The sequence below is a fragment of the Gallinula chloropus genome (assembly GCF_964237585.1).
Source record: "Gallinula chloropus genome assembly, chromosome: 28".
In the NCBI taxonomy this organism is placed as follows: Eukaryota; Metazoa; Chordata; class Aves; order Gruiformes; family Rallidae; genus Gallinula; species Gallinula chloropus.
In genome coordinates this window covers 6,105,450-6,172,987 of record NC_140113.1, presented here as the reverse complement: position 1 = coordinate 6,172,987, position 67,538 = coordinate 6,105,450, and the positions used below count along the sequence as shown (strand labels likewise).

At 57.5% G+C, this 67,538-nt stretch overlaps 6 protein-coding genes across 8 annotated transcripts in view; 3 read left to right on the top strand and 3 right to left on the bottom strand.

Moving 5' to 3' along the window:
• The window catches only part of NCLN (nicalin), a gene marked incomplete at its 5' end in the record, with an annotated part of 12,563 nt that extends 4,646 nt beyond the window's left edge, over positions 1–7,917 (bottom strand). For both annotated transcript variants that reach the window (XM_084276371.1, XM_084276372.1), the window contains 12 exons: positions 616–779; positions 888–926; positions 1,025–1,112; positions 1,323–1,501; positions 1,963–2,102; positions 2,264–2,352; positions 2,816–2,919; positions 3,129–3,209; positions 3,390–3,484; positions 4,051–4,195; positions 4,966–5,156; positions 7,737–7,917. In XM_084276371.1, the coding sequence (XP_084132497.1) occupies positions 616–779; positions 888–926; positions 1,025–1,112; positions 1,323–1,501; positions 1,963–2,102; positions 2,264–2,352; positions 2,816–2,919; positions 3,129–3,209; positions 3,390–3,484; positions 4,051–4,195; positions 4,966–5,156; positions 7,737–7,917 (1,496 nt within the window). The remainder of the gene's footprint in view (positions 1–615; positions 780–887; positions 927–1,024; positions 1,113–1,322; positions 1,502–1,962; positions 2,103–2,263; positions 2,353–2,815; positions 2,920–3,128; positions 3,210–3,389; positions 3,485–4,050; positions 4,196–4,965; positions 5,157–7,736) is intronic.
• A 3,085-nt stretch (positions 7,918–11,002) lies between these two features.
• On the bottom strand, positions 11,003–12,229 carry S1PR4 (sphingosine-1-phosphate receptor 4; the record flags this gene model as incomplete). Its single annotated transcript, XM_084276528.1, has 1 exon — positions 11,003–12,229. One exon carries the CDS (start codon positions 12,227–12,229, stop codon positions 11,003–11,005), a length of 1,227 nt encoding a protein of 408 aa, XP_084132654.1.
• A 5,718-nt stretch (positions 12,230–17,947) lies between these two features.
• Positions 17,948–19,488, top strand: LOC311201779 (mast cell protease 1A-like; the record flags this gene model as incomplete). Its single annotated transcript, XM_084276224.1, has 5 exons — positions 17,948–18,011; positions 18,109–18,253; positions 18,458–18,593; positions 18,804–19,055; positions 19,354–19,488. The coding sequence occupies 5 exons, from the start codon at positions 17,948–17,950 to the stop codon at positions 19,486–19,488; spliced, it is 732 nt and encodes a 243-aa protein (XP_084132350.1).
• A 2,850-nt stretch (positions 19,489–22,338) lies between these two features.
• Positions 22,339–24,804, top strand: LOC311201966 (chymase-like; the record flags this gene model as incomplete). The annotated part of the gene is made up of 5 exons (XM_084276472.1): positions 22,339–22,525; positions 22,641–22,782; positions 23,512–23,653; positions 23,793–24,026; positions 24,667–24,804. 5 exons carry the CDS (start codon positions 22,339–22,341, stop codon positions 24,802–24,804), a joined length of 843 nt encoding a protein of 280 aa, XP_084132598.1.
• Positions 24,805–32,337: 7,533 nt separating this feature from the next.
• On the bottom strand, positions 32,338–45,200 carry GNA11 (G protein subunit alpha 11; the record flags this gene model as incomplete). Its single annotated transcript, XM_084276212.1, has 7 exons — positions 32,338–33,376; positions 35,031–35,184; positions 35,905–36,034; positions 36,780–36,908; positions 37,996–38,150; positions 39,754–39,938; positions 45,065–45,200. 7 exons carry the CDS (start codon positions 45,198–45,200, stop codon positions 33,186–33,188), a joined length of 1,080 nt encoding a protein of 359 aa, XP_084132338.1. The 3' UTR covers positions 32,338–33,185.
• Positions 45,201–58,108: 12,908 nt separating this feature from the next.
• On the top strand, positions 58,109–66,842 carry TLE5 (TLE family member 5, transcriptional modulator). Of its 2 annotated transcripts, none has more exons than XM_084276446.1 (7): positions 58,109–58,265; positions 58,780–58,877; positions 60,289–60,352; positions 62,864–62,908; positions 64,437–64,499; positions 65,881–65,955; positions 66,619–66,842. In XM_084276446.1, the coding sequence occupies exons 1-7, from the start codon at positions 58,239–58,241 to the stop codon at positions 66,835–66,837; spliced, it is 591 nt and encodes a 196-aa protein (XP_084132572.1). In that variant the 5' UTR covers positions 58,109–58,238; the 3' UTR covers positions 66,838–66,842. The 2 variants fall into 2 exon arrangements, with proteins under 2 accessions (XP_084132572.1, XP_084132571.1); XM_084276445.1 differs by having other exon boundaries at positions 66,616–66,842.
• The last annotated feature ends 696 nt before the right edge of the window (positions 66,843–67,538 follow it).

Here is a 67,538-nt window from a genome sequence, read left to right as displayed (position 1 = left end):
GGAACAGTCCAGTGTCAGGACAGCTCTGAGCTGTACAGACCAAGCTGGGTGAGAAACTGCACTGTGGATCACCAGTTCTGTAGATTTTGCTATGAAACCCTGTTATTATTTCTCTCTCTCTCTCTCTGCTGCCCCAGTTAAACTGTCCTTATCCCAACCAGTGACGTTTGCTTTTGGCTTTTTTTGCCCCAGAGAGCAGTTGTGTGGTGCTCAGCTGCCAGCTGGGGCAAAACCACCACAAACTTCTTCAACCCAAGCAGGTGAGGCAGGACTGAGGCGACCTTTTTGCAACTAAGAAAGCTTTCTAGAGGATCCTTAATTCTTTCCCTGCATTCAGAGAGATGCAGCACTCAAGAGTGGGATGGGTGGAACCAAAACAGTGAGAAAAGCTCTTCAGGCAGAGGGTGCTGCTGGGACTTACTGCTGTGCTGTGAGGAGCGATAAAGAGCTTCCTCTGGGAGACCAGAGAGCATGAAGCACAGCTGACAGGAGAGCAGGAAAGAGCAACCACTTCCAACCACAGACCAAGAAGCCAGAAAAGCTGCAGCTCAGAGACAGAACTCACTGGAGAGGGGAGACAGTTTGCATGTTCTGGCTGGTTCTTTCACTTCTTACCGTTTATCTGCCTTTACGTGATGCTGTTTGACATCCTTCAGGTAGCGACCCATATAATATTCTAAGGTGTTGAGGAAGGTGCTGTCCTTATCAATCAGCTGGGCAGCTCTGGGCTGACTGCTCAGCCAGTCCATCACTGATTCTAGTTGCTCCTGCTGGATCTGCTGCAGAAAACAAATACCACCAAAGAGAGTCAACCAACAGATACACTGAGACAGACCTCTCTCCTAGACTCCTTCTTCCCACAGGTTACAAAGAGGCACTGTGCTCACCATCTGATCCGTGAAGATCTGCAGATCTGCAGGTGCTCCCTGCAAAGGAAAGAAACCAAAGCAACAGGCTGCTGCCAAGAGCAAACTTGGCTGGGCAGAAGAAATCCAGCCAGCACTGCATGATGGGCAGCTCCTACCTTGTCTGTTAGGTTGTAGATGACCCTTGTCAAAGCCTCAGCAATGATCCTGGTATTCCTGGTTAGTGCCTTAGTGTCTATTCGTGCCCTGAAGCAAAACAAGAGGATTGAGGACTCATCAATGGGATCAGCTTCCTCGGGTACCACCCTTCATCCCTGCACTAAGCACGAGCCCCAGTCCAGAGCCCAACCACCGGTGGGTTTTCACCCATCCCCTGGCCACCAGAAGCAGCAGTCAGGAGGCTTATTTGTGTTCACAGGCCAGATGTTGACTGCAGCCCTCCCTGAGGTCTCTAACCTCCTATCCATGATGCTGTTGCGCAGGCTGTCCCGGTGGCTCTCCAGATGGGAGATGGTGAAGGCTGGCAAGCGCCGGATCGCAAAGCGCTCGTGCTCCCAGGCCAGCATGTCCTCAGCCAGGTTTATCTTCTTGTGTACCATGGAAAACTTCACCTCTGGGAACTGGCTGGCAACAACCTGAGGGAAAGGACAAGCCACCCAGGGTGTCATGCTGCTTGCTGTGTAGTCCCATTCTGCACTGCCACCTCCCTAGACCCAATTATTTGTGTTCCAGAAGGAGCCCAAAGAACACACTTCCAGAAGTGTGCACGTTTCCACCTGTAAGGTGCAGCTGCAGGCACTAAAAAGCTGTTGTGATGTCAAAAGAGGCTCTTTAAAATGTCACTATCAGGTGGCTTCTACAAGCAACAAGCTGTACGGAAGTGGGGTGGAAAATGCAGCAGATGCAGCCCGCTCCATGCGGGGCTGGGGCACTGCCTGCACTTCAAATCAAGTCACTGTAAACAATACGCAAAGTGTTTCAGTGGCACACCCTTCCTTCCTTCCTTCCTCCCTCCCTCCCCTTCCCCCCTCTCAGAGAGCTGCAGCTCCCCACAGTAAGTACCCAGCTCCCATCTACCTCCCAGGCTTCTCATTACCATCTCCAGCTCTCTCAGGAAGGCGTGCTGCAAGGTGCCCTCCTTGGGAGGCTTGGAGACGTGGAGGTGAAGGCTGTCGCCCCGGCCCAGGGTGTCCAGGCAGAGAACAAACGCCACGTTGTCCTGCAGCAGGCTGGAATCTGGGACAGAAAAATCCACATCTTTATTGCTGTGTTCCATGCTGAGGTTTGCATTGCAAAAAACAAGGAGATTCTCACAGGAGGGCTGATGTGCAGGACACTTAACGGTACCAACAGAGGCCGTGCCACAGAACATGCTGGAATGTCAGCCCCTTACTCACCCGTGTGGTCCAAGTTGTCTTCCAGCCACCGTTTGGTTCCTTGATAATTAAACTTGCCACCTCCAGATGCAAAGAACAGCAAGTTATACCTGCCCAAAGAGGACAGAAAAGCATCAGTATGTTGCACAAGTCAGCCCTGAGGTGTGGTGAAATCACAAGGGCTAGCACCCGAAATTCAGAGTCCCTTGGCTGGAAAAGACCTTTGAGATCGAGTCCAACCATACCTGTCCTCTACTCAAGGCAGTCTCTCCATTAACAGACACTTCCCACGTGCCACATACTAAGGTAATGCCAGGAATGGGATAAATGGGGAAGCAGGGAGGAGTTCCCAGGGTTTGAGGGTGGAATCTACTTCCCCACTTATCCACAGGCTTGAGCAAGAGCTCTAGAAACCAAAGGAAGGAGCTTGGCCATTAACAGCTGCTGTACTTGGAGGGAAGCAAGACAGAGCAAAGGAAGCAAAGGACTGCTTGTAACACACTACAGGGCTGGAGCCAAAGCCCATCTTATCTGATCCCAGTTACACTCAGCCAGGAGTGGGGAGTGTCTTACCCAGCGTGGGTACGTCTGTAGGTGTAGAGCCGGGAGAACAGCCTGGCCAGTTCCAGCAGCACTGAGATACCACTGCCATTGGAGTCAGCACCGTGGGACAGCCACTGCAGGGTGAAGCAAGACAGAGACCAGGTGACAACCCTACACCTCCTCCCACCTGTCAGAACCACCTTTGAGATGGGACACCAACATGGTCTGCTTAAAACTGTCCCATGTCTTTAGGGCCAAGGGAAAAACCCACAGGGGTAGAAGTGGCACATGGGAAAAGAAACAGGGACACGCAGAGGAACAGAGCTGCAGGGAGAATACTCACTGGAGCCACTCCAAAAGAATCATAGTGGGCAACTATCACCACAGTGGGCAGGTCTTCTCCACCCAGTCCTGTCAGCCTTCCCTGCAGAAGAAAGATCAACACTGATACACAGACAGTGTGTGGTGGCCTCAGCCCCAAGGACTTCAGATCCCTATCTGGCTGAGACCCCCTGACTTCCCCCATCAGTCCAAATGATTGACAAGTCCCAGTAAAAGACAGCATCTCACCAATGCCACCAGTCTGAATCCACACCCAACTCACCTCCACACTGGGTATGAGCCAGTCGTTCACAGCTTTGCTTTGAACCCCGCTGGTCACCATCTGGAAGCCGTTGGCAGTCGCTGTGTGCAGCAGAACTAGAACAAAACAACCCAAGGTAGGTCTGGGAAGCTTCCTCCCTTGATTTCCCTTGCTAGGTGAGCTTTGCAGAGACCAAGCTGGCTGCAAACCATTCAGGCCCTCTCCCTTGTCCCTTGTGTGAGTGATCACACGTCTTCAGCCTGTCCTGAAACCCCAGTACTCTCAGCTGGTTAAAGTAAAAGCTTTTCTCCAGCAGTTCTGAAGTTAATCACGAGCAGCAGGTCAGTAAGACAGCCAAGTTCTTTACAGGGGAATGCATGGAAGCACTGTTCTGATTTGAGGGCAGATAAGAGGCTTCCATCAGCACACTCCAATCACTTTACATTTTCAGTGTTGTTCCTTTTAACCCAAGAACCCAACTCCACACAACTGCATTTCCACACAGTCAGGGAACTCTCTCATACTGTGTTTTTCTTCCATTAACTCTCAAAGCACATTAACAAAGACAGAATAAACATGAAGGCTCGTTGGTACATGGTGCATACAACACAGCAGACTGCTCCCAAGCACGTGAGCAGGCCTGTCTTCCCCTAAAACCTTCCCCCCACTTGCCAGAACTCACCTTCTGCAGCAGAGGCAGAACCCTGTGATGCAGATGCTGCCCGTGTTTGTTCATAAATAGACAGCAGCTCTTCATCTTCCACTGCAAAGTAGACTGGCACAATGGTTTCCATAGCCAGCATTTCGGGCTCTATCTCCATGAATTGCTGGGGATTTAAGTGAGACACAAACTTAGTGTTTGCTAAAGGGGCAGAAAGAGTCAACCAGCAAAGCAGAGAGAGAAAGCTGAGGTTTAAAATGAGAGTATCATAGAATCCCAGCCTGGTCTGGGTTGGGAGGGACCCCAAGGGTCCCAGAGCTCCAACCCCCTGCCACAGGCAGGGACACCAACCTCCAGGCCTGGAGCTACACCAGGTTGCCCAGGGCCCCAGCCAACCTGGCCTTGAACACCCCCAGGGACGGGGCACCCACCCCCTCTCTGAGCAGCCCCTTCCAGCCCTCACCACTCTCTCTGCAAAGAACTTCCCCCTGATATCTCCTCTCACCCTTCCCTCCTCCAGCTTCACTCCACCCCCCTTGTCCTGCCATTATCTCCCCTCTTAACAAGCTGATTCCCCTCCTGTTCCTCTGCTCCCTCCAGGGACTGGGAGGCTGCAGTGAGGTCCCCCCACAGCCTTCTCTTCTCCAGGCTGACCCAGTCCAGCTCCCTCAGCCTCTCTCCATAGGGGAGCTGCTCCAGCCCTCTGAGCATCCCCGTGGCTCCTCTGCCCCCTCTCCACCAGCCCCACATCTTCCTTGTCCTGAGGCCCCAGCTCTGGCCACAGGACTCCAGCTGGGGAGGGCCGAGCAGAGAGGGACAGTCCCCTCCCTGTGTGACGCGCTGTGTGTTCCAACAGGCGCCTTCAGCGCTGCAGCACCCCAACCTCCCTCCCAGGGACACCTCGCAGCGCAGGAGAAGGGGAAGGGGGGGCTTTACCCTCACGACGTCCTGCGGGACGGAGGAGATGGAGCGCGGCAGGATGATCACCACGGCGCCGGCCGACTGCCGCAGCGCCTTCTGGTACTGCTCGTAGGAGAAGTCCACCAGCCGCATCATGACGCAGCGGCGGCTCAGCACGTCCGCCTCCGCCGTGCGCGCCTCGGTGTTCAGCACCGCGCTCCTGGTGCCTGCCGGAGACAACGCCCAGCGCTCGCCACACGGGACAGGCGCAGCGGCAGCCCGAAGGAGTCCAGGACCCCCAGAAAGCCACGTGTGGCCTCTCTCCCTCGTCCAAGGGAACAAGGAGCTGTGCTTGTGCCCTGGATCAGAGCAGCGCCGGTGCAACCACCCCCTCCTAGAGCCTGGACACTCCCCACTCCTCCCACCACCGCAACACAGGCTCCCTGTTCGCTTCCCTGCACACCGTACCCACTGAGAGCCTGGAGGCAGCCTGGCCTCTTGCTCTGCAGCCTGCTGCATGCTCCAGCTGTGGCATCACCTCCACAAGCAGAAGGTGAGCGCTGTGTGGAAGCCCTGGGTGATGGGACGCAGGGGTACCTACCCTGTCCATCCAAAGAGCTGGTCCAGCTCACCCACTGGGATGTTTCTGTGGCTGAGAAAGTTGCAAACAAGCAGGTGGCTCCTAACTACTCACCCTCTCCTACACTGGGTTTCAGCATGTCAAATCCCCCCCCCAGAATGCAATCCTTTGGGCCAACAGCAGTCTGGAGGCTGCCCAGCAGCTCCAGCATTCTCCAAGAGAGGACCAAATGCTGGTCATGGCCATTCTACAGCAGCCCCACCCCCTAATCAGGGACAACTGACCCACAGTGAGGATAATCCCTCCTCCATTCCCAAAACAACAATGTGCAGCCACAGCAAAGAGAGGATCCAGAGCAGCCCTCTGACAGCTCAGCACAGCAGCTCCCCCCCCCACTGAATATTTCCTGACAGCACAGCCAGACAAGTTGATTTTCTGTAGTTTCTCCATGGAGAACTATTTAATACTCATCAATTTATAACCCAAAGAACTCTCCTCTACCAGCATTGGAGGCAGCCTGAGCTTGTTCTTAAATTGCTCTGGGACTGATGCTGACATAAAGCCTCTCTCCCCACGAGGGAAGGCTCAGCAATCCTGGCATGGCAATTTTGGGAAAGAATCTGAGAATCTGGAATGAGAAACAGCTCTTATCCTGAAGAACATCTGGCCTCAGAACACACGTGGAACATCAGCTACCCAAAGGGGCTGGCAAGGAACAAAGGAAACACACGACTGAGCTGAGATGGTCCAGAGAGAGAAGCAGCATGAAAAGTTAATCACAAGTGTCTTAAAAACAACATGTGGCTCTTCAGGAATCCACTAAATATTCCAACACATGTCGAGGGTTACTTGGCTAGAGAAAGCACTCAGGCAACCAGTCACAGGACCACTGAATGTGTGAGGGTGGAAGGGACCTTTAAAGCCCATCTAGTCCCATCCTGCAGTGAGCAGGGACATCTTCACCAGAGCAGGTTCTAAGAGCCCCATCAGGCCTGACCTTGGATGTCTCCAGGGATGGGGCCTCCCCCACACCTCTGGGCACCCTGTCCCAGTGACCCACCACCCTCAGAGTGAAGAATCTTTTCCTACACAACCTAAATCTCTCCTTTTCTAGTTTAAAACCATCACCCCTTGTCCTATCCTTCCACGCCCTTGGGCCCAAAGCCAGCTGCCCCCATTAAGCCTGGCAACAGAGACCTACCACCATGTGAGTAAAGAGAGAGCTTCATTGCCCAGTGTGAGCACCTACCTCAGATCTACTGAGCTTCCCAACAACAGAGGTGTGGCCACGTTTTGAGAGACTGCAGTGGAAGCACCCAGAAATAACTTCCAATATGCAGAAGCCACCAGTAGCACCCATAATGTTTACAAAGTGCTCTGGCACAGCTGGCATTTCACAACCTCTACTGGTGTTTGGTCATATGAAGATCTGAAAGACCCAGAGAGGGTCTCACAGGCAGCATGGAATGAACATGGGGCTGTAATGCCAGGTTGATAACCTAAGCATGGAACTCAGGCCCCAAACCACCAGGAAGAGTCCCTCCTGGACAGAACACACGCCCTGATGGGGACTGTCTATGGAAGACTCTGGAACACCACTTGGCTCTGTGCTAGCGGGTACAGGGGGTGGAGGCTGAGGGTTACAACACTTGGAGGATTCGCAGAACAGGCTGTGTTTCTGACTCAAAGAAAGGTGTTGCACAATCAGCAGCCTGGAAGCAATGGAAGAGGGGAACTGAAGGTCAGTGGTGACAGGAAGGGCAGAGCTGCAAGAGACAGGCCCCTCACAAGAGCCACTGCTAACGGGGCCCGAGGAAGAGCCCAAGGAGAATAACCTGCCAGCAGAGGAATCGATGGCAATAGGGCAAAGCCAGGCGCACACCCCAGGCTCCCCGGAACACACGGGGGCTGCGGCTGGACTGTGTGCAGCACCAGGAGCTCCGACCGCGGCCCGGCGCCGGCCCGAGCCTGTCCGGACACAGACAGGCCCCCGCCCGCCACCGGGTCAGCACGTGGGAGCTCCCGGTGCCCGCCTGCGGCCCCCCCGCACCGTGTCCGGGCGCAGGCCCGGACCCCGCTGCAGCCTCCCCCGGGCCCTCCGAGCTCCCCGGGCCGAGCCGCCCCCCCTGGGCCGCCTGCAGCTTCGCGGCCCACCCCGGGGGCTCCTCCCCGCGCGGGCCGGGCCCTCGCGGAGGCCCGAGCCCGGCCGGGCCGCGCGGTGTCTCACCGTAGGGCTGCCCGCCCAGCTCGTACTGCTGCATGCGGTAGACCGTGAACTCGTGGGCGGCCTCAGCGGCGGGCGGCGGGCCCAGGAGCAGGAGCACCGCGGGGACGAAGAGCAGGAAGCTGAGCGGCAGGCACGAGGCCTTCAGCACCGACTCCAGCACCTCGCCCGCCTCCTCCAGCATCGCCGCGGCCCGGGCCCCGCCGCTGCGGCCTGCTCCGCCGGCACGCACAGCACGCACGACCGCGGCGCGGCACGCACGGCCCGCCGCCTGCCGGGAGCTGTAGTTCGGCGGCGGCCGCAAGGCACGCTGGGAGTTGTAGTCGCGGCAGCCCGCTGCGGCGGTGTCGCCGCCAGCCCGCCTGGCCTGCAGGGGGCGCTCCGCTCCGGGACCGCAGCCCGCCAACGCGCCCGGCGCCGGCACGTGCCGCGCGGGGCTGGGTCTCCCGGGCAACGGGACGGGGATGGCGGGGGGGGGGAGGAGCCCCCTGCCCCGGGAACGGGACCCCGGGCCCCGGCTGCTCTCACGGGGAACGCTCGGGCGTGGCGGGGGCAGCCGGGTCCGGGTGAGCCGGGTCGCTGCTGAGGGGCGTCTTGAGCGGGCAGCCGGACCCCGCCGCCCCCACCCCACCACAGCCCGGTGCGGCCGGGGCGCGGGGTCCCGGTGCCCCAGGGTCCCGGTGCCCCAGGGTCCCAGTGCCCCCAGGGTCCCGGTGCCCCAGGGTCCCGGTGCCCCCGGGTCCCAGTGCCCCCAGGGTCCCGGTGCCCCAGGGTCTCTGTGCCCCAGGGTCTCTGTGCCCCAGCGTCCCGGTGCCCCAGGGTCCTGATGCCCCAGAGTCCCCGTGCTCGTGGGGTCCCTGTGCCCCAGGGTCCCGGTGCCCCAGAGTCCCTGTGCCCCAGGGTCCCTGTGCCCCAGGGTCCCGGTGCCCCAGGGTCTCTGTGCCCCCAGGGTCCCGGTGCCCCAGGGTCTCTGTGCCCCAGGGTCCTGGTGCCCGCAGGGTCCCTGTGCCCCAGGGTCCCGGTGCCCCAGAGTCCCTGTGCCCCAGGGTCCCTGTGCCCCAGGGTCCCGGTGCCCGCGGGGTCCCGGTGCCTGTGGGAGGTGGCACTGAGCAAGATGGAGCCACACGGGGCCTCTCTTATCAGCTGGATTTATTGCAGAACAAAGGGGCTGGAAGCTCCGAGGGGCCCTCGGGATGTTCCCCTGCCCAGGGTGGCTTTGGCTGCCTGGCTGGTGCGGGGCCGCAGCCGAGAGGGGGGATGTGAGGTGCCAGCTGGCAGCGCCTGCGGGGTCCCAGACCGACCCCAGCAGCAACAGGGCCATGTTGGAGCCAGGCCCCTTCCAGAGCACAGAACGGCCCTCGCAGCCCCAGGGAGCTGCTGCAGGGTGCAGGCCTGGCTCATGGGTGTCGGGGTGTGCCCCCCGCTGCCCCTTCCCTGTGCCAGCGCATCCTGCATCTTCCCTTGGGAAGCGCTGCTGGTGCTGCCTGGCCCCTGGCACAGCGAAGGTCTCTGGGCACCGCAGAAGCCTTCGGTGGCCCCAGGGGCAGCCCCCCACCCACCCCCAGAAAGGTCCATTTCTGCTGCCAGCGGGGCTGTGGCCGTGCAAACACGACAAGCTCTGAAGCTCCCTGCCCATCGAGTGCAGCAACCTGGGATCTCTCCTTGGGATCCGCTTCACAGGCACCAGATCTCTCCTTGGGCCTCTCTCCTTGCGAGATCCTGCGATCTGACAGGGCCAGAAGCTGCCGCCAGGCACTCGCTGCCCTGTGAGCTCAGGGGAGAGCAGCCAGGGCCTTGAGAGGGGCCCAGCCTGCAGCGTGCAGTCCCAGGGCACCGTCAGTCTGTGACTGCTGTGAGCCTGGGCTCCCTGCAGCCGATGCTGCCCAGCTCACGGGGACATGGAACCCTCCAGAACACTGCCCTGGCAGAGCGTGGGTGACCCCTTTCTCCCAGTGTGGCAGCACTTCGAGCGACCGTGGTGGGATCAGAGCGCTCCCTTCCCTTTCCCAGCCCTGCTGAACTGCAGGGGGGCTGGGGCAAGCCCCACCCTGCTCTGCCCTCCAGACATAACTCCATTCCAGGCTGCCAAGGTGATTCTTGCAAGTCTGTCCAGTTGCAAACACCATTTTTTGAAGGTTTCTGGAAGGATGCAGCCTGATTTTTGGTCCAAAAGGGAAGAGGAGACAATTTCTGCTGCTTCTGGTCAGATGTGAGCCAAACCCCACCAGAGACAACGTAATGCAAAGGCATCTAGAAGCTTCTGCTCAGCCTTGCAGCGCCCACTGCCCCGGGCACCTCCCCTGTGCAGGGACCTTAGAACTTGGCAGGTTTGGCACAACCCAGCTCTCCAGGAGGCCACAGCGCTGCCACCCCTCCGGCTGTAGGTGGCCTGAGAGGTTCGGCCAGATGGGAGCGGGTGGCTCTTGCCATGCAGGATGGCACCAGGCTCCCCAGTCACCCAGGGTCCCTTCTGCAGGTGCAGCCCCAGCCCCAGAGCTGTGGCACGGCTGTTCCTTCCCCATGCCAGGCTTTGCAAGCCTCCTCACGGCATCTGCCCAGGCTCCGTGCCCGGGCTCCGCACCCTGGGGAGGGACTGGGCTGCTGCTGCGGCCCCTTTGCCACCCTGCAGCTGGTTTGTGACAGGTGGGAGCTTGGTTCCTGGCCAGGGCGCCCTGAGCTGCCCCACAGCTGCACACACTCGTGAACCCCGTTGTTGTTGACTCCCTGGCAAGACATCAAACCCCCATCCTGCCCCAGCAGCTGTTCCCATCACAGCAGTTGCAGGAGGCTGCAAACCGCAGGAGAAGGAGCCAGTATCACCCCCAGCCCTGCATGGCAGGCAGAGGCAGCACTGCCAGCCCAGCCGGACCCCACAGTGTTGGGGGGCAGCCTGGTTGGGGATACCCACCCTATTTGTCACTGTGCCTTGGGGCAAAACACCCTGGTCAGGGCAGGCAGAGCATCTATGTAGATCTATGCACACACAGAGCAGGGGCCACTTCTAACCTAGGCACAGCGGTTAGCTCAGAAAAGCATCAGTCCCAAGACGTGCTCCCATCTTCCATTCCCATCCCAGGAGCAATGTCCATCCTCATGCTGCACCCACACCGAAGACACGTCCCAGTTGGAAGGGACTGGAAAGCCTGGGCACAGTTAACTGCGCCTGGTCAGGCTGCACTGCATGTATGCTACAGTTCTGCCAGGCCAGGACCAGCAGCGTGAGGTCCTGGCGGGATGTCTGGAATCTCCTTCTCTCCCCACAGCCCCTCTCAGAGGCTGGGGAGATTGCTCATCATGCTGGAGTTGCTGGAGAGAGGTGCCCTGGGCCGGGTGTTGGGCGCTACAGGGCTGCGGAAGCTCTCCCGGTAGCGCAGGGAGCTCTCTGTGGATGAGCCAGAGTTGATGTCTGTGACGACCAGGCAGCTCCAGGCTTTGCAAAGCCCAACCCTGACACAGCAGCAGCACAGCAGGTTTGCCACAGCACGCCGCACCTCCACGCTGCGGAGGGAGTAGATGATGGGGTTAACCCCCGAGTTCAGCATGGCCAGAGCCAAGGTCCAGTCCAGGTTGTGGAGGTGTGTGCAGGTCTGGGTGTCACAGAAGACATCAAAGAGCAAGAGGACGAAGAGGGGGCTCCAGCAGATGATGAAGGCCCCCAGGATAATCAGCACAGTCTTGAGCAGGCGCAGGGAGCGTTTGCGGCTGTGCCGAGAACAGGTCTGCATAGAACTGGCCTGGACCAGCTGGAAGATGGAGATGTAGAGGCCGATGATCCCCAGGAGGATGATGCTGAACATGACCACAGAGAAAAGGATGTAGTTCTTGGAGTAAAGAGGCAGGACGACAGAGCAGGCGTTGAAGTCACACAGACAGTTCCAGCCCAGCAGCGGCAGCAGCCCGATGACGAAGGCCAGCAGCCAGCAGGAGACGATCAGCCCACGCAAGCGCAGGGTCTTGCTGGCTTCGTTCTCAGCGATCGGCCGCACCATGGCACTGTACCGCTCGATGGCCGTCACGAGCAAGCTGAAGGTGGAGGCAGCCAGCGCGATGAAGAGGATGCCTTCCCGCAGGAACCAGAGCTGAGGGGAAAGCTGGAAGGTCTTCTTGCCCGAGAGGCAGAGGTTGGAGAGGTAGGCGACCCCTGCAAGCAGGTCGCTCACCGTGATGCTGGCGATGCAGGAGTAGACCCAGCGGCGGGCTCGCAGGCACCGCAGGATGGCCAGCAGCACGAGGAGGTTCTCCAGGATGATGATGCAGCTGATGATGGCAGAGACCGTGTGGATGAGCCCCATGCCCTCATCCCCAGACTGGCGGTTGGTCAGCTTGCCCGTGAAGTTGTAATGCTGCAGGATGATGTTCACGTTCCTCATGGCAGCCAGCTGCAGGCAGGAGCCTTTCCCGTGGGGCACCTCAGGTTTGAGCTCGGGATACTGAGCAGAGTGCGGAGCAGGGGGAAGGGTGGCAAACACCAACCAGCTCAGCTCTGGACCATCCATCTTCTCAGCCTAGGTCGGCAGCCGAGGGATGCACGATGGAGCAAGGGTCGAGGGGAGGCTTGGAGCAGAGCAGACCCTCCGTTCGAGGGCTGGAGACAGCTGCAGACAGTCTCTGCCACACAGGACCAGTGTGGAGATGGGAGTTAGAGCCCCGTCTGCCAGCTCCACGGCACTGAAAGACCAAGGGGAGAGGACAGTGAGATGTTTTGTAAGTCCATGCATGAGTATGGGCTTCCTGTTGTTTAATAGTTTCCTGTGTGAGCTGAAGTATTGACATTGTTTCTACCAGCTGTCATCATTTCACAGGAAGGGTTTGGCTCTTCTCTGCTTTGCTGTGGTTGTGAGGGTGGGACATGAATGAGATCATGTGTCAGACCCCTCTTTGAGGGCTCAAATGGGGCAACACCTCCTACCTTGATGGGTAGGGTCCATCCAGCTGATCAAAGCCAAGTGCTAGTCAGAGCACCCAGCCTGAGACACAAAGAGCTTTGCCTTCTGTGCCATTAAATTCACCCCCGAGCCTGGCAGAGAGCAAACGCCCCTTCAGCAGCTGCCCTGTGCACCACCCCTGCCCAGATTCATCCTTCTCCAGGAGGAAGATCCATCCTCTCACCCCTCTGGCCTCTCCTGTGGGCCAAGCTCCTGTCCATCTCTCAGGACACATCCACCCAAGTCCTGCATGGTCGCTGCAGCAAGCCCAGGCACCTGTGTGTCTGAAGCTGGGGCTTCAGTTCGAAGGAAGCGAGCTGGTCAAGCCCCACATCTGCCCTGACACCTCATCCTCCAGCTCTCCAAGCACCTGAGATGGGTCAGGATCTTCCCATTCTCTAGGTCACAGACAGGGAAACTGAGGCACGGAGCTGCTGCCTCTTGCTGGGTGTTGCTGAAGGTGCAAGGGGCTGCACTGAGACAGGACCCCAAGAAGTCCTGACACGATCAAGGTTACTACCCACCCTTGACCTATTGCATCTTCAAAGCTTGACTGGAGACAAAGCCTTGCAGCGTGCTGCATGGAGACCAGACCCCAGGAGTCCTGTTCACACCTACAAGCCTTGCACCCTGCTGCTCCCAACCACCTTGTGACTCACCTGTCGTGACGACTGGCCCAAGGCTCCTGCTGCCAGAGGGAGGTCCAGCAGCTACCGGTGCTCCCCAGCTGCTTCTCTGAAGCCCAGCAGGGAGTAGGTAGCAGGGAGGGCTCCTTGTGCAAAATAATTTATACCTACCAGAGTGGCAGAAGGGAAGTTACAACACCAACCACACAGCTCCACAGGATGGACCCACCCAAAACAGCTGCAGACAAACAGAGCACCTTGAGCTTGTCGGTCAGGGCGGGAGCTGTGCCCAGCTTTCTGCTGTCACCTGGCTTCTTTCTCCAGACAAAGCTATGGAGAAGTCCCCAGGTTGGAAGGAAGGAGCAGTGAATTCTTCCATCAGTGTGCCCGATAGGGAGCTGTCCATCCACACAGTCTGGAGCACAGAGCAGTGGGAAATGCAGTGAGAGCTCCTGCTGCACGAAGCCACACGCGAGCAAGAGCAGCTCACCCAGAGCTGAGGGCTCCATCCTCCCCACTCACCATTTCAGCTGCTGTTTGGGGCTCCTCTGTCAGTGGTGTGGCAAGAAACTCACCCTGATAAGGTCAGCGCATGACCCCAAGATTGAAGGATCTGGAGTCAGTGGGGAGGCTGGGCCGTGAGCCTGGCTTGCTCCAGAGGTTGAGTTTCAAGAGCACACTCCCACATGGGCTGGGCAGGTGCTCCCAGCACCACACCGGAATCACAAGGCTGGAAAAGACCTTCGAGACCATCAAGTCCAACCACTCCTGTCCTGTGCTGAACCAGATCCCTGAGAAGTCAGTAAGAATCCCTAAGAACCCAAAGAGTCACCGTGATTCTCACACACGTCACCCCTGCTTAGTTCTTGCTTCAGGCTGAGCCTGCAGCTCATGCGTCTGCTCAGGACAGAACTGGTGGCGTGTCCCTAAAGGATCAGAGGCTGGAGAGAAGCTTCTCCTGTCAGGGGCCTGAAGCAGCTTGTCAGCCAGCTGGCAGCATGGGAGCAGTCTCCAAAAAGAGATCCCAAGAGGAACGAGCCCTTTGTCAGGGAGCTCGGCAGAGGGGACGTGGCAGGTGGGAGGGAAATGCTCGTGATGGCAGGAAGGCTTGAGGCAGATGAGCAGCTGGGACAGCTCAGCACGGTCACCCGTGGGGTGCCAGGTGCTCTGGAGCCGTAGGCTGCTCCTAACACCCCTCCCACAAGCACAGCGGTCACTGCTGACAGGGCAGGGCCGTGGTTCTGTCAGGAGCTGTTCTACTGTGACAGAACCTGCTTCTTGCTCTGTCCTACACCCCCTTGTTTGGCTTCCCAGAGCAGAGGGGCCTGGCTGCCTGTGGGGCCCCCCCACAGTTCCACAGCGCGACGTGAGGGGCACCAGCCTGGGTGATGTCCCACCCTCTCCCCGCTGCTCCCCAGCAGCCTGCTGAGCTCCCCACCTCAGGCAGAGTCACCCACAGCCCCAACACCGCTGCTCCCACCTGGCTGGCACAGCCCCGTCCCCCGGGGACACTCGGGGCTCCTCCACCCCCCACAGCCCAGCAGCACAAACCCAGCCCCGTGTCCCCCTGAGCTGCCAGCACCAGAGCAGAGGCCCCGTGCCCATGGCTGTGGGCAGCCTGGCACCCACACGGGCAGAGTTCCTGTTGTTCTGCAGCAGCTCCCCGTTGCTATCTGCACAGACACAGGCCGAGCTTTATCTTGGTACTTCTCCTTTGCTGCCGGTTCAGTTCAGATGTTCTTTCTTTGAAACGAAGGGGGGGTGGAGGAAGAGCACCCATCCTGCAACATTTCACATCTCTCTCCATCACATCGAGACCACAATCTATTTCTAACTGCCTGATAGGTGCTGAGTCTCGGGCTTGGAAGGACCAGGGGAGGTATGGGGGCCAGCTGCAGCCCCCTGAACACAGCCAGCGCCCACCACAGCTGCTGAGGGCCCAGAAGGACCCCAAAACACCTTCACACCCTGCCCTTAGCACGGCCAACGGGAAGGCAGGAGCGCCTCAGCCCCTGAGGGAAGAGTTTGTCTGCAAGCAGGGAAGGCTGGAGAGGACCAGGGCAGGAGCAAGCAGCTCCCTGGGTCTCTGGCCATCGTCGTGCCCGGTGACTCCTGCCCGGAGACCTGCTGCTCCTGGGAGGGTGTCTGGCTCCAGCGTGGGGGTGGAGCACGAGCAGCTGCAGGGGAAAGACAGCAAAATGCAAGATCAATGATTTCTGCTGAGGTTTTCCTGCTGTGCTGCTGCACGGGCCTGGTTAAAACTTGTCTTTTCAGACATTCTGATTAAAACTCCCTGGGTGAAGCTCTGGGGACAGCTCTGCCTGGTAGTTCCAGCCAGGCCAGCAGCACCCCCATCTCCGTCACGAGTCACTCACCCACCCACCCTGTCCCCGCTGTGTGGCCCCTTCACAGCCCAACATCAGCCAAAGCATCCGTTTGCCCACAGGTGTTTTTCTGCTCCAGGAAGGGTGGAGCTGTGTCAGTCTGAAACCACCGATGGCTCCCAGCATTTGTTTGGTTGCACTTTCTGGCTTCGGTGTCTTCCCCACCGTGCAGCACCAGGTGGTCACCTTCCCAGTGGCACATCCCAGTCCACGCTGGGGCAGGATGCTTCTGGTCTCCGAGGAGCTGGGAAGAGCCAGCAAGCCCCTCTGACTCTGGGCTGACACCAGCCCTGGAGACTCAGCCCCTGACAGCGCTCGGAGAGCTGGCCCAGGCATGGTGGTGGTGCCTTGGTGCTTGGTCACCGAAACTGGGCGGTGGTGGCAGTGGGTCTGCAGGAAATGAGTGTCTGTGCTGCCTCTCTGTGTGAAGGAAAACAAACACATGAGAGGTTTAGATGATCACAACAGGCCACAGTAATGACAAGGTTTTGTTGCCTTTTTTTCTTTTTCTCTAGGAACTTGAATTTCCTCAATGCAAAACCAATTAACTGAAAACAAGCAGGTTTATTAAGTGCTTTTCCCCCCCAAATTATTTAAATTTTAAAAAAGGAGAAGAAAGAAAAATGACTTGAAAGTCATCCCAAGAAAACTACTTCTCAGTGGGTTGGGCCAGCCCCTGTTTCCCCTGGTGTCAGACCTTCCCCCCTTTGAGATCCTGACCTCAGGGCTGACCTGTGGTGGAAGGTGATGAGTGTTCCAGTGCCTGTAGGATGGGAGCTCTGAGGGTGCTCATCCATCCCTCAGCATCCCTCCAGGCTCAGCCCTCCAAACTCCCAGGTCTTCTTTAGAGCAGCTTTTCATGCAACTCCTGACAGCCACCCCCCCCCAGCCCTTCCTGGCACTGGATTTTGGGCTGGGCAGCTCAGAGGGGCTGGGGGAGCTGGACCAGCTCAGTGCCTGGTCTCCAGCATCAGAAAGCTCAGCTTCCCCCCAGCACCTTCTGGTCTGTGCCCGTGGCTCGTGCCAGCAGGGAGGGGGCTGCAGGGTGCTGCCATCAGCCCTGCTCAGCGTGGCACAGCCTGGCAACCTCAGCACGCTGCGGCCACGGCCCCGGGGCCGCCCCAGGGACCCAGCTGCAGCCACCGGCCTTGGGTCCCCTGTGCAGGACCCATCAGACCCCTCGAGCCAGCTCAGCATCGCTTCTTTGCGCCCTCTGGGACAGGCTGTAGCTGAGTGCCAGGCTCATCCCCCACAGGCTCATCCCCCACAGGCTCATCCCCCACAGGCTCACCCCTTCCCAGGTTCGCGTGTGGGGCCGGCAGGGCGGAGCCGGCCCTCGCCCAGGAAGCGGGTCAGGGAGGGCTCGGCGCAGACCGCAGGGTGATGCCAGCGCAAGGGCAGCAGGCAGGGGTGTGCTGCCAGCCAGAGGAAACGGGGCTGGTTCCAAACATAACCTGGGCCCTGTGGAGGAAGGACAAGCCCCGAGCCCTGCACCTCCCTGCCTTAGTGCTGCCTGCCTGGGGCGGGGGCCAAGTGTTTACTGGCAGCGGGACGGGTGCTGTTGCAGCGTTTCTGGGCAGCACAAACTTACTCCAAGCTCTGCTGCTTACCATCCTGAGCATCACTCCCTCCTCCTGAGGGGTTCAGGGCAGAGAACTGCTCTATGGTTCCTGCTGCCTGCAGCCTCAACCGTCCCTCTGACTGCTGTTAACAGAGTGATGCACAAACCCAAGCGGTGCTGGGACTGGGGAGAAAGCAAAACCTTCACACAGGGTTCCTCTGGATCAGGGCACAGGGTGAGCCCTGTCTTTGGGAGTAAACATGATCTACCACCAGTGGTACAGTCTGAGACAGCCTGATTGCCACAGTGTGAAGACACCATGCTTTAAAGCAGGCTGGTGTGATTGATCTTGCAGCCACACTGTGGGAGAAGTGCCAAGTCAGACCTCAGAAATACCCTAGGACACCTCTCCCAGTCCCAATCCCTAGTGCTTTGGGACTGTGACATGACATGCTCTCTCTGCCCTTGGTTTTTCTGTCCTGCTTTATCACCCATCAATCACAGCCTACGGGCACGTGGGGGATGTGAGCAGCCCGGGGCAGCAGAGATGGAGATAGAGCTGCAGGGATGCTGCAGGGCTCTGATTAGCACAATCAGGGTATCACACATGGTTTCCTGGCTGCTGGGTGCAGCTGGTCCCAGTGTATAAAACCAGCTTTTGGGCTCTGGGAGCCTCAGACTCCCACATCTGGGAGGCAGCATCCAGCTAAGGGAAGAGATGTGCCAGCCCCAGCCCCAGCTGGCCCTGCTGCTCCTCCTCTCCTGCCCGTGGGCTGATGCCAGTAAGCTGGGGTGCTGCAGGCTGTGGTGAGCGAGGCCAGTGGTCGGGGCACCGACCTCAGCAGCCACTGGCTCATCCTGCGGTGGGGTGTCTTGCAGATGCTCTACGGGGTCAGATTGTGGGGGGCCACGAGGCTCAGCCCCACTCCCACCCTTACATGGCATACCTGAAGTTGGGGACGTCGGCCTGCGGAGGCTTCCTGGTGGCCCGTGAGTGGGTGATGACAGCTGCACACTGCAAGGGGTGAGTACTGCACACAGGGGCTCTGTCCCCTTCTTCCTCCCCTCACCTCTGAGGTCCATCACTGGAGCCATTTTGGAGCAGGTTCCTCTTCCACCTGTGCTGAGCAGCTCTCCCCACCTGCCTGGAGAACAGGAGGGATGTGGGGCCAGATCCAACCTTGTTCCCCCCCCCACTACCCCCCCTCCCCTCTGTTGCCACGGCCAGGAATGCCACCGTCATCCTGGGGGCTCACAACATCAACAAGGCAGAAGCGAGCCAGCAGATCCGGGGAGTGCTCAGATACCACCCGCACCCCGAGTATGACCCCGACACCCACTCTAATGACATCCTGCTGCTCAAGGCAAGGCAGTCCTGCAGCGGCTCAGGGGGTAGAGCGGGGCTGGGAGTCCAGCAGGCTCCGGGCAGAGCTCTGAGCTCCTTCTGCAAGCCAGCAGCTGCTCCTGCCCGTGAGCGCTGGAGGCAGGCAGGGGCGGGAGGGGACTGGCAGGGCAGAGAGTCCTTTGGGGCTGCTCTGCTCACAGCCTTCTCCAAACCCCTGGCTTTCTCCCAGCTGACATCAAAGGCCAATCTCAACGACTACATCAAGACCATCCCACTACCCAAGACCAGCAGTGACCTCCTCACCGGCACCAAATGCATCATCACTGGGTGGGGCCTGATTGACGAGGACCAGGTGACCAACAAGCTCTTTGAAACCCACGTCTCCATCTACAGCCGCAGGAGATGCATCCAGTTCTACCCCCATCTCAGCACCGGCATGGTCTGTGCTGGCAGCTTCCACGAGCTCAAAGATTCCAGCCAGGTAGGGGCTGCTGAGGGGTGGGGGGCTCTCTGGTAGTGGGGGGCTGCTGCTGGCACAGGCTGAGCCGGTTCCCAGGAGAGATGATGGGGTTTTGATTCGTAGCTCCTGTGGGGAACAGCTCTCCAGCTGCCCTGACACCACAGCCCAGGCTCTGCCCCAGCTCACCTGCAGCTCCTCCAGCCCAGGGAGGGGGGAGCAGAGCTGTGGATACAGAGCAGGGACACAGCCCTCGGCACCGAGGCGAAACCTGTTCCCGTGGGGAAGGGGCATCTCAAGCTGGGCTCTGCTCTGTCCTCAGGGGGATTCTGGTGGGCCCCTGGTATGTGGTAAGGTGGCACAGGGCATCGTGTCCTTTGGGTATTCCACCCCACCTGGGGTCTACACCCGCATCTCCAACTACCTGCCCTGGATCAAAAAGACCCTGAAGAAGTAGCGGTGGCAGCAGCACTCGCTCCAGCGCTGGTGTGGCCCTGGAGCCCACGCTGGTTCCCTCCCTGGCACTGCTGAACGCTTGGCTCCCTCCGCTCTCCTCGGGATCCCCAGTGACCTGATCACACGGGCCCCCTTCCTTCTGCTGCAAGGCTGCTGGCTGGCCCCTTCCCTCCCATCCCAGGCAGCCAGTTCAGGCCACAGTAAATCACCCTGGCAGAAGCAGGGATGGTCCCAGCTGGCACCCGGCTCTGCTGCGACGGAGCCTGGTTCCTTCAGAGAGATCCCCATCGCTGCTTGAACTTTGCTGCCCCCTAAACACCCACAGTAAACTCAGAGCTGCCTTTCCCAGCGTGTCTTCTTTCCCGTGCCGTGCCCCAGAGGGAAGGGGGGTGGTTCTAGCTGGTGGAGGTGAGGGGTCAGCATCCTGGGACAGGGGCTGCACAGCTCTGCGTGCACCCAACTGCCAGCAGGTCTGCAGGGCCAGAGCTGCAGCCGTACCACAGGAAGAACCTGGGTAGGAACGGGCTGGGACAGACCATCAGCAGTGTCACCTCCTGCCCAGGAGCAGCTGGCAGCCAGGATGGGGTGTGCCAGAGGGTGGCCAGGACCAAAGGCTGTCTCCTCCACGGGGACCTGGTGCTGGGTGTGATGGTGCACACGCCTGTGTCAGACACAGGGTAGTCAGGGCTGCAGGATGTGCCATGGGGCAACCAGGCTAATCTCTGCCCGCTGTCTTAGCCATAAGAGGCTCCAGCCAGTGAAGGGAGCTGCACTTTTTATGGCTCATGCTGTTTCTGCCCTCTCCACCGCCTCAGGCACAGGGTAGGTGACAGCTGAGATTCCAGGGACAGAGCTTACAGCCCAGAGAGGAGCCATCCCCAAAGTCCCGTTGCCACCATCCAGCAGCCACAGCTCTCCATCTCCTGAAGAGCACCACGGTGATGTCCTTGGCAGAGCTGCTGACGCTGCAAGGATTGTGCCGAAGGGCTTGACAAAGGAACCGGGTTCAACAAAAGTGCCTGACCTGACCCCGTGCCACTTCCTCCTTCCCTCCCATGCTCAGCGCAGCGGGAGAGCACGAGTCTTTCCCAGGGGAAGGCAAGGGCAAGTCCGAGCTGGGAGCTGTCTCCCTTGGAGCTTGTTGGCATGGTTCTGTCCTCAGAAAGCAGACAAAGCCGTATGGCTTTCCCCATGGCCAGGCGATGCTCAGAGGGGAGCTTCTCCTCCCCGCAAAGGATGCTCTAGCACCATTTTCACACCTCCCCTGAACTCCAAGCTGAGTAACTTGCAGCAGCCCCTCCTTCCAAGGCCTGCACTGGGTGTGAAGCAACCTGCCTAAACTCTGACCCCCCAGGCTCCTTTATCCTGACGAGTTTCTCCCCGTCCTCACTCATACCTGGATAGGAGAGCGTGAGACACGCTGCTGGAGGAGGTGCCCAGGGGTGGAGGCGGCTCGTGGGTAAATAACTGAGCTGCAGGGAGGTCCTGGTGTGGGGTGACAGACGTTTGTGCAAGCTCAAGAGTACCTGGGACTGGTTTGCAGTGGGGAAACCCAGTGGGGAATTCTACACACGCAGGAACCGTGTGCAATTCAAGGGAACGGGGTGCTTGCCCAGCTCTCGTAGTCATTCCGAGGCCTCCTGGTACTCAGGAAGAGAGGCCCTGCGGTCTTATCCCTGGTGTCTGCTCTCATGGCCTCCCTGTCCTTACCTGGGGCCAAGGGGAAACTGCGTCAGCCTTGCCTTCAGAACCAGTGCCAGCCTGGGGAAACCGAGAAGGGTCCATGGCCTGGGCTTCTGCTAAGAGCTCCTATCAGCTAGTAAATCTGCAACTGCTTATCTGTGCAGCGCAAACAGCTGTCACGTCATGGTTTTCCTTGAAGCTCCAGCTGTCTCAGTCTTTGCACGAGAATGGCAGCTTCTAGTGCAAAAATGGGGTTTGCCCTGTGACACTGGGGCAAGATAGGAAAGCACATTTACTGGCAGGCAGCGAGGGCAGTAAGGCTGCAGCGGGCCCGTTTCATCACCGCCGACGGAAGGAGCCACTTCCTGGGGCAAGCGCGGAGACAGCCCGGCCTTCCGCATTTTGCCAGCGAGGGGGATGAGGGGATGTGTAAGGAGACAGCCCCAGGGGCACGGGGAGGGTGGTCAGTGATGTGCCACCAGCCCTTCCTCCCTCACGCTGCCTCTCACCGATAAGGACGAGGAGGTGCGGCTGCCGTTGGGCCTCGTCCGGGCAGGGCCGAAGAGCCCCACAGAAAGCAGCACTTGTTTGGCATTGAAAAATCGCTGCTAAATAAAAACCACCCCCCAAACCCCAAACCCCAATCACTGCTCTGGTGTGGGGCACAGACGTCATGGCAAGAGCTGCAGTCGCAGGGCCGCGGGCCGCGCCGGCGATGCTGCCGTGACTTCTGGGCTGCCGCGGCCACCCCCAGCGCGGTGTCACTGACGTGCTCGTGGCAGCCCTGCTGCCAGCCAGGAACTGCTCTGCTGAGAGGGACGGGGGGTCCTCAGCTGCTGCTGCGTGGCCTTTGGAACTGGAACGTCGAGTGAACGAAATGGTGCTCTTGCAGGGGCTGTGATAAAAATCTGGGGAGTCTGCAAGTGCACGGCAGCCAACGCGAGCTGCAGCGGAACAGCACGGCAGCCGGCAAAGCCAGCAGGGTGGGCACGCTCCTCGCAGCATCCAGCCCGAAGGCCACGGGTTAAACCGGGCTGCGGGTTCGGTGGGACGTCAGACAGCCCCAGACCAGGCCCAAAATGAAGGTGGGTTGGTGCCCAAGGCTCAGGCTGACTGAATTCCCCCCCTCAGATCGCTGAGGCGTGCAATTTGCAGATAGATTAATCAGATGAGTCTGACTTCTGTGGTTTCCTGGAGTCTGGTCTCAGGCTATAAAACCTTGCTGGGAGCAGGAAGAGACCCCAGCTGCAGCCTCACCTCCCAGGGATCCGCCGGAGCCGGAGCCACCATGTCGAAGCACCTGCAGCGACTCCTGCTCTCCTTCCTCCTAGCGACTTGTCCCCTGGCCAAAGCCAGTAAGTAGAGCGGCCGGGAGGCGAAGAGAGGGCTGGGGAAGGAAGAGGCCTCCAGACAGCACATCCTGTGCCCTGTGTCCTCTGATCCCCTCATCCTTGGTCCCATCCATTACAGATTATCCCTGGAATCGGATGGAGGGAGGAGCCAAGACCCACTCCACGCCCTACGTGGCCTATCTGCAAGGGAAGGACAACCACTTCTGCGGGGGCTTCCTGGTGGCCCCGAACTGGGTGATGACAGCAGCTCAGTGCTTCGTGTAAGTTTCTGCTGTGCTCCTACAGCACCTGGCACAACGGGACTGTCACGCTGCCTGGTGACATCTCCCAGCTGGAACTCCAGCAGCTCAAGCCGCTTCTTTCATGGCGGTGGCCAAACTCTCCCTCGCAGAGAGAGCTCCAGCTGAGCTGCTGGGACCAGGCAAGGCTGTGGGGTCAGCCCCGAAACAGAGGGAGGTCTGTCCACAGCCCCAGCTTGGGGCTGGTCCTGCATCTGGGCAGCAGGAAGGAGCATCAGCAGAGCCCAGGAGCCTGCCTGCCAAAGCCCCACCTGCTAGTCTGGGAGGAACTCCTACACATACTCGGGGTGTCGTCCCCCCCAGTTTTGCTAAGGCAGCCCCAAGGCCAGTAAAGATACACTGGCCCAGAGCAGGGTCCCGATTTAGAAATCCCTCCTCAGTGCCATGGACTTCATGGGCTACGAAGCCTGGAGCAACAGTCCACAGATCTTAGTACTCAGCAGCAGCGTTGGACCAAACCTGCTCAGCTCGAGATCCAGAGGTGAAGTGACCCTTGCAGAGCTCCAGGCCATCAGCCAGGAGCTCACTCTGCCCCTTGGCTGGGCAGATTCCCTGCCAGAGCTCCTTGCTCCCATCACTCTTCTTTACAGCCCAGCCAGTCTCTCCTGGCCGTGCCCCTGGAAGATGCGCTCGGTGTTGCCAGGGACAACAGGAGGATCCTAATGCCATAACACTGATTGATTTTACCAGACACAAACCCCTGACTGTCATCCTCGGAGCCCACTCGATTCAGAGGAGAGAGGAAAGCTGGCAAACCTTCGAAGTCCAAGAGTACCACTGCCACCCCAGCTACACAAACCCTAAGAAGGGGAATGACATCCTCCTGCTGAAGGTAACCACCCGCCTGGAGCACAGTCCCATCTGCCTGCCGCGCAGGGCTGAGCGGTAACCCTGGAGCGGCAGGAGAGCCTTCATCACAGAGCATTTCCAGAGCAGGCTCTTATCTCTGTGTTTTCTGTCCCCTTGCCCAGCTGAAAGGCAATGCCACCAGCAACAGCCACGTTCAGACCATCTCCTTCGAGAAATCCAAAGTGCCCGGCGGGACCGCGTGCAGCATAGCCGGCTGGGGCTACAAAACACCCGCCTCCACCTTGCGCGAAACCACCATCACCATCATCAAGCAGAGGGACTGCCTCAGCCACTACCCTGGACTTGCTGATAACTTGATTTGCGGCCGCAGCGGATCTGCTGGGGTGCCAGAAAAGGTCAGTCCCTGCCCTAGGGAGGGGAAGGCTGTGGGGGAGGTTTCAGCAGGGTGCTGGGTGACCCAGGCTAAAAAGCTTTATTGAAAAGGAGCTGTCTAAATTGCTTCCTGCTCGTTCCCCCTCCTGCACTTCAGTCCTCACCAGCATCATTCTCCCTCTTGCCATCCTGGCCCAAGAGGTGCCCTGGGTGTTGGTCCTTGAGGCTCAGACCCTCAGAGGATCAGCACCATTCCTGCTGGCGTCACACTTGTGCTCAGCCCTGTGCCAAGCAGAAGGGACAAGGGGATCCTTGTCTTCCCAGAGCAGAGGCCATAGGAGTCTCCAACAGCACAGTGGGACAGTAGCTGGGCCAAAGAGGGGTTTGCCCTCAACCTCAGAGCTGCTCTGGGTGCGTTTTGGCAGCCAGCAGAAATGAAGCCATGATGCTTTAAGCTTCAGTGTTTGCCCAGCTGTAGCTGTGCTGGGTCCCACATCCAGCAGTGCCTCTTGGACCCAGAGCCATCCACACCCACCACAACTCCAGGCTTCTCCTGGGGATGCTCAGTCCTGGTCTTTGCAGCCTCCCTGTTCTTCACAAACGCCCCTTCTCCTGGAAACCCCACGGAAATCAGCCCTGATCTGTCTCTCCTCCACCTTACAGGGCGATGCTGGAGACCCACTCATCTGCAACAACAAAGCCTACGGCATCTTCTCCTACAGGCACAGCAACTGGCCTGGTTTCTACACACACATCGCTCCTTACCTCCCCTGGGTCACCAGCGTGATGAAGTCAGCATGACCCTACTCCCCCCCCACCTCCCCTCAGCTGCTGCCCCAAACACCCCCCTCCCCCCTGCTTCAGGGCCCCGCACTCACCTGCTTCTCCTTCCTTTCCCCTGGGGAAACGTCTTCCACTCATCTTCAGGGCCACGGCAAGGACTTCTCCCTGGCAAAGCCAGACCAGGCAGCAGGGATCTGGCCCAGAGGTTGCACCCCAGCCGTGCCCCTTCCCTGGGTGAGCAGGGCAGCACCCACTGGCACGGTGCAGGCTCCCACCCATGGCTGCTCAGGTTTGCCCCTTGGCCAAGCTGTGTGTGGCTGCAGCTCTGGGAAGGGAGTGGCAGGACAGTCCCCAGCGAGGTGACAGTAGCTGCTGGGGTGTCTTGCTGCCCTTTGGGGAGGGTGGTACAAGATCAGGGGTGTCCGGAGGGCAGCCCCCTCCCTCGCATCTGGGACACCAGACGCCTGGGTCTCCTCTGCCTGCACCATGTCACGAGGGGGTTGCTCCAGCTCCAAGGAGGACACTCAGCTCCTGCTTCGCTGCTGCTGTCCCCTGACACCTGCTGCCTCCTTTCCCAGCTCCTGCTGTAGCTCCAGAGTTGTAGGAATGCCTGAAACTAATAAATTGCCTCTGCACTCCAGAGCTTTTGTCCCTCTGTTGTTTGGATTTCTCTTCACCGCTGGCTGCAGTCCTGAGCTGCCCAGAAGAAAGTCAGGCAGCTGGATCCCAGGCTGGAAATTTCCACCCTAACCTGGTGGCCTCTGTTTTCTGTCCCACCAAGACCTCTGGAATAGGTGCCCAGCCTGGGGCTCAGGGCAAGGGAAGGCCCTGGGCCTCCTCCCCACTGCGTGGAGGGCTCAGGCAGAACTGGGAGCCAGTGAATCAGTCATCTCCTGGCAGGAGATTGTCTGAACCTTGTCTGCTGCAGCGTGAAGGAAGAACTACACGGGGGAGGGACCCTGAGCTCAGGGGTCCCCAGGGCCCTGGGCTGTGGGAGCAGCATTACCCCGGCTCCTCGCGTCCCAGCACAGCAGAGTTGGGATCGCAGGGGAGGCTCCAGCCCCTGCCGTGCCCGAGCTCTGTGAGAGACACTCTGTGTGACAGGGGCCACGTCAAACCTTCTGCTGCCTCTCAGACACCCGGGGAGCAGCAGCAGCAGCAGCTCACCCCCCGTGACAGGAGGTTTGCTCCTGCGAGGCACAGGAACCCTGGTGGGTGTCGTGCTGCAGCCACAGCACCGGCGGCGGGTAAAAACCTCAGCCTGAAGCCACAGAGCAAACACCTCACTCGCTGCAACAACACCTTCACCTCAGCCTGAACACTGCTGAGCACTGCAGGGCTCACAGCTGGGGAAGGAATCCCAGAATCCCAGCCTGGGCTGGGTTGGAAGGAACCCCAAGGGTCACAGAGCTCCAACCCCCTGCCACAGGCAGGGACACCAACCTCCAGCCCTGGAGCTACACAAGGTTGCCCAGGGCCCCAGCCAACCTGGCCTGGAACACCCCCAGGGATGGGGCACCCACCCCCTCTCTGGGCAGCCCCTTCCAGCCCCTCACCACTCTCTCTGCAAAGAACTTCCCCCCAGTATCTCCTCTCACCCTTCCCTCCTCCAGCTTCACTCCATCCCCCTTGTCCTGCCATTATCTCCCCTCTTAACAAGCTGATTCCCCTCCAAAGTTTACAAAAGTTTCCTGAGGGTAGAACACCATTTGCACGTTAAAAGAAGCCCCAGTGGGTGTGATTCCTCCAGATGTATTTCTAGGGAGCCTTCACCTTTCCTTACCTGTGTGCCCTGTCCCAGGGACCCTGCCTTGGCAGGGGGTTGGGCTCGATGAGCTCTGGAGGTCCCTTCCAATCCCCTCAATTCAGTGAGTCTGTGAATCGTACGCTCATGTGAGACCCTTTAGAGCTCGTGGGAGATGTGCAGCACCACTGGACAGAGGATCTGAAGATTCCAGATCCTTCCCAGACTTCGCCATTCAAAACTGCAAGTGCCCCCGGTTACTCGCTGTGAGCAAGAGGAGCCCCAGCTGCAGTCACCAGCGAGGATGTGCTGCAGATGACAGGCTGCACCTTTGCCCGGTTTGACGTGCAGACAGTGCCCTCTCCGGGTCAGCCCCGCACGCTGCCTGCGGGGTTCTGCCTCTCCACATCCAGGAAACTCACCTCCTGCCCCGTCTCCAGGAGCACAGCCCGAGATGGCAGCTTGGAATAGATCCGTGGCTGAGGTGAGAAGGGCACCTCTTGCCGTAGGGTTCTTCGCAGCTCTGAATCGAGCAGCACAAAGCTGACACTGAGGTTTCCTTTCCAGCTCAGGCTGCCAAATCCTCTCCTGAAGAACTCCAGGTACCTTCCCATCCTGTATCACTGCTACTCTGCAAAGAGCTTTGCTGATTCCAGCTTCATACGACACCTCCTCACGCTGGGCAGATGCTTCTCCAGCTTCCCCCAAGAGAGCAGACAGAGTGCCTGAAGAAAAGAGCTTCCTTGGCGACGAGGATGAGGATGAGGATGGCTGTCCAAGGAGAAGGTGAATCCCAAATTCTCTCTTCTTCTGCAGGGGATATTTTTTTTAATACAAAAAGAGATGCACATTTATTTCCTTCAGGTGGGGCTCTGCCTTTGTGTGCAGCCCCAGGGCCCTGCTGACAGTGGGGTCTATCAGCCAGGCTGGAAGTGACCTGCAGCACTAGCAAAGCCCCAGTCCCTGTGCCACTGCACCTTCCCATGCTGCTCCTGGGGGCCCACAGCCTGGTTCTGGCTGCCCCTTTTCCCAACGCTCCCACGGGAACAGGCTCAGGCAAAAGGAATTGTCCAGGCAAACAGCAGGCTGCTCCATGTCACCGTGTCTGGAGACGTCCCTGCAGCACAGGGCAACGGAGCTGAGGGTCCCCAGGCGCTGGGGTGACAGCTCTGAGCTCACCCCCTCTTGCTGGCAGCAGTTTCCCAGGTCAGTGTTTGGGAAAGGCAGCAACTGGGAGCAAGCTGTGCTGATCCTTCAGCCGGTGGCTGCTCCCAGCTGCCTCTTTCCCTGGGCAGCTCTGAGACAGGCAGAGCCCCAACCTCCTCCTGCGCATCCGCTGCACGAGCTGCAGTGTGACACAGACACACTGCAGACCTGCGAGGGCTGGAGGCTGGGAAACGCCCCAGCACAAGCTGGGAACCCTGGGCTTCAGCCTCCTGACTTTACCTTCCTCCTCCAAGGGTCGGAGTCCAGCACTGGGGTTTATTTAATCAGCGTTGTTAGTCTCTGTGCCATGAATGGTGCAACACAGGAGCCAGACGGAGCTGGAGGCACCAACCGACAAACCAAACAGGTTTCCTTCAGCCACTCTTCAAGCTTTCCAGCTGGTGAGAAGATGGAGCTACTGAGAAAAGCAATGGGTGAGCAAAGAGCACAGAAGCCTGCCAGTGTCAGGGCCAGACGGGAGCTTCCTGGCTCGACACAAAACACAGCACCTCAGGCACCTAAAACTTCACCCCTGTGGTAACTCAGAGAGAAAGGAGCTACCTGAAAACCCAGGGCCCTTGCACAGAGGAATGGAGACATTTCAACCTGCTCCCAGCTTGATTGAATCTGAAATTCCTGGGGAGCAACCCTAGGGAAGGAGAAATACTCTAGGAACTCCATCCCAGGCAAGGGCTGTGTGAAATCTTTCACCACCAGCCATCTCCAGCCTCCTAAGGAGGTGAATCCAAGCAGATTCCTATTTCAGCCCACAGACACCACTGGAAACCAGCCTCATCCCACTGGTGTTCCTGCCATTGGTGGGGATTCCCAGCATGAAGGATGCCTGGAACGGGCTGAGGCTGCAGTGAGAGGCAGCAGTGAACAGCCACAGCTTCACCCAGCAATTCTACTCCAAACTCCTGTGAAATTCCAAATCCAGGTGCCACTGTTGCACCTCTTTGTCCTACAACCCCAGCTTCAGCATGGCTAGGGCAGTATGACAGACACAGCCCCTGTGTGTCATACCTGGTGTTTCCCCACACACACCTTGTTTCCACGCCCTGGGACAGGAGAGGAGGGACAGGAGAGAAGGAAGGCATGCAGCACCACCACGGCTTTTAGGAACAAAATTTATTCCAATTTCAAACAGAGAATTTATTTCAGGAGAAAGATATGAAAATCAATTTCCATCAGATATTTCTGTAATAAGGGATGTTGCCCAGCAGTCAGAGTGGGATCATTCCAAGAAACAATCACACTCCTGGACTGGAATGAGACAGTTTGGAGCCTGAATAGATCCTGACACTGGGCATCTTATTCAGAAACTCCTTTACCCGACCCTCTTCCCTCCCCCCACCCTAACACACACAACAATACATGCATTGCAAATGACAAGGTTTAAAAACAGCATTTTATATAGTATCTTTTTTTTTATCTTTTTTTTTCTTTTTTTTAAATAGGATAATGTTTAAATTGTCTTAAATCAGGATCCTATAATATACAAGTATAACCAAATAATTTCCACCACATTGGCACTTGTAAAGAGTCTCTGGCACTACTAAAGGGGCATTGGCACAAACCATACTCTTAGAAAAACTGGGTGCTGCATAACACACTTTATCTCTGCTGGACTCTAACAACCTGGGCTCTGTACAGTACGATACAATGGTCAGCACACTCTGGAAGTTATATATTTTTTTTGGTGGTTTTTTTTAAGCTTTTTTGTGGTTTTTTGTTGGTTTTTTTTTGTTTTAAACCAATAAAACACATGAAGAAAAACTATAGTTGAACGCAAGGCCAACATTGCTAGGAAGCAACAACAAGAGCTCAAAGAGTCTGACTCTGGGAGGAGGGGGAGACAGGCAGGGAGGGGGAGAGCTATCTGACACGCTGAAGCAGGAAGGGGGTTGTTGCTCACCAGGTAGCCAAATCCACACAGAACGGTGCAAAAGAAATGGGATGGTCCTCTCCTCACTGACTTCAAGTTTCAAACTGGTTCAAAGGACGTTGGTTTCTTCAGCAGAATTAAGAGATTTAAAAAAAAGTGCACAAGGAGCAAGAGGTTAGCCAAGAGACCACTTCCTCAGACTGGAGATTTGGTTTTTGACCAGAACCCAACTGCACCTCCTTTCTGAAGGTCAATCCGGTGTCTCAACCTGCAGAAAGTTCTGACTGGCCTCACACTTTTAGGAAAAACAACAACAACAAAGAAAAAAGCTGTATATAGGCAAATTTGGTGTAAGGTTTGGCACTTCTGCTAGGGTGGGCATTCACCACAGGGCCAGCCACAGAGACATGGGACCAGTTCCGCGCGAGATGCTTCACCGGCCAAGCTGGAGGCACACGGGCTCCTGCTGACTAAGGAAAGCACATGTGCTAACACTGGGATCTCCTCACACAGCAACACTCCACAGAGACAACTCCAGATCACGTGCACAAGTCTGACCCCTTTCCTCCCCCCCTCCCCAGTTCAGAATGAGGTTTGTTGGGACACAGGAGACAGGCAGGTGTGTAATGGCAATGCCATCGCTACCCCAGCAGTCATCAGCACACCCAGACAGGCATCGGGCCCACAGCTCCACCCAGCAGGCGCTTGGTGAGGTACAGCACGTGCCCAAACCCTTGTGCCTGGAGCCTCCCGTGGTTCCCCACCACAGTGCAGATTCCCTCTGCAAGACACAGAAGCCTCTAGTTCCCTCCTCCTGTGCCAGGGCAGCAGCTCTTCAAAGGGAGGATACAAAACAAAACCAGAAGAAGTTTCTGACTCAAGTGGAAGTCCCACCATCATTCACCTTGGAAACGAAGCTTCTGGGAAGTTCTTTCCAAGAACCTGTACATTTCAGTGCCAGGTCTGTTGCTGGCAATAGTTGTAGTGTGAACCATTTACAAGAGGATCACAGAAGCAGAAGAGGCTGGAGCTGCCACCTGCTTCGGGTGAACAGCGTTTAGAATACATGGAGATTACAAACTCCTCTTTACAGGACAGTTTCTACAAAAATGGATCATTTTGGCATAAAGACACACACACACAAAAAAAAAAACCCAAGCAGTAAAATTGATGCAAAGCTGTCTGACACATGGGAATCCCTCTCATTCCTCCCAAGTGTTAAAGGCAGTCCAGAGCACGGCCAGGCTACAGAGATGCTGGGTTTCCCTCAGCATCCCCACTCGGCCAGACTGGCTCTTTAACTGTTGGTCCCATGGCTACTGTTCCAACTTGAGCTCTCTAAGCACTCTTAGCAGAGCTTGCTTTCTTCTGTAGTGCTCTGAGACATACAGAGGCTTCCCTCAGCTAGTCTGGAAAACAAGAGGGACCTCTAAAGAGAATGACTCAAAGTTACATCCCTCCATGTTTTAGTGTTCTAGATCAAAGCATCTTAAGTATCTCAGTTAAGATTTACTCTTACATGTTGTGCAAAACACTGATGTAGTGCTCTGTCTACAAAAGAGACAAAAATATCAACAGCCCCCTTCAACAGTGCAGCTCATTTAGTCTCTTCTCTACTGGCAGCCTGCTAGCCTTCAAGGGGGCAGTCTGGGTGATCCAGAGAATTTGGACCCAATGCTACTTGTTGGAATTGAAACAGAAGCATTAGTGATGGCTAAACACAGGTCCAGAGGTGGCTCTGATTTCCACTTCCTACTCACTCCTTGCCTTGCCACCACGGTTTATCTTCCAGGCTGGCAACAGGTCTTCAGGGTGTTTGTTCACTTGCCTCAGCTCCTGGAAAAAAAAGCTCTCTAAGGTGCAAAGGCTTCACATCCTTCCACTCAAGTGGTTTCATTTGGCATCTGGGATCCAGAACTACTTCCACTCTAGGTTCTACCTGCACCAACAAGCCCTGCTGCCTCTGCCTCTCCCCACCTGCTGAACCAAAGTGTGAGCACAGCAGGGCTGCTCCAGCCACGACTCCTGGGAACGTGGGTTATCACCCTGGAGCTAGTGTGTGTGTGCAAGTCTTTTCCAAGAGAAACACAGCAGCATGTGCCTCGGGGGGGGAATGCATTAACGGGGAGAAAGAATCAGCCGCTCCCTCCAGGAGCCACATCCTCAATCTGTTCAAGTAAGAACCCTACCTGCATCCCAAAGTTTGGCACCAACCAACTCTGGTCCTTTCTAAGCTGGCCAGGACAGAGGAATTCTTACCAAGTCATTCAACACACTGGCACAAAACTCATTAATCAAGGCTTGTTTGCCACTAGCAGCAAGAAAAGAACTAGAGGGTGGCACAAGACTTCATATATAAAGACTTGTTTCCAATCCAAAGTCGGGTGTTTAAATGCCACAATTCCTCAGTGTGCTTTTGAGATCTGCTGCATAGAGAAGTCACTCAGGTGATGGCATCTCCTACACTCAGAATGTAGTTATTTCTCTCTGCAAATGGAGCCTTGAGCGTCGGGCGTGCGCTCGTGGTGCGGGGAGGACGTGTGGATGTGCACAGAAAGAAATGAAACCAAAGATAAAATAATAATAATAAAATAAAATTAAAAAAAAAAAAGAATAATTACAGTCAGGCACTTCCCCAGGCTCAGCAGCTATTAGCTCCAAGAGCTTCCATCATTCGTAGTCCATGAATAAAATACAGCAACACGTAGCAAACTATGTATAGAACTTCAATAATTTAAAAAAGAAGAAACAAAAATCACAGTCTCCATACCTTTTATAATTGATAAGGAAAAAAAATAACTCAGAACTAAAATATATAAAGAATGGAAAAGTGATGGCTTTTTGTTGGTGGTGTTTTGCCTTTCTCTCTCTCTCTCTTTTTTGCACAAGAGTTGGGGAGCAATCGCTGCTCCCCAACGTTTCATCACAGTGAACCATGGAGCGTGTCCTGGGGAAGGGAAAGAAGGGCTGGGGTGGGCTGGGGGAAGCAAGCAGGATTAGCAAATGACACCAGAGGCACCCTGTAGCACGAGGCCAAGGGACCAGTAGCATTCTGCACTCCCACAGTCCAGTGAATTCACAATCTCGGCTGGAAAGTCGTGGGGGTTTGGGGTGGTTTTTCTCTCTATACCATGGGAATGAAGAGGAGGGGTGAGGGGAGAGGTGGCTAAGCAACAAAGGAAAGCTCAGGATGAGAGAGCCTTAGCTGTTTGGCAAAAAAAAGAAGTAATTCAGAAGTAAGCAAGGTGCTGAAGAAATGAGGCATATCCCCGTTAACTGTGAAATCAAAGCCATTGGTTAACACCAGGAAATCAGCTACTCTGTGGACAGAGACATGAGACTCCAGGGTAACACTGAGCACTTGCCACTCCACAGATCAGACAATTTGCAATCATTACATCATGAAAAATTAAAACTTGGGAGGGGGGGTGTTTTGTTTTGTTTTTCCTGTCATGTTTAAAATTTCTCTCTCTCTCTCTTTTTTTTTTTTTGTTGTTTTTGTTTGTTTTTTGTCTTTTCTTCCCAACGGAGCCTCTCAAGGGGCCAAAGAGCAGAGCAGGGTCAAACCAGGTTGTACTCCTTCAGGTTGAGCTGTAGGATGGTGTCCTTGACGGCGGCGAAGACGAACCGGATGTTCTCTGTGTCTGTGGCACATGTGAAGTGGGAATAGATGATTTTATCGCTGTCTGGGTTCAAATCCACAAACATCTTGAGAATGAACTCGCGGGCTGCCTGAGCATCCCTCTGTGGGCCTGCAGCAAACAAAGAAACCAGTCAATGGCTTTATGCTGAGCCTGACCTGCTGGCTTCAGCCATCAGAACAGCTGCTGAGACACTGTTTCTTGGGGGGGTTACAGAGCTATAAAGAAGCAGGATCGTTTCTTGCCTGGAAGTCCCAGGAGCTGAAGTAAGAAACCAAGTGAGGTTCAATAAAAGCAAGTGTGGAGTCTGGCACCTGGGAAGCAATAACTGCTGGAATCAGGACAGGCTGGGGATGAGCTGCTGGAGAGGAGCTCTGTGGAGAAGGACCTGGGGGTGCTGGTGGGTGACAGGGTGGCCATGAGCCAGCAGTGTGGCCTGGGGGCTGAGAGAGACAATGGGATCCTGGGGGGCATCAGCAGGAGTGTGGGCAGCAGGTCACAGGAGGGGATCCTCCCCCTCTGCTCTGCCCTGCTCAGGCCCCACCTGGAGTGTTGTGTCCAGGTCTGGGCTCCCTGGGACAAAAGGGACAGGGATCTCCTGGAGAGAGTCCAGAGGAGGCTACAGAGATGATAATTGGACTAGATGACCTTTCAAGGTCCCTTCCAACTCCTAATGTTCTGGGATTCTGTGAAAACCTGGATTTTTTTCCAGTATTTAATCCATATGACTGAAAACTCCTCAGAAAAATGCCACCTACTGACACTCAACAGTGTACTGGTGGTATCACGTTCTCCACAGCAAGGATCACCTTCTGAGAGGTGGTACCTTCCACTCCCAAGTGACACAGCATCCAAGAAGGAGCTACCACAAACATCTACATGAAAAAAAGAGGGAGTATATGACACTTCCTGATGTGGTGATCTTATCTCCAGCTGTTCAGGTGGAGAAGATCCGCTCACCAGCCACTCCCAGTGATGTTTCCCACCACTGAGGACATCAGAGTGCTCATGCTTTCTGACAGCAGGGGGCATGAAACTCCACGAGCAGGAGGACAGTTAATAGGCAGCAACTTCATCAGTCAGTTCAAAGAAACAATGGCAAAATGGCAATTCTGCCCTCACCTTGCATTTCTAAAGCCAATAACCAAGTTAATACAGGTGAGCCCAGCAAGGAGTGTGTTACCCGACCTCACTCTCCACTATCTTCATTTCTTTGCAGCCCTGTCTTACCAGCCAACTTTAAATTCACTCAACTGAAGAGCTGGAAATACTATTTTGGGGAAGAAATGTTGTTTCAGATGGGCATTTCTCTGCTTCACAAAGGTATTCATTTCCCACAGCTAGTGAGAATTTCATGCTAGGGGAGATTTTTCAGCACCTGAACTTGGGTGTTTGACAGTGAGTTGCTCAAAACAAGGACTCAAGTCACCTCTCAGCCAGAGGGTTGAAATGCCCAGTACACCAGTGAATTGTCATGGGTTGTATACACAAACAGGGTTGGAAAGTTACAACTTCCACTACCTAGTACTTTGAAGAGCATATTTGGAGGGGGTGGTGGTTCATCTAGGAGAGGTTCATTATTTGATCGTTCAATCAGATTCTAATTATCTACAAACTAAGACATTTTGGTGACATTTTCTCATTCTTTCTTAAATTAAGATGTTTTTCCCCATCTCTAGATAGGAGTTTTCTTTAAAAACAAACAACCCCAAAGCCTCTACCCCTTCTTGTAGATATAGAGCATTCCTCCTTCAAAACCACTCACCATCAAACTCTGGGAAATAGTCAACAAGGTGGGAATATAGGATCTTGTCTTCCAACAGGTCTTTCTTGTTGAGAAAGAGGATAACAGAAGAGTTTTGGAACCATGGATAAGTGATAATGGTTCGAAAGAGAGCTTTACTCTCCTCCATACGGTTCTGGAATGAGAAGAAGCAAGCTGTGTTTTAACAAACAAGCACTGAGATGCCTTCCTGCTACATGTACTCAATGCAGGATCAATCTGATACTAGACACAGAATATTCTGGCCCCAGATAGGTGTTCTGGCTCAAGTTGTACCAGCAAATGGAAAGGAAATGCAAATCTGATGGACTCAAGCTTCATTTAATTGACAAGCCATTCCATTTTATGCTTTCACACCCATGTGAGAGAAGTGGCCACGATACTCTGTGAACACGCTTTTTGTCTGGGAGAAAAGGAGTAATTACAGTTACCTAATGGCATTTATTATTATTTTAATCTATTAGCAAGTGCAAAAATTGAGCACTGCACCTTCCAAGAGCCCAGTCACTATCTATCCAGGCAGCAGTCACAGCACCAAGTAGTTCTGTGCGGGGAGATGCTGGCACACTGCACAGTACCTGCCAGGCACACAGAACTCAGCAATTGCAGAGTATTTCTGTATCACTTGAAGTACAGGTGAGCTGAATGCACTGTGTGTTTTCCATGCTCAGGGACATCATGACCCACTGAGGCTCATGTTCCCTTTGCAACAGGAAGAACTGAAGGCCAAAACCAGCAACACTTGTTAATCCAACTTGGCACCGAGCACTTTGGTACCAACCTCCAAAGGAGCTGGAAAGACATTCCTCCTTTCCTCCCACCCTCCTCCTGCAGAGTTCCCATTCCTTTGGCTTACCTCGTTATCAGATTCCACCAGAACTTGGTCATATTCACTAAGTGCTACTAAAAACATGATGGAAGTCACATTTTCAAAGCAATGGATCCACTTCCTTCGTTCTGATCTTTGGCCTCCTACATCCACCATTCTAAGGGAAAGAAACACACAGAGTATCACCAGAGCTGCTGCATTTCTCCACCCAAACACAAAGGACCAGCACAGGATGAGAACAAATGCAGCCATTCAAATTAATCTGTGCTTGCTAACAGAACCATCAAGTTTACAAAACACCCTGCTCTGGAAATATATCAAACTGAAGAGCCAGCCATGGGCCAGGGATACCAAATTCAAGTCCCAAACAGCAGCGTTACTGTCTCGTGTCACACAGGAGGTGTCTTTCTGCATGAAATGTGGTCTCTTTAAGGAGAAATAAATGGTCAAAGTTGCTTGAGCTAAATAGTCTAAAAAGAAATACATTTCAAGCCAAACAGTGCCCAGAGCAACCTCCCTTCTCCTCCCCTTGGTGGCTTCAGCTACAACAGTTCACCCAGCTGCCTCACAAGCCACCGCTCCAGCCTCGGATGGCAGCAATGCCGTCTCCCACCAGGAGGACATCAGTTCCTGGGAGATGGTTAGTTGGGCTTTGAGCATCACTGATTTAAGTGACAGGCAACACTTCAGAGTGGGGTTTTCCCTACTCAGAGTAAAATGTTACACCATCCCCGTGCCAGGAGCACCTGTCAGCAGATACTTCCCAACCTCACAGCACAAACATCCCCTCAACCCTCTCAAACTAAGGACCTGGACACTCTAAAGCAATCCAGAGCTCATCCTTCCTGAAGCCACATCACCCCTCCCTCAGCTCAGCTGCAACACGAATACACCTGCAGTACCTGAAGATAATATTCTCTAGGTCAAAGGGGTACTCTATGATGCCGGTTGTAGGAACTCTAACCCGTAGCACATCTTGCTGAGTTGGTAGATATCCTGGCGTAGCGATACGATCCACGTCGCTGAGATAGCTGCAGGAAGCACAGGGGAAACAAAGCAGCATAAAACTACCTGAGGCTGCAGCACATAAACACACAGATTTAAACACTGCTATGTTTAGTCCTTCCCTAAGGTAACAGGAGGGTCAGAAGTCACTTGAGCCACTGAAATTGTGAGGTGAAAAAAATAACACAACACATCTTTGGGGAACAGTAACTCACCAGCCAGCCCCTCTGGAGGATGGCTGGATAGGTGGCTGGATAGAGGATAACTTTATCAACTCTGTAAGGAGTGTGGAAGACAGTCTTTACTACAAAGAACCTTTAAGCACAGTGGATGCTTTATGTTTCAGAATCAAGTCTCATCTGAGGTTTTCTGGTTATAAATGAACCTGTCACCAGGCTCAGGGTTTGGGTTTTTTCATAATGAATCCATTAAGCTACACAACCACATCCACCAAAGGCCAAAGGACAGATCTGAAGGGAAAGAGCAACGCTTCTGCTGCCTAAGAGCCAGGACCAACACAGAAGCATAGAATCCTTCTGGTTGGAAAAGATCTTTAAGACCATCAAGACCAACTGTTAAAACAGGCAGCATAAGGCAGAGGCTCCAGCCTCGTGCGTACCCAGATGCAGGTGTGTGAAGAGCTGTCCTTCTCCCCCACCAGAACGTCCTTACCATTGCTAAGTCTACCCCCAAATAAACAGGGAGGTGGTTGAGTCACCATCCCTGGATGTGGTTGAAAAAAGGGTAGATAGCACAGGACAGGAATGGTTGGACTCGATCTTAAAGGTCTTTTCCAACCTTGTGCTTCTGTTTCCCCATCTCCAGCAAAGCTCTTTGCCTTTCCAGAGCCAGATTCACACAAGTTGCCAGTTACTCTCCTACAAGCACCACTCATGTACCTGTGACTTTTATCCCAACACACACAGCCAGCAGACCGTGCAGTGTGCCTGAAACCCCAGCAAGCCTCATCAGCCTCCATGAAAAACACAAAAGCTGCTTCACTCAAACTACGTGGTGAAGTCCCCAGCAGCATCCCTGCCCTCTGAACTCAGCTCCACACCTCAATGGAGAGGTATCATCTGTTAGCCCATCTCCCACTGATCCTATACTTACTATTTAGCTGAATCAGAAAGCTGATATTCTCTTCTCCTGTCATAGCACTCTTGTATTCCAGGGTCGTTCCACAACGTTTTAATTGCACTTACATATGGCTGCTCAAATGTCATGACCTTTTCTACATCCACTTCCCGGATCAGCACTGCATTGGCCTGGAGAGGGACAAGGGGAGAAGAAAGAAGAGGGGGAAAGGGGTGGGTGGTGTGAGGAGCAGGAGGTGCCAGTCACAGGCAGGCAAAACTGTTCTTACAGGAACTAAATCTTTACGTTATGTCTTCAAGGATCCACGTGCTGGTTGTGGATCAGGTTGCTAAGACCAAAGGGACAATGGGTAAACTCTGTATCTAAGACATAGCAGACATTCTCCCAAAGCATCACAAGTTCCTTCACAGAATAAGGGGTAAAACAGCAAGTTCCACCTATCCTTGGATCACCAGGTCTTTTGAAACACAGCAGTTCCCAAGGCAGAGCATTCACTCTGAAGAACCACAGACTGCTCAACTTCTGAGGAGCTTAAATTGCAGCTGGATAACAGAAAAAACAAACACACACAAACCACCACCCAACTGAGCTACGTTCTGAACAGCAATAAAGACACTGCTTCCATGCACTTCGATCACACGCTCTTCGGAGAGAGAAAATAAATATGTCCACCCTACAATCCATAAGCAGAGGCAGGACTAGAGTCATTACAACAGCCTGTGGCATCTGGGAGGTTATTACCCACACCAAAGGGCTTTCTGAAGTCTTTGGTGCACTTGCCACAGGAAGGGGCTTTTGCCTATACCACCCATACCAGGAAAAACAAACCCCAAAGCCAAGGTCTCCATATAATTCTGATTATCTCTATCAAAACACCTCCACAATGCACAGGGCAACACCCAGGCAAGGCAAGCTTCCTCACACCCTGCCTGTTCTCATCACTTACACCACAGAACCTCTCAAAAGACAAAAAAGGCATTCAGATTCAAGAACTCCTGGTGCCCCAGCCAGCCCCTAGAAACGGTTACTTAAACTCAGGTCCGAGTTACTGTGTGACAGAACTGATAAAATACAATTTCACTTCAAAACATTGAGGTATTAAGCATTAAAGATCAAAAACATACTGAAAAAAATAATTTAATTCCCTGGAACACTCTTCCCATCCTCCTTCCCCAAAAGGTAAAATAATTTAGGCTGAAAAACGTAATTTTTAGGCTGAAAAACTTATTCCTGGACTCAAAATCAGTAAGCCAGACTTCAGCCTGAGCCATGTTCCTGTGGAAAACCCTCAAAGAAAGGTTTGGACCTTGGGTCAGTCCCTATCAGAAAACCTGCCAGGTAGCAGGAATAGCGATAGCGACCAGTAGAGGTGTCTTTTGGATCCAGTATGTATTTTGTCAGCTTCCAGTTCAGATGTGAATGGCAATTCATGCAAAGAAAAGCCCCACGTGTTTAACAAAGCTGAATCCTTGAGATGAGTAAGAAGAACACCTCTCCTACACGCTGCATCGTACCCCAATTCCCTGCTCCCACCACTCAGCCTGCAGAGCAGAGCACAAAGCACCCTGAGAAGGTTACTCTACCCCTTACCACAACCAAGTACACAGAGGCAGAAATCAGCAAGACATCATAAAAAGCAGATCTTAAAGCACACGACGTGTATGGGAAAGGGTTCAGGAAGGCAGGAGGACGCAAACAAAGAGGAACTTATGAGTCAAACCCCAGAGTCCCCATTGCCTAAAACCCCCTGGTAAAAAACTGTGAGCAGCTTACCTTGTTCTGTTCATATTTGTACAGAATCTTCAGGGTTTCCATGGCCCTGATCATAGACTGCATGGCAGTGAAGATGTTTTGGTACACCAGCTTGGTGAAGCCTTTTTTGTCCTCTTCAGAGTAGCCTGAGCCATGAATTATACGCATCTGCTTAATGAACGTGCTTTTCCCACTCTCCCCAGTGCCTACAGAACGCAAGAGAGAGAGTCAGGACCCATCCCAAGCCAGGTGTGCTGCAGAAGAAAGCAAGCTAACGCCAATCGCATCACCCCCCAACCTTCCTAGGACTGCACCCAGGTCCACATCACTCCCCATCAGTTTTTTAGCCGCTTTCCAGGATATCAGAAGGCAGCCTGGACGGTGCAGCTCATCCCCACGATGACCCTCACGGCACAGAAGGGAGACATCTTGTCCTTTGCCACAGCCTTCCAAAGCAGCTCGGGTACTTATTCCAAATCTCACGTTACAGCCACTCCCACCGGGCTCTGCGTCAAGAGGCCCCTTGCCCGTCACACCTGACCTGTTCCCAGATACTCCAGTGAGATGCTCCCTACAGCACCAGCCAGAGCGGGCCCGGGCGTGCTCGCCATGTGCTACGTACTGCCAGCTGAGAGGCCAGCCAGCAGTGGGCCAGGGGAAGCTTCTCTGCACGGTAAAGAGCAGATTGGCTTTCGTAGAATCCCAGCCTGGTCTGGGTTGGGAGGGACCCCAAGGGTCACAGAGCTCCAACCCCCTGCCACAGGCAGGGACACCAACCTCCAGCCCTGGAGCTACACAAGGTTGCCCAGGGCCCCAGCCAACCTGGCCTTGGACACCCCCAGGGACGGGGCACCCACCCCCTCTCTGGGCAGCCTGTTCCAGCCCCTCACCACTCTCTCTGCAAAGAGCTTCCCCCCAATATCTCCTCTAACCCTTCCCTCCTCCAGCTTCACTCCATCCCCCTTGTCCTGCCATTATCTCCCCTCTTAACAAGCTGATTCCCCTCCTGTTCCTCTGCTCCCTCCAGGGACTGGGAGGCTGCAGTGAGGTCCCCCCACAGCCTTCTCCTCTCCAGGCTGACACAGCCCAGCTCCCTCAGCCTCTCTCCACAGGGGAGCTGCTCCAGCCCTCTGACTTCCTTTTGCTGAGATCTGGCACAAAACACTCTTTACCTGGCAGAGCACGTGTCTTTTCATGGAAAAGACCCCAAACAGGAGAAAAACCAGCCCTAAAGAAGAACGAGGATCAAGACACTACTTGCTCGTCCATCTGATGTGAACAATCCAGTCGGCGCCTCTGTGCAGTATCACAAACGACCGGGCAAACACCAGGTTTGCTCCTAAGGATGAGGAGAGAACCGTCCCCATGGACAGAGGCCTGTCCAAGGCCGCCGGCAGCCGCTGGACACAGCAGAGTTAAAAATGGCGCCCGGCGGGGAAGGGAGCAGCCCGGTGCCGGCCGCCGTCTGCGCCCTGACGTGATCCCTCACAGGCCGCGGGCTGCTCAGCGACGCTGCCGGATCCTCTCTACGCCGGGTCGCTGCCCTGAGCGGCTGCGCCTCGCAGAAGGTAGGAAGGAGCGAGCACGACGCGCGCCTCTGCCAGGAGAGTCCGGCCCTTCCCACGCCTGCTTCCTGCAGCCCGTCGGGCTGGGCTGGGCCTCCCCCTCCTACGTTTATGGCCCCAGGGAAGTGTCATTTAACACGTGAAGGCCAACGGGTGACACAAAAAGATCACAGAATCCCAGACTGGGCTGGGCTGGGTGGGACCCCAAGGGTCCCAGAGCTCCAACCCCCTGCCTCAGGCAGGGACACCAACCTCCAGGCCTGGAGCTACACAAGGCTGCCCAGGGCCCCATCCAACCTGGTCTTGGACACCCCCAGGGACGGGGCACCCACCCCCTCTCTGGGCAGCCCCTTCCAGCCCCTCACCACTCTCTCTGCAAAGAGCTTCCCCCCAATATCTCCTCTCACCCTTCCCTCCTCCAGCTTCACTCCATCCCCCTTGTCCTGCCATTATCTCCCCTCTGAACAAGCTGATGCCCCTGACTGGTGGGAACGCTCTAACACAGTAAGTGGAAAAGATCATCCTCAGTTAAAGCCCCACACTGTCACACGGCCTCGGGACATTCACCATTCAACTGGTATTACAGAAAGAACCCAGCAACTTCCACTCTGTACCAGGACATTCTGTGGAGGGGACAATACAGGTCCTATATGTGATTAGCAAGCCTCACCCCACAAGCACCAGCCTAAGTGGTGACCCTTCCACCAAGTACTCTCATTCAGTCTCAAATTCACTGGTACACAGAATAAATATCTACATTTTTAATCCAGTTGCCCAGCTGGCTTGACCACCGAGAACAAAACCTAAGTGACAATCCACAGTTAACAAAGGAGGATGCTTGCTTTCTCCTGGCACTAGGGATGGCTGGATCAGGAGAGGATCTCATTCATTCATCACCAGCACTACTCACATTCAGATTTCTCAGTTACTCATGTTTATAGCGCCAGGCTAAAAGGCAAACAAATAAATATGCTGAAATAAAAGCAGCAGGCACATAACTAGGAGCAGTGTGTTTAAAATAAACAAGCTCTCCCCATCTCCAACAACTGACAGAAATTATGTCAGTGTAGTTAGATATTAACATCATAAACATGCAGAAAACTCTCCCCATCTCAAACAGAAAGCTACACCGTAAATGGGGTGGGGTGGGGGGATTGGAAACTGAAATCTTTTGTGGTTTCTCTCACTGTGGTGAGAAATACTTCCTCGTCCTTTACCACAGCAACCAACACTGAGAGAAGAAAAAAAGTAAAAGTGGTGCTTCAAAGCATTCCAACACCAAAAACAGGAGAGAAACCTCAGCCCCAGCATTCACTGACTGCAGACATTCGGAGGCCAAACGCAGCCACTTCACCATCACTCCTCGCTCGGTTGGCTGCTTGTTTTGTTTTGGGGGGTGGTGAAGGGAGAGGGGTGTTTTGGGGTGATCTGCAGGTTGGGTTTTGTTGTTGCTGGGTTTTGGGGTGGTTTTGGTTTGGATTTTTTTTTTTTAAAGGTCTCTCTTGCTTGTACCTATCCACCAGAACAGCACTACAGGAGAACATTAGGAGCTCTCCCACATTAACAGCACAAATCCCTTTTTAAACATGACAATGGGGAGACAAGGAGATAACCTGAATTCACCATTTCTTCCTGCCAACACCTGAAAGCAGCAGAGTTTACAATAAGTTGCTAATTGTAAACGCCTGGCTCTCTCACAGTATCGCAGGCTCAATCACAAGTGATTTTTGTATCAGATATCCTCCCCCCTCCCCACCCAGTAAAAAGACAAACGGCTGCCTTATGCCAGAGGGCAACGTCCAATACCTTGAAAAGAAATTTCTTGATTGGCACTGTTATTCTTCACCCCGATTTTCTCTTCTAGGCTTCAGCAAACTAATATATCGTTACGGGATGTAGGGACAAGAAGCCTCAGCAGAGTTTCTACAAGAGAGAAACTCCCTCCACACACATCCTCTTCTCAAAACTGTGGGGATTTGGGAAAGCCCTCTCCCTCACACAACCAGTAATATTTGTGAAGGGAAGGACTGCTCGTAACAGGAGCAAAACAGAACAAATCCCTGCAAGCAGCAGTTACGTCAAGGAGAGAGAACAGACGTTACCTGGCACAGCTTAAGGTGGGCAGCGTGCGACGCTGTAGCCAGTGAAGAGCATCTAACAACCCCCCCCCAAAGCCAGGAGTGCTGCTTACCCAATATTAACCTGTTCATATAGATTTGTTTTGATCTGATGCTGAATCTTCCTTAGCTGCATCTTTCAGGAAAGCAGAAAGGGTTCTCGAGCAATCTGAATTATTTCAAAAGTGGAATCTTTAGATCCAGTGGGATCTTCTTAACCCAGATCTACCCTATAGTGCCAACCTATTTTGAAGCAGTCGCTTCCGTGGGACTGCTTTAAGGAAGCGTGAGGATGAGACACGAGCTTCCTAGCCTACAAAACCCCTCGCAGGGCATCTTCAAAGAGCACCCATGGCAAGCCGGTGATTTTCCCTTTCACCTGAACAACAGCAACATGCTCATCGTGGCGGATTCGTGGTGAGAAGGAAAGCCCTGCCCTTCACTTCACAATTCCCACCGTGCAACAGCGTCAGAGACCTACAAAGGACCGGGCAGGCTCGGCCTCACCTCACTCGCATGAAGTTTCACGTTTGTTTTCATGAGGAGCAGCCTCACCTGTGCCCCACAGCTCACCACCGCCCCACAGACCCCAGCGAGCCAGCTCAACCCACCACACCTGCCTCGCATTTCGGCCCCAGCAGCGCCGGGAGGCCCCAGGCAGGACGGACGGACGGACACACACACCGGCAAGGCCGAGCCACAGCCCCCAGGAAAACCCCAGCAAGTTTGAACCCGCGGCCTACCCAGCCACAAACACCCAGCCCCGAGCTGAAGGAGGATGCAAATGCCCGAAATCTTCGCCGCCTGCTCTCTGCGAGCGATTACCCGCGTCCCTACGAGCCCGAGATAAGCGGAGAATAGCGACCCATCTGCATAACCACAGCAAACGCTGCCACCGCTTCCATCCCAACACCTCCAGCCTTATCGCGGCCCGGGCGGTCTCTGCCTCTGAAGGCAGCGACACACACTGAAGCCATTTCCGCATCGGGCACACGGCTCCTTCGCGCCGCTTCGCCTCCCGCCGCACTCGCCTCACCGAGCCCCTCAGGGCGGCCCGGGGCCGCGCAAAGCGGGCGAGGAGCTGGAGAACGGCTTCTCCCCCCACCCCCCCCTCCCTCCACCCCCTTCCAAGGCCCCAAGTTCACCGACAAACCCCGAAAAGCCGCGGAGCGCCCGGGCGGGCTCCCAGACGCCGAGCCCAGGCCCCGCACGCCCCGCCAGGCGTTTCCTGCGGGACGGGTCGCAGGCGGGCGGCTGCGTTCGGAGCCGGGAGCCGCAGCCCCGCCGCTCCCGCCTGTGTCAAAGCCCGTTCTGACAGAGAACGCATCGCAAGGGGAAAGGAGAGGAGAGGAAGAAAAAAAACCCCCAAAGCAAACAAAGGGCGGCCAATGAGGCGGCCAGCCCCGGCACCGACAGGAAGGCCGCCCCGAGCGCAGGGCTCCGAGGCGGGGAGCGCTCGTGGCTCCCGCCGCTTCCCCCGCACCACACCCGCGCTCCCTGCCACAGCCCGGGCGCGGCGGGGCCGCGCAGCCAACCCGGACCTGTCAAGCCCCGCGGCAGTCTCGAACCCGCGGCCCCCGGAGGGGCGGGCAAGGCCCTGCGGCGGCAGCGGCGGCCCCGCGGGCCGGGCCGGGCCCCGGCGCTGCTCACCCAGCAGCAGCAGCTTCAGCTCTCGGCGGGCGTCGCGCTTGTCCCTCCGCAGCTGCTTCTCGATCTCGGCGTTGATGCGCTTCGACTCCTTCACCTCGTCGCTCAGGCAACAGGCCATCATGGACTCCAGAGTCATGGTCGCGCCGCGGCCGGGACGCCCCCGCCCACCCCCCACCCCCCCCCGGCACCGACCACCGTCCTCCGCACGGCCGGGAGCCCGGCCCGGCCCCGCGCCCCCTCCTTCCCTTCCCTTCCCTCCCCACCCCACCCTCCCTCCCTCCGCGGCGCCGGCCCGGCCCCGGCCTCGGCCCCGACTCCTGCGGCCGGGCCTAGCGCCGCCGCCGCCCCCCTCAGCGCGCTGCCCTCGCCCGACTGCGCCGCCCGCCGCTCCCTCCTCACACAGCCCCGAGCAGCCAGCGACGAGCCGGCGCAACCCAACCCGCTGCCGCCGAAAACAAGCGCTGACTGACAGGCGCCGGCGCCAGTGGGCGAGCGCTGCGCGCGGCGGGGCGGGGCGGGGCCGGTGGGGCGGGGCGCCGCGGCCAACCGGAGCGCAGGTTTGGTTGGCCGGTCGGGGCGAAGCGGAGGGAGGGGGGGGGAAGAGGAGGAAGGAGGGTGCTCGGACGCGCGTACCCAGAGCGGGGCGGGGCCGCCGGGCATTGTGGGACGGTGGCGGACCCGGGGCTGGCGCGGGGGCGGGGCCGGGGCGGCGGGGCCTCGTGGCGCGGCGCTGCCCCCCCCAGCCCCCCACCCCCTCACCCCATCCCGCCCCCCCGCCCCGGGCCTGGCGCTGCCGGGGCCGCGCTGGCCGGTTCGGGCATTGCGGCGCTTCCCGGGGCCCTCCCGCCCGCCGTCCGGGCCTGGCCCTGCTCGGGGGCGGGCCCGCCTCAGCCCCGGGCCCCGCGGCCCCAGCCGGCCCGGCCTCCCTCCGCCGCCCACGGCTGCGGCAAGTCCTGGATGCGGCGGAGGCGAGACGGCAGGGCCGGCCCAGCGCTGCCCCCCGGCACCGGCTGCCGCCGCCCGGCCGCGCCCCCGCGGCTGGAGTCGGGGCGCCGCCGCCGAGGCGCCCCCGGCCCTGCAGCGCTGCGGGCGGGGCTCCCCTCAGCCCCCCTGCAGCAGGTACCCAGCCCCCGGCCCGATGTGCCGCAGCCCCAGGTTCGTGGTCGCGCCGCCCGGGGAGCCTTGTCGTGCTGTGCGGCCCCGCAGCACCCTGGGCCCCGCACACCTGCCCCTCGCCCGTCCCGTGGCCGCACACCCGTGGCTCTGCCCGGCAGGGCTGCCGGGGGCCTCTGGCTCCACCTGTGGAGGCGGTTTCCCCATCACAGGCCATCCCTGAACCCTCTAGAAGAGGGGCAGGGGCACAGACCAGGTCCCAGTCACCCCTGGGCTGCTCTCTTCGGGCATTAACACTGGCAGGGACTGGGAACAGGTGCCAGGCAGCCCCAGGCAGCCCCAGCAGGAGCAAAGAGAGAACTCTGGAAATTAAGAAGATTCTCTTACTCCACGGCCACGCAGCACAGGATGCTGTCAAAATGGACATGCTGCAGCTCCCACCTTCCTGTCAGCTGGATGCAGGGACTCCAGCAGTTACCCCACCTACTCTGACTTAGCAGGCTGCCCTCCATCCCGGCCCTATAGACCTGTAAGTGTGTTAACACTGCCTCTTGTCTCAAATCTCATCTCCCAGAAGGAGGGGAGCAGGCAAAGCAAGACCTCTGCATATTCCACATGGTGAGGTAAACACACACTTTCCAAAGAAGTCTCTCCCTCCCCTCCTCTCCCCCAAGCTTGTAGTGGTTTCTCTTGCTCCATCTGGTGTTTCTTTGTCTCATTTCCCTAACCCCTCAAATTTACTCTTGTTCTTTTTGCAGGTGCTTCTTCTGCTGGTGGTTTTGGAGTCCTCCTGGGCACCCTGCTCCAACGCTGCCTGCCCTTTCTGCCTGCCTGCAGCGTGTTCCTACACCTCCTCAGCTGGGGTCACCTTTCCTAGTCTGGCCTGCCTGGAGGAGTGTGTGTATCCAGCCTTTTTCAAGGTCCAAAAAAGCATGACAGAGGGTTACACCCCTGTCTTCTTTGTTACCTGCCTGGCTTGTGCTGTGGCTTGCCAGTCCCCACCTCATGGCAGTCTGGCTGAGACAGAAACATGAGAGATTCACAAACAACAGGTTCTGTCTTCTGCTTAAATTCCACCTGCTGCTCTCATAGCTGTGCTATTCCCATCAGCTCCTGGCCTCAAAAGACAATTCCAACTCTTTCTTTTTTAGGGCTCCCTCCATAGTTTGGCCTTTCACAGCATTGATTCTCCTTCCCATTCTTGTGTTTTATCTTCTCCTCTTACTCCTGTACTCACAGTGAAGGAGATGTGCTGAAAATTGTTCCACAAACAGAGCTGCCTGGGCATCCAGAGTCCAAGTCTGGGCTGCTCAGCCCTTTGGAACTCTTATCTACAGAAGGTGCTTATGGAGGCCGGAAGACTAAAGTTCCTACAGTGCCTGCAGCGCTGCTCTGGCTTCAGGCAAGTCACCTCTTTGCATGTCCTCAGGCTGTGGGTGCAAGACAGACACCATCTGGGACCGGGCTAAAGAGCTCCTAGCTGGGATGGCTCGGTTGCTGTGGACCAAGAGGTGCCACATGCTGGAGGCTGAGGCTGTCCTTTGGTTACCTTTCCCTGGGCAGGATCCAAACCTAAAGGATCCCAATGAAACATTCACAGCTTTCCAAAAGAGGAGGAGTAACAAAATGTGCACCCATCCTCTGGACTGCTTGTTTGGCTCTGGCTGACAGGCCAGATGATGAATACTGACCCAGCGACGGATGTAAGGATGACCGAAGTGCTGGTCTCCAGCAGCAATAGTCTGTCTGCTCCTTCCCCTTCCACCCTAACAGAAAACTCGTGGTGCTTGGAGAACTCATCTAGAGAGCAGGAGACCTGGGATTTCCCTCAGCTCCCTCACCATCGTGCTGTGCAATTCCCCAAGCCCACCCCTCCCATTTCCCAGCCCTCCCCATGCTTCTGGGGCTGTGGTCTCATGTTCATCTCCCCTCACACTTCCCTCGCAGCCTCTCACCGCTGCTGCTGCCAGGAGATGTCCCTGACTTCCAGGCACCCTCCCCAGTGCCCTGCTGCTGCAACCCTCACCAGTACTACCTGCTCCCATCAGTTCCTGCCATCCTCTCCTCTTTTCCAGCAGGTTGGCAAGGGGTGGGGGAGCGTGGGGTACGTGTGATCCTTGTGGGTTTTGGGGCTTCCCACGTTGTGCATAAAGGACTTAATTAAGCAGCATGTCCCACAGAGCTGATCCTGGACGTGTCAGGCTGCTTCAGAGTGACCAACGCTCCCGTCCCACATTCGGGGAGGGGTAATACCCAGCACAACACCAGCCTCTGTTCATTTATAGAGGGAGATCCCAGCCCTTGTGAAGGGCGTTGAGGCCCATCAGGACCCAAACACACCTTGCTGGGTAACACAGCAAACACTTCAAAGTCCCTTTCTCTGTTCCAGCCTCGTTCCTTGGGTGGTTTTGAGCTCCAGGTGCTGGAGAGCAGAGGGGAGCAGGGACACAGCCCAGCTGCCTTTTGCTGCAGCTGCTTCATCAACAACTTAATTGAGGAAATTTTTCATCGCCTTAAAAATAAAACAAACCCAACCCCACCCCAAGCCCCTTAACAAGCAGCTGATGGGAGAGAAGCTGCTGTGGTCCCCACACGAGCATCGCTCCATCAGCACCCGGCCCTTCTCCCGGGCATCCCCCAGCACAGGTGCCGGTGACCGGGCCCGTTGGCTGCCGCGAAGCCCCACGGGGACCGGCGAGGAGCGGGGTGGTCCCGGGGACTCTCCTCCCCCGCTGCCGGGCCGCGGGTCCCGGCCCCGCCCGCTGCCCGGGGCCGCGCTCGGCAGAGGGCAGCAGCGGAGCGGAGCGGGAGCCGGAGCCGGTGGAAAGGCCGGAGCTGGGCGGCCCCGCACCGCCCCCAGCTCCGCCCGCCCTTCGCCCGGCTGCCTCCGAAGCGTGGAAGGGCTGGAGGCGGGAGGGCGGCGGGAGCATCCGCACCGACCGCATCCCGGGCGCCCGGTGCCCCGGCCAGACGCCGCCCGCTGCTCTGCGGGAACGGGCCCCCTGTGCGGGACCCCCTGAGCCAGCCGTGTGCTCACACCCGGCTCAGCCCTGCGGAGCCCCCTCCCAGCCAGCGAGCTGGGCGAGCTGCCCCTCGCCGCAGAGCCGGGGGAGGCCAAACACCCTCTGAACGGCGCGGCGGGGCTCTGCCACCTGCGAGCCCTGCTCTAGGATGGCAGGTTCTCCTTCAGGGTGGGAAGAACGGGACACAGGTCTTCCCTCTGATCTGGGCCTCGTGCTGCTCACCGCTTTCCACCTAAAAAACCCACTCAGGAGTGTTTCTGCAGCCCCCACCTGCTTCCCCCCCTTTCCGTGCCTTGCCAGGCCTCCCACCCGTGTGTGCTGCAGCAGCGTTTCCCTCGCTCTGTCCTGAGAAGGGGCAGCATCATGAGCCACCACTCCGAGCTCTCATCACTGCTGCTGAGCACCCAGGACCGCTGGAATCACTGCAGAAGTCTCTGGAAGAAAAGAAGGAGACGGGAGCCCCGGGAGCATCCCCTGTGCCCCCAGCCACGCCTGCCCCACAGAGCCAGGCAGACCCACCACCAGGCTGCTGGGGAGGACCGTGCGGGGATGGGCCAATTCCTGGTGCCCACAGGGGAAACAACAGCTACCCAGGTGCTTGGGAGGACACTTGAGCTTTAAAGTGGGCTTGCAACGAGGGGCCAGAGCACACTTGCCATCCAGCCTGGAGACCCACTGACTGTGATCTGTGGGCTTTGGGGTAATGGGGTCACCACGACCTTTTCAGTTGCTGTGTGGGTTGTTTTATTTTTGAAACAAAGCTCATTCTCTCCCCAGCTGTAAACACTGGGTCTGCAACTCCCACCCCCAGTTCTCCCAGCGGTTCACCACCGCTCCTTGCCCTTCCCCTTCGCCTGCTTTTGCCATCTGAGACCTCTTTGGCACGTGTGTCCTTCAGTCTCGCCCCTTGCCAGAACCCTGGGAGCAGCCTGAGTCCTTGAAGGTGCAGGAGCAAGTCCCCACTGTCAAGGGACCAGAGTCACTCCAGCATTCATCCCTTCGCTTCGGGAGGCTGGAGCAGCGTGATGTGTAACCTTGGTGTGTCAAACACCCTCCTGTTCAACCTGGAACTGCATTCAAAGCACACAAAAAGGCAAAAGCATCCCTTCAAAAGCATCCCTTCCTCCCCAAACTCTCTGCTGTCACTGCCCCAAATGCAGCACGGGTTCCTTTGGGAGGGAGCTGCATGGCATTAGAAAATACCAGGGGCTTTGCATGGTGTCTGTGATGCTGAGGAGCTGTTCAGGCATCAGTGATGCACTCTGGGCTCGCACCAGCAGAACTGTCACTCCTGAGAGCACACCCAGGCCCCGAGAGGGCTTTCTGATCAAAGGAGGACGGAGGCAGAGCCGCTGCAAAGAGGCAGGAGAAGCCGGGCCGGCAGAAAGCAGGGGACGTCCTCCAGCAGGAGACACGGGGTCAGCAGGACCTGCAGCACCTGCCAGGAGGCCCAAGAGCATCAGTCCAGCCCGTGCCAGGCAGCAGCACGTGCGGGCAGGTCGCAGCCAGGCTTGTCTCACAGCACCCCATCCTGAGCACCCCCGTCACCCAAGGCACCCTGTGACCACCTTGCTCCAGTCTCCCCAGCACCACCCCCAGTGCGCACCCAGCGCAGGGTGCTGGGGCACCCAGGGGCGCAGAGCACCCACCACCAGCCTCACCTCCCACGGGAGGGCACTAGCAAGCCACGGGCTGAGATGCTGCCAGCCAGCTCCATTCCCCTGATACCTCCTCCCTCCTCCAACCCAGAGGTGTTTCAGGTCAGGATCAGGCCCTGCCACTCTTTAACCCCTTCCCAGCCAGTGTGAGCCCAGCATTTCCCAGCACAGCTCTTGCACAAGGGGAAAGGAAAGCAATGCCACCTCTTGATACAGACAAACACCTTTATAGCAGCCAATCCTGCCAGTAGCCCTAACCTTGCATATCCTGGGACCTCCCCACCACCACCTCCTCCTCCTCTTCCTTCCCCGTGCTGCAGATCCCAGTCTGTAAATGCTGCCCAGGAGCCCCCAGGGGGTAATTAATAAGTACCTGCAAGGTGCATAAGGTCTTCTCCTAAAGCCCCAGCGTGCCAGGTGTTGTTACTGCAGAGCGGGTGTCAAATCTTTCAGCCTCCCCCCAAATTATTTTCAATTGCCTGTCAACAGGAAGGTGCCACGAGGAGCCTGGAGCTCTCTGAGAAGAGGGGGTGGGTGGGGACAGCACCCAGATCAGACACGCTGCTGACAAACGCAGCCTGTGACAGTGACTGCTGGATTAGGGGGGTTTTAAACCTCAGCGTTTCACGTCTGGTTTGCCGTGGCTGTTGGAGGTGGGCTCAGCACATGGTAAATCAGGATAACAACCCCCCATTTAGCGTGATCCTTTCATCCCTTAGGATCCCAAAGCACATCATTTAATTGCACTCAACCTGCTCCTGGATTTCATAAATAAAGGAATGATGAATTAGCGCAGCTGCTGCAGCGCTCACCGGAGTTACTAAGACACAATCTCCTTGTGCAATCAATCCAGCCTCATGCTTGGGTGTTTTGTCATAAATTGAGGTCAGGAAGAAACGTTCTCCCTACCTGGAATGCAGTGCTGCTCAACTAGCTGAGTACAGGAAGACACTTAGGGGTGCAGTCATCTGTCTTTCCCCTTGCAAGTCTCAGACATCCTTGCAGACACTCATCTGATGGAGCTCCTGTGCAGTAGGTGAGCACTGACCCTGCCTGGGATGGAGGAGTGGGATGTAGGGTCACCAGGAGAGATTACCTGCCTCATATTAGACAGGAGGAAAGCCTGGATGATCCCTCTGACCTTAACATTGGTACCTCATTGCTCCCTTTGTCCAGCGATGGGGGGATGGAGAAGGAGAGGTGGGAGTGACACACGGGCCTTGGGGTAGCAGCCCCTCCTCTGCCCCTTCGAGCCCCTGCTGCTCACCCTGCCACGAGGCTCAGTCTCTGTTCAGAGGGACTCAAATGCTGCTTCTGCAGACTCCTCAGCCCAGATCCCCGCTCATGGTCAAAGGGTCAGCGGATTCCTGGGGCCTCCTGACCACGTTACAGCTTCAGGTGTCTTGTTTACATCCCTAGGAGACACCTCTCAGAGCTAAGCCCTTCTCTGGAGCTCGGTGCTGTCCCAGCCCTGGCCCAGGCACAGGCAATCTCAGGCATCTTTGCCATGTGCTCCCTCATCACGCCTCAGCTGCAAAATCCCCCTCCTGATCCCTGCAAGGAGCTGAACTGTTCCTTGCACTTTGGCTGGTAAAAAGGATGATAATTACCCCTAATCAGTCTGCAGCAAAAACACAGGCCACGGCAGAAGGGGGGCAGCCACCGTGAGGAATGGAACCCAATTATTCCAAGTCACTGATAAAATGGGATCAAAGAGAGTGGAAACGTTTTACCAGCTGTAAAAAGCCTGCTGGGACCAAGGTTTTTCCTTGGAGAAAGGCCCTTTCTGCCCACAGGTCATCCCTGGCTGGGACCTGTGTGCATCCACAGGGCTTTTCTCATTTTTCTTTTGGGTATGTGCAGGGAATTTGGGATGAGGTTCGGTTTTGCCTCTGAAGTCAAGCAGGAAGACGGTGTCCCTGGGAAAAGAGCGTGGCAACGTGTGCATGTGGTGAGAACAGGTGCTGTGCCCGCTGTCCCATGGGGGAGCTGAGCTGCTGAGACTCTGCCGTGTCCTCTCAGGAGCACCTGGATGTGCTGGGGGACTGAGCAGCCGGGTTTGGGTGGTGATAGGGGTGAGGGACGGCGTTGCAGGATGGCATCGGGTGGGCACACTGCTGAGGTCATATTCATGGGCAGTGCCATGCTGCTGGCTGCTGGAGGTCTTCCTCACCCCCCTGCAAGCCCACACTACCCGGGACCCAGCCCGTGCTCACTCCGTTGACACGGGGAAGAGAGCACGTGGGGGATGCGTGGCAGACAAGCACCTTCAGGAGCAGGTGAGGGGACACTGGCTGTCCTGATGCCACACATGGGGCAGCCTCTGCAGCAGCCTGGGGACTGCCAGCACCCTGAGAGGGAAGCACCCACGTTCTGCCAGCTCCTGGGGTTTTCAGCTGCTCCCTGGAGCTCATGGCAAAGCTGCCACCTCACAAAGCTGCCACAGCCAGCACAGCTGTGGCTTCTGAGCTCCGGCTCTGACCCCTCAGCCAGGTGCAGGGCTCCAGCTTTGGCAGGGGAGTTTCAGTGATGAGTGGTGAAATCTGCCAAGGGACACAGCAGCCAGAGCACCCGTTGCACTGGGACCCTGCACTCGGTCCAGGTTGACTGCAGGATCCTGCTGGTTTCCTCTTCTGAACCCGTGAGTGCTGCAGCAGGTACAGCAGGACCGATGCAGGAACCAGCCCAGCTTTGGGGTTCACAGAGAGCTTCAAATCATGGCTTGAGTAAAGTGCCAGTGACCACCCACGTGCCTCACCCTCGTGCCAGTTCCCAGGACAGCGCTGCAGTCAGCAGCTGTGATGGAGGGGTGATAGGTGAGGTTTTGCTCTCTGGCCTGGCCCCATGTCTGGGGGAGCAGAGGGTGCTGGGAGTGACTGCAGAGGGCAGAATCGTGGCTCGGTATCTGTTCCCAGGCTGGGGGCTAGCAGCAGATGTGTGCTAGGGGATGCTAGGGGATGCAGCCACCCCACCACAGGGCCTGAATAGCTGCTGTCCCTTTTTTAGTTCTTCCTCTTTAATTCATAGAATCACAGAATCGTTGAATGTGTGAGGGTGGAAGGGACCTTTAAAGGTCATCTGGTCCCAACTCCTGCAGTGAGCAGGGACATTCTAAGAGCCCCATCAAGCCTGACCTTGAATATCTCCAGGGATGGGGCCTCCACCGCCTCTCAGTCCACCCGTGTCGTAGGGATATCTCCCAGGCAGGCAGCCTGGACATGGCAGAGCCAGCCAGCCCGTGTCCAGCAGCCTGAGAGGCATCCACTGGCTTGGGCTGCCATCGTGGCCAGTGGCCATGGGGACCCTCCCTCCATGGGGACCCTCCCTCCGTGGGGACCCTCCCTCCGTGGGGCAGCCCCCTGGCTCGTCCCTGTTGCTGCAGCAGGGAGGTTTGCTCGGCTGGTAACTGTGGGGAGAGCTGGGGGGTGGCGAGGGAAGGGAGGAAACAGCCTGCACGCCGAACAGAGACCGCAGAGACAGATTGCTTATAAATCACTCTGGGGCCTGCCAAGCCCTCGCCAGGCGTCTGGCAGATTGCGTTACGCTATCTGGAGAGAGTTTAATATCAAAAGCCAATAATCCCCAAGATCAGAGGGGTGATAAGGGCCACGGGTCCCACAGGAGCCGGCCTGGCCGCGGCAGGGAGCCGGGGCTGTGGCGGGTGGGGGTGAAGGGTGGGTGCCACACAGGTCCCCAGGCCCTCAGCCCTGAGATCGGCCTCAGTCGCCTGGAGCGAGCTGGGCAGCCAGCGCTCCTCCCCACAGGCAGCCATGGGGTGTGGAGGTGTCAGGGGGAAGGGGCAAGCGAGGGGCTGCCAGGCTGCTCAGTGTCAGGGGCACCTGGTGCCCAGACCCCTGCCAGCCCCTGCTCTGCCCCTCAGGGGTGCTGCAGGCCCCTGCGGTCCCTGTGGGGCCTGACCCATGGCACAGGCAGCGAGTCTGCGTGTCACAGCAGTGCCTGGGGAGGGCAGAACCACCTCTGCTCTGGCTGTCATGGGATGTGGGAATGATCCACAAGACGCGACCCAAGGGACCCTGGCCGAGATATGCTCCGTGAAAATGCCCCCTTGTCCCAAGTGCCTCTCCTTCTGCTTCTCCTTGTGCCCCAAGAGGTGCTACCCCCTCCCACACCCAGTCCCGACCGGCTGCAACAGCGAACTGGTGGGTGACAAGGTGGCCATGAACCATCAGTGTGCCCCAGGGGCTGAGAAGGCCGATGTGGTCCTGGGGGGCATCAAAAGAAGCGTGGGCATCAGGTCACAGGAGGGGATCCTCCCCCTCTGCTCTGCCCCGGTCAGGCCCCACCTGGGGTATCATGTCCAGTTCTGGGCTCCCTGGGATAAAAAAACCACAGGGATCTCCTGGAGAGAGTCCAGGGATGGAGCCTTCACCACCTCTCTGGGCAACTGCTGCCAGTGATCCACCACCCTCACACTGAAGAACCTTTTCCTAATGCCCAACCTAAATCTCCCCTTTTCTAGTTTAAAACCATCTAGTTTCAAGCCCTCATTTCCAGAGCCTGAGGTGGGAATCCCCTCCTGTTACCAGGGGGTGTTTAAGGCAGGTTCCTCCAAGCGCTGTTTCTCTGCTGTGCCCGGACTGGGTTCACCCCTGCAGACATATGCAGGCACACTGTTTGGGCAAGGTTATAATTCTGCCTTCTTCAGATGCAGATACGTTGCCAGGCTGGAGACAGGCCCATTAAAGAGTCATTTACTAGGCACAAGTGAGTTTGTGTTCCCCTGGATCGGGATTTGCCAAGATCATACCATAAATTAGTGTGTTTCCTGGAAGAAAGTAAGGAGAGAGGGAGGGGGAAAAAAAAGATAAAATGGAAATTCTGTAGCCAACATAAAAGCCAATAAAGGACTGTTTCATTTCCCACTTGGAAGGCAGCGACCGCCAGCCCTTGCAGAGAGAGGGGAAGGTAGCGCCGGGCAGCGTGAGCAGCGTTCCCTGTGCTTCCACTGTGGCCACGGGACAACTTGAGATGCACATTCCTGTGGCTCCCCACTGCCGGGGAGCCCAGCTGGGCTGAAGCTGCCTGCGGTCTGAACGGTGCAAACCCTGGGTAAGAGGATCCCCAGCTCCCGTGCTTCCATTGGGATGAGCTGGCCAAGCCCGGAATCGTCTCAGCGGCCACACGTGTGGGCTCCCAGTGCCAGAGCTCACACCCACTGCGGGGTGAAGGAGAGAACCCTCAGCCCCTCATTTCGAACACGACCCAGAACAGCATCTGTGGGCTGCACATTTCTTCTGTGCTTAATGTAATCACCTCCAGAACGGACACCTAATTCCTGCAAGGGAGCGGGGACTGGCACCTGGGCTGTGCTGTGCTGGGGGCCCGGGCTGGTAAAGCTCTCACTGTGTAGCTCAAGGCCAACCCCCCCCTGCACCCCGCTGTCCCGTCCTTGCCCTGCATGGCAGCAAGGCGATGTGCCTGGCAGGGAACACGAGACCTGCTCCAGCCTTGCTCCAGCGCCTCCACTGAAGGTCGAGCTCACCAGAGGGGCAGAGCTCAGCTTTGCACGGGGTCAGGGGTGACCTGGTCCTGCACACGCCAGTTACTGCCTGCACCTTGCCCTTGTGCAAAGCCCACGCTGGGCTGGCTCCACTTCTCCTGACGTGAAAAGGGGACCAGGATGCTCCCCTCGGCAAGGGGGAGAATGTCTACCCTGCTTTCCAACCCTTATTCTGCAGGGACGTGAAGCCTGCCTGCACTATTAATAATCCTTGGCACGACGCTGTCACAGTTTTCACTAATATGGAGATGTCGCCGTGAAAAAGCTACTGCACAATATGCAGGAGGTGTCACAATAACTCAGCTGCTATATTGTTCTCTTTAAAAACAAATACCACAACAGCCCAGCCCGCATCGCCGGAGCCGTGACGTGTGGGGGGTTATTTTTAAGCTGAAAACGTACTGATTTTTCAAGATAGACACAGAGCAGCATCTGAAACTGATGAAAGCTCCCTGCACGCTCACACAACGCCAGCCGTATTCCTGCCTCTTCTTCTCAGGCTGGCTTCCAGGGACCTGATCTCGCCTCGGCTCAGGCACATGTGTGTGTGTGTGTGGCTTGCAGGAGGCCCCATGGCAACAAAGTCCTTCCAGCAATGAAGTCGGTGGCCAAATCCCCCCCCCTTCCCTGCCTCTCTGCTCTCTGTGGGGCTGCCATCCATCCCCCGGGGGACACAAACTGCAGGGTCTGCTCCTCAGACAGCAGGTTTAGGAGCGGAGTTGGCACCCTGAGCAGAATCTGCCATTGTCTGGGGATGGGAGGCTTGTCGGGGGCCGGTCGCAGGTGAATTCCCTTGCCTCTGCCGTCCCTCCCGCTCGGCAAAGGCAGGGCTGGAACAGAGCAAAACAAACACCACCCCTCCGTGTAAACAAGCCCTGTTCTCCTGCTCGGGGAAGGATGCGAAGTTGCGCCACGTCTGACGGCGTTCCCAGCGTGGGTCAGATCCCCGCGTGTCACGGCGAGTTCCAGAACCTGGAAGACTCAGGAGCGGTGGCTTCAGCAGGGGCCAATCTTTCCCTGCCCTCCACCACCGTCGAGTAAGGATGCGATGCCCGGAGCCACGAGAGGTACCTCCACTGGGTAGGCCCACGCTCCGGAGCCACAGCACACCCTGCCCAGGGCTCCCGGGACCGGGCAGCGGGCTCTGCCCTCACACCTCCGCTGAGCCTCAGGGCCCCGGGTACCGCCGAGGCCTCGCCAGAGCCGGCTGCAGCCCCCGGGGAGGCTCCGCTCAGGCTGGCGTCGAGCCTGGGCTCCTCCTGCCTCTGCACCGGCCCCGGGCAAAGGGGAGGTCGATGGGGCCGGGCAGTCCCGACAGGGCTGCAACGGGCCGGGGAAGGGGGAAGGCGCGGGGAAGAGACGCGGGGAGGGGGGAAAGGCCCGGGCCGGCCCCGTGCCCTGCCGCGCCCGGCTGCGGGGCGGAGTGGGGGACACACACACACACACACACGACAGCCGGGCCGGGGCCCTGCCCGGCTCCCGCCGCCCCGCCGAGACCCGCGCCCCGCAGCCGGGCCGGTGCCCGCGGCCGCCGGAGCCGCGCGGCGGGGGCGGGGACCGGCGGGGGCGGGGGCGGCCGTGGGCCCGCCCGGCCCGGGGAGGCGGCGGCGGCGGCAGGTGGTGCCGAGCAGCCGCAGGACGGAGCCGGAGCCGCAGCCGCCATTAGACAATAGGCGCCGGCGGCGGGGCGGCGGGAGCGGCGCGGGGCGAACGGCGCGGCCGGGGCGGGGCGGCCGCGGGGCCGGGGCGGCCGGGCCCGGCACGGACAAAGGCGGCGGCGCGGGGAGCCGCGGCGGGCGCGGGAGCGGGCGGCGGCACCACCGGGCCGCTCCGTGCGGGGGGCCGAGCCGCAGCCTGACATGATGTTTCCACAAAGCCGGCACTCGGTACGGCGCGGCCGGGCGCGGGGAACCCGCCGGGGCGGGGCCGGCCACCGGGGAGCGGCGGGGGCCGCGGGCCGGCCCGGGGAGGAGGAGGCGGGTGGAGTGGGGGGGGGGCGCTGCCTGGCCTCCCTGTGACGGCCCCGGCGGGGCCGAGGTGACCGGGCGCCTCCCGCTGCCGGCAGCGAGAGGGCGCGGGTCTCTCCGGCCCCGCAGCTCCGGCCGGGCGCCGCGGCGCCGGAGCCTCCCCGGCGGGTGCCGAGGGGGGCGGCGAGGCTGCGGGCAGCGCCTGGGGGAAGGGCCCGGGCGCCGGCGGCCCCGCCGGTGACCTTGGGCGCGTCCCGGGCCCTCGAAGCGTCCCGCCGGCCCGGCCCGGCCTGCGAGCGCTCCGCCGCCGGGGCCAGGCGAGGCGTTGGGGCCCCGCCCGGGGTGGCGGGACCGGGGCGGGCTCGGGGCTGCCTCCCCGCGGGTGGGACGGGCGGGCTCTGCCGGCCCCCAGCGCTGTCTCCTCTTCTTCAAGGGCTCCTCTCACCTGCCGCAGCAGCTGAAGTTCACGACCTCCGACTCCTGCGACCGCATCAAGGATGAGTTCCAGCTCCTGCAGGCCCAGTACCACAGGTACGTGTGTCCCTGTGTGCGGGGGGCTGAGCCCCGCAGCCCGCCCGGGGCTGGCCGGCAGCGCTGCAGCACGCAGGGATGGCCCCGCTTCTCCTGCTCCCCGGCCTCGCCACGCAGAGCCGCGCCAAGGAGGGCACCCGGTGCCCAGCCTGGCTCGCCCGTGCCAGAGGAGGCCCTAAGGAAGGGGGTTAGGCTTGTCCACTGGCCAGCCCGTCGAGGAGAGCGAGCGTCTCCCCCTCTCCAGCCGAGGTCTGTCCTCTGAGCCCTGCTCAGCCAGGACCACGCAGAGGTTTGCCAAAGGCCTCCTGTGCCTTGCTGGGAATTTTCCTCCCTTCTTCTTGCTGGCTGCCCGTCACGGACAGCGAGTGCTGCAGGGGATGCTTAAATCCAAGGGCTGCTTTTCCCCGGGTGTGTGTGGAAATAGTTCTGCTGACCCAGGAGCTGGCGTGTGGCCGGCGCTCCTGGTGAAGCTCTTGGGTTCAATCCATGGGGTGATGGCTTCTTCCGTGGCCCAGCACGGTGCTGGTGGCAGCGTGTGCCACGGCCCTGTGCGGCTGCCACTTCCCCATCTGCCTTCCCCCCAGCCCGGGCTCTTCCAGGCAGCTGGGTGGCGGGTTTGTGGTGGTGTCATTCCAGCAGGAGCAGGCAGAAGAACTGCTGGGAAAGGGCTTTTCCTGGTGTTCCCATGTCTCTGAGCAGCGCCAGCCAGGGAGTAGGGGAACCCAAGAAGCAGACCACGGGAAGGGGGGCTATCCCCCACCCCGCTCCACCCCCTCTGACTTAACCTGCTCCAGAAAAAGCAGGTTTTGTGGAGGTGAAGCTGTTTCTTGTTTGAAACATAAAACCAGAGCACATGCCGGCTGCAGTTGCTGGGCTGGTGAGTTGGAGTCTCGTAAAACACTGGGAGCAGCAGCACTTTCTCTGAAGGGTGTGAAGAACCTGGGGGAGCTGGGGAGAAAAAAACCCCTTTCTTCTGGAATGATGTGCTGCACTTGAGCCTCCCCCCACCAGCCAGAAATGGATCTGGCTTTGGTTTTGAAGCTGTATTGCAGCGTCGCTTGAGGGCTGCAGAGAATCCTGTGCTAGAAGCTGTCCCCAGCGATGGGTTGAGGAAAGGAAACCCTTCCCTGAGCAGCCACCTCTGTTTCTGCCCAGCTTTCTGCTTCCCACCCAAAGGATTTGCCCTGGGGAGGTCATGGGCAGCCCTGCACCGCTTCTGTGTTGGCCAACTCCGGTTGGGAAGTGGCTTTTGCTACGGCTACTGCTGTGCCAGCACAGCTCTCAACATCCCTTGGGGTCTGAGAAGCCAGGCTGGCCGGGATGGGGCCGGCGCAGGAAGCAGCTGCTCCGTAGCGATCAACTCTCCCACCTCTTGTTTGTGGTTTTTCTCACTGTTTTCTGGCTTTTTCAGCTTGAAGTTGGAATGTGACAAGCTGGCCAGCGAGAAATCGGAGATGCAGCGTCACTACGTCATGGTAGGGACCGGCCCCGGCTGCCGCCAGCGTGTGGGTGGCACGGGGTGGGGACGCGGCGGTGAGCGGCTGCCCGTGCCCTGGCTTTGCCTGGCAGGGAGCCCGTGCTCAGGGGAGCAGCAGGTCCCCAGGCAAGGCTGGTGTTGGCTGCTCCGAGGGCAGCGGGCTGTGGGAATGTGGGGAAGTGGCAGGGAATTGTTGGATGTGGCAAATTGATGGGCCCAGGGGGGTGAGTGATGGGTTGGGACTTGGGACGGGGTCCTTGGACTTGCCACTGGATGCTTGGCTCTACTCCCCGTGCCCTGGGGCAAGCAGGAGCTGCAGGGTGCTGCCGTGTGCTGTGGGGACTCCAGGGGGGTGGTTGTGGCCAGTGAAAATACACAGCAGTGCCCTGAGAGGTTGGGAAGCTGGAAAACCCCACAAGCCAGGTGGGAGATGGAAGCAGGAATCAGTTGCAACATGAGAATCCTCTGCACCTTCCCTGGAGCCCTGCAGAGCCGTGGTGCTGAGCGTGGGGAGGGGTGGGGATGGGGCAGGGGGGGTGTGTGTGTCCCAGCACGGAGTGTGCAAATCCCAGGGCAGTGCCTGGGGAAGGTGTGGGACGTGCTGCCATGTGTGGGCAGCAGGCTCAGTCGTAGCTCTCTGAAGAGAAATCCACGAGCAGCAGCCGTGCTTCTGGGTGGGGGGTCGCCTGCCGGGTACCACCTCCGTCCTCCTGTGCCTGGAAGAGCCCCTGTAGCAGAGGGGAAGGATGCCAGGGCAGGCCACGGTGTGTGCCCTCCCCAGCAAGGAGTTAACAGGAGGCTGTGATGCTCTCCATAAAGATGAGCTGGTGCCTGTTTGCCAGCTGCTGCACCTGCTCTGGGAGGAAGAGATAAGGAGTAGAAATGAACACAGCAGCTCTCTGGAGCAGGGTTAGGACTTTTAAGACCAGAAATAGGGGAGCTGGCCTCTCCATCCTCAGGTACTACCCGTGTGTCCAGGCTCTGAGGCTGTGGGGAGTGAGGCGTGCTTGGGGCTGGGGACAAGGAGAAGAGGTCACAGCTTTCCTCATCTATTAATGGAGAAGCCTGCCCCCTTCTCACTGATTAATGATTGCTTCCTGAGCCTTGCAGCCCTCACAGAGACACTCGGCTCCAGGTGTGGCTGAGATACTATTCTTGTGTCCATCTCTTCCCTCCCCCATAGCTGACAGTCACAGAGTTACAGACTTGTAGGGGGTGGGAAGGGACCCCCAGAGCCCATGGGGTCCCACCCCCTGCCCAAGCAGGGTCCCTGGGACAGGGCACACAGGGCGGTGTCCAGACGGGGCTGGAATCTCTCCAGAGAAGGAGACTCCACACCCCCTGGGCAGCCACCAGAACTGATTCAGGTGACCATCAGCAGGGCAGCAGCAGCAGAGGGAAGGGCTGTTGCTCATTGTGCAGTTCTGGAGGCTTTGCAGCTGCAGCAGCTCCTGCCTGATCTGCGTGGCTGCGCCGGAGCCGTAGGGAGCTGCTCTTCCTCCCCGCAGCCGGTGACGGGAAGCGAAGAGGAGGGTTTGTGTGACTCTGCAAAGCTGCTACAGCTGCTCTGATTCCCTTTTCTGTTTTTTTTTCCTTTGAGTAAGTCACAATTTGCAGCTTTGGGGGTCGGGCTCCTGCTTCCTGCTCAGGCTTCAGAATGCAGAGAAGCCTTGGGGAGCCAGGAGCAGTGTTGGAGCAGACTCGGCTTCTCCGGCTCGCGCTGGCCGTAACCAAAACGATCATCCCCCTCGAATTCAGGGAGCATGGATGTGGATTTTCCCTTTCCTTTGAGGAATCAGGCTTGCAGCCTGCAAGCTGAGGGAGGAGATTTCCAAGCTCTCAATCATCAGCCTTAAACCAGCTTCTTCCAGGGGTCAAGAATCAGTTTCTCCTGCCAACAGATTGCTCCGTAGCCGCCTGTTGCTGCCGTGTGGGGAGTTTTCTGGGTGGGATTGGGTTTTTGTCTGTTGTTTTGGGGTGGGTTTTCTTTTTTTTTTTCCACACAGCTTCTTCCAAAACAGCTGGAGCAGTGTGCAGCTGGATGTGCTACATGCTAGATGAAGCCCAGTTGTGATCTCCTCTGCTTGCTGCTGAAGCAGCCACGCGGGCTGTAGGAGATGAGCCAGGCAAAGCTTGTTGAGTCAGGATGTCTCTCTCTTTTTGGCTGTGGATGTGGAAGTCTGTGGGGCCCTGAGCCTTTCCCAGCTTTGGAGCAGCACTGCTCACTCTCACCATGATGCAGGCTGCTGGAAAGGTGTCTTGAGGGGTGTTGCATGGGGTTTGGTCAGCGAGTTTAGCAGTGTGAGGATGGACAGGGGGTACATGGGCTCTGCCTTGAGAAGGTCTCTGTTGCCTCCTGCTATCTCTGTTTCTTAGGGCTGGCCTCTTGTCTCCTCCCAGCCTTTGCTCTCTGGCTAGGAGAGCAGCTCCCAGTGCTGCTATGCAGAGGCTCATCTTACAGTTTCTTAACTTCCCTTTCTTTTATCCCCTCTCCTCTCCTGCTCTGCAGTATTACGAGATGTCCTACGGGCTCAACATCGAAATGCACAAACAGGTAAGGGACAGGGCTTTCCCCGTGCTCCGGTTCTGGGCAGGGTGGGTCGCCTGCTGTGCTTTGCCCTCCCTGACTTCAGTGGTATTCCAGGAACTAGGAATGGCACAAGCCTGTGAAATGTCAGAGCTGCCTTTGAAACACTGGGAAGCCCCAGCCTCTCAAGGTCACCGTGCTCCCCGCCGGGCTGTGGGTGCGCTCTGGTTCTCCCCAGTGCCCAAGTAGGTGTTTAAGCACTGGACAAGGCACTGCCACAGCGTCTGGAGCTGTGGTGTAGGGTCAGTCAGCAGAGGCAAAGTCAAGGTGGAGTGCAGGAGGTGACCCCAGGTCCCTCCCAACCCTCCTCCCAGGCCCCAGCTGGGTTTCTGGCCCTGCCACCTTCCCCGGCGCCCAGGAGGGCTCTTGGATCACCCCAATATGGGGAAAGCTTTTGGCTCCCTGGGCTCTTCTCTTGGGCTCTGATGGGCTAACGTGGTGGCAGACCTTCTAAGAAAGCTTCCTTGTGATGGAGACTCTGCTGCAGCCTGGAGAAGTTTGTTCATTGCCCTCGCTGGTGGTGAAGTTGTTAATTATCCCCAGTGGTTAATTACCAGTGCTGTTAACAACAGGAGCCTTCTCTGAGCCTGACTCTATCTGGCTTCAGCTTCCAGTCACAAAGTTGTCTGTGTGTTGTGGCTTGAGGAGTTATAAGCCTCTTAACACAGTTCTGCTCCCCACAAGGGCACTTGGTGCCTCTGATCCCATCGCCCATGTTGGTGACCCCAGGAGACTGGCTTCCCAGGGGAAACCTGCATCATGGTAACGGGTCCAAGCCACAAATCCTCACTGTTGTCCCACGAACTGTCTCCCAGCCTGGTCTGCTCCTCCATGGTGCTGGGGGGCCCCTTGGCCAGTTTTGATGCTGAAGCCTTTGGCTCTGTATTTGAACCATTTGCAGAGGGCTGGTGGCTGTGCCCCTTTCCCAGGAGAAAAGCATTTAACACCCCAAAACTTGTCCCTTGCTTGTCCAAGGCTAGTGGAGAAGCAGCATGGTCCCTGGGGTCCCCCTGAATTGCCCCAGTCCCACAGCTCAGCTACACACAAACCCTTCCCTTTGGGGAGGGGGGGTCTGAGGAGGCTGAGAGTGGGTCTCTGGGGCAGAGTGGGGGTCTCGGTGGGTGCAGCACTTGTTTGTGTCTGTGTCCACTGTAACTCAATACATCCCCACCTGGGTCTAGCATCATTCTTCTCTCTGCTTGCTCCTGACTCTGTTAAATGAGAGCCAGGGGGATGGGGGGTGGGGAGGAGAATGTTGAGACCCTGTTCTTGGCAGTCAGCTGCATTGATTCATTTAACTGGAGGGAGGGGTCTGGGGGGTGAGGTGACACCCCACTGCCACCCCCCATGGCACCAGGATGCTGCAAGCCTCTTTGAGGGGAGCGTGGCATTGCATCCCCCTGCCTGGGGAGGGGGAAGAGGGGGCAGCTGGTGCTGAAGGTGGTCAGTCCCCACCTGCCTGATGCCTTTCCCCTCTCTTCTTCCCACCTTCTAGGCTGAAATTGTCAAGAGGCTAAATGGGATTTGTGCACAGGTTCTGCCCTACCTTTCACAAGAGGTGAGTCGTGCTGCGTCCCCCCAGCTCCTCCACGCTGGTGATGTGGGACATGAAGGTGCCACAACCACCCCACCCCACCCTGGGCAGCTCCTCACCTTGGGGTCCAGGAAACCTCCTTGCTTGCTCTCAGCGTGGGGATGAGCCCTTTAGGAGGGGTTTGGCCTGGATCCCTCTGCACAGCCCCCTCCCCAGGGCTGTGTGGTGGCTAATGTGCCAGTCTGTCCCCCTGCCTGTGTTCACTGAGCACCAGTGGTGGGAGCTTTGGGTGGCTAACTGGGGGAGGGGGACATTTAAAAAAACAAACACCACCTCCATATGGCTCCTCCTTGAGATCTGGTTCCTCTGCCTCATTAATTAATGCAGCTGATGGGCTCCTCCCACTTCCCTGGAGGAATTAATTGGGAAGATTTGGGAGTGACTGCTCGAGGCAGGAGGAGGGTGAAGCACCTCTGGTCCTGTGTCTGCCCATCTCCCCACTCAGCCCTGCTGAGGCTGAACTCCACAGCTCTTCCTGTGGCTGGCTGGGGTCAGGGCTGGCTGTGGGGTGGAGGCTGTGGGGTTGGGGGACAGGCTGGGGTTTGGGGTTGTCCTCACCCACCTGTTCTCATCAGAAGACCAAGTGTCTTGCTGGTCAGCTCAGCGCTGCCTAATAACAGCCACGACTAAACCCTTTGCATCTTAATGCAACCCCTTCCCCCCTCCCTCCCCACCCCTGTCCTGCTGCCAGGATGTGAGGAAAATCCATTTGCCAGAGTGTAATGAACAGACCTGGTGCTGGAGACCTCGTGCTTTGGAGGAGCCAGTCCAGTTGTCCTTTGGTTTTGGGATGTGGGATACAGCTGTGTTCCTGCCTGTGCTTGGAGCAGCCGTGCTGGGCTCTTCCACTGCAGCATCTTCCAGCTGCTGCAGTTGGGACCTGGGATGTATCCCAAGGAGTGGGGAGCTTCCCAAAAGCTTTTGATTTTAGGGCTTGCTCTGTTTGATGGTGGGGGAGGGTGTCTCCTTTCAGGTCTGGTCTGTGGAGGAGAGGGGAACGCAGGGTGAGGGGCACCTTGGAAGCCCTTCCAGCCGATGACCACCGTGCCTGTGCAGAGCAGGAGGAGGATTGGGAGTAAGAGGGGCTCTGCTTAACCCCGTGGTGAGGAACTGGAATGAAACAACATGTGTGTGGCTCTCCCTGCTCCTCACTGCCCGGTGTGTGTAAGGTCCTTGTCACAGATGAAGTGTGTGCAGGTGTCTCTGGCCATGGGGTTAACCAGCCTGTGGCTGTGCCTGGCATCTTGGTGCTGGTGGCTGAGATAATACACGTGTCAGACCCAGCAGGGCCAGGTCCCTGTGGTGCCATCAGTGACCCCGAATTCCTCTGTTCTCTCCACACCAGCATCAGCAGCAGGTCCTGGGAGCCATCGAACGAGCCAAGCAGGTTACGGCACCAGAACTGAACTCCATCATCCGTGTACGTGGTGCAGGTTTCATGTGGGTTCAGGGGGGTGGGAAGCTGTTCCTCTGGCCTTGGGGTCACAGCTGGGAAGGGGAGTCATGACCTGGGGATGGATGTTCCCTGCGTGCTGGGAGCAGGCTACTCCACGTGCCATGCTTCAGCCCTCTTGGGATGGGGCTGGGGGTGCTATGCTGGCACTGCCAGCCTGGGGCTGTCCTGTCCAGACCCGTTACTCCTGGGCTTGCAGGGGAGCAGAGCTCCCTGCTCTGTCCCAGCGGGGTGCAAAGAAAGGAGCTTTGGTTTTGAGCAGGAACCACAGCAGCTCCTTGGTAGGAAAACACCATCTGTTCTTGGTTGAGGCCGGGAGGGCTTTAACCACATCCTTGGAGCGAGCCAGAAGCTGAGGCTGGATATCCTGTGGGCTAGGGGCTGTGTGCTGGGGAAACACTCCTGAGCCTTCAGCAGCCCAAGAACTCCAGAACCTCAGGGGTTTTTATTTTTAAAGTATTTTTTCTTCTCTTCCTCCTCTTCCCCTGAGGCTGTGGTGTTCTCCAGGACATCCTGGCTGCTGGCACAGCCTGTCTGGGCAGCCCAGACCCTCGGGTCGGGGTCCAAGCACACTCAAAATGACAATATCCCTCTCCTGTCTCCCTGTCTGTCCATCATTCTCTACAGCAGCAGCTTCAAGCTCACCAGCTGTCGCAGCTCCAAGCCCTCGCTCTGCCTCTGACTCCGCTCCCCGTGGGCCTGCAGCCCCCGTCCCTCCCCGCGGTCAGCGCTGGCACCGGGCTCCTCTCGCTCTCGGCCTTGGGCTCCCAGGCTCACCTCTCCAAGGAGGACAAGAACGGCCACGATGGGGACGCCCACCAAGATGACGACGGGGAGAAATCCGATTAGAGTGAATGGGGAGGGGGCCAGGGGCAGGGGGCTGTCTGGGGGGTGCGGGGAGGGGGCTCTGTGTGTGTGTGGGGGGCGGGTTAATGCAAGATGCAGTATCTCTCTCTCTCTCTCTAGTTGCTGTGTGGCAGGATTGGGGGGGCTTGTGTCTGGTGGCAGCTTGCCAGGCCTGTTCCCAGGGGCAGCGGTGCCTGGGGGCTGCTCCGCCGCGACGCAGGCGCCGTAGCAGCGACCATTGTGCTCTCCCCCTGCCCAGCCTGGCTTCCCCCTGCCCAGCCTGGCTTCCCCCTGCCCAGCCTGGCTTCCCCCTGCCCCGCTCCATCGCAGAGCCGAGCCAGAGCTTGGCTCAGGCTGCTCTGGGGCTGCTTGCCCCCCCAGGCTGTCCCAGCTCCTTGGTGCCACATGGCTCCCCACCGCTCCCCCTCTCTCGGTATTTAAAGACACCCCTTGATCCTAACGGTTTCTGCACAAGCTCCCTGCTGGGCTCCCTGCTCCAGAACCATCTCCTCCTTCCCTGAGCACTCTTGATCTCGTCGCATCACCCCAGTCCCGCCCCCCCTGCCCCTCCTGCACTAATCCCAGGCCAGCACCTTGCTGTTGTGCATGTATCTGTTCTTAACCAGTCCTGTGGCGACCCCACACGCTCCGGATGCCGGTGTTCTCCCCGGCTTCTCCTTGGCCTCAGGCTGGAGGGGGAACCC

Coding starts and splice junctions, on each gene's coding strand:
- TLE5 (XM_084276445.1), top strand. CDS start 58,239: ATGATGTTTCCACAAAGCCGGCACTCG. Junction 60,353..62,863: donor TGCAGCGTCACTACGTCATG/GTAGGGACCGGC, acceptor CCTGCTCTGCAG/TATTACGAGATGTCCTACGG. Junction 64,500..65,880: donor TGCCCTACCTTTCACAAGAG/GTGAGTCGTGCT, acceptor TCTCCACACCAG/CATCAGCAGCAGGTCCTGGG.